Source organism: Coptis chinensis, chromosome 3 (genome assembly GCF_015680905.1).
Source record: "Coptis chinensis isolate HL-2020 chromosome 3, ASM1568090v1, whole genome shotgun sequence".
NCBI lineage: Eukaryota > Viridiplantae > Streptophyta > Magnoliopsida > Ranunculales > Ranunculaceae > Coptis > Coptis chinensis.
In genome coordinates this window covers 114,344,685-114,416,773 of record NC_141458.1, presented here as the reverse complement: position 1 = coordinate 114,416,773, position 72,089 = coordinate 114,344,685, and the positions used below count along the sequence as shown (strand labels likewise).

The following is a 72,089-nucleotide window of genomic DNA, read 5'->3' as shown; positions in this document are numbered from 1 at the left end:
AGACAAGATATCGTCCCGACCCTTTACGAGCATTTCAACTATCGCCTGCAAGGTCGCTTGTTTATTTTAATTACAATTTGTCTATGTCGTGATATCTTCACAGATATGATAACCGCATCGCAAAACCGGTTTTAAAGATTATCATCGCTCTAAATTAGAAGTATGACTATCAAAATTATCCTCAACCAACCATGTCATATCTTCCCTACATTATCCGACTCAACTTCCTTCTCTCGCAGACAACGCCAAGTCTTTTGAATGCATTCCTTATAAATACTTGCATTAGAAGGCACTTTGATCTTAATAGGAGCAGATCTAGCGGCGGCTCTAAATGAGAGCATAATCTTAGTGATCAATACGGAAGAGGCGCGCCGCTCTTTCCCACTCCTCTAATCACATTCAAAATTAAATCAAGGATGCAGAAATTATACTCCTTCGCTTGCAAATTCCGAGAACGTGTAGACACCGGTCCGATCATCGGCGACTTTGTCTTTCCCGAGGACGTTTTACCAATCCACCGAAGCTACCCATTGGTTGATCGTGGTTCTCCGCTAACGAATGAGATATCGATATTGTATTCACCCTCTATGACCGTCATCTTTTCATCAAAACAGAACTGCAGATAATCGATTCCCGTTTGGTCGTATCTAGGTTGGTTACAGGGGGTGATTCCTAATAGGTCGGTCCAACAACAACGCCTCGTAATTCCTCCGCTTCTCGCTATCCTAATGAAAATCCTATTTCCTCCACTTCTCGCTTTCTTATAAAACTGTTCTACCAAATCATAGTGATAGAAATCCTCCGTCAATAATACCACAACCGTTCCAATGTCTCTTAAACATCTCCGCCATAAAATGGCGCTGAACCGTCGAGCAAAAACGCGTTTCCCGCGAATTCTACGTCATTCCCATTGAAGTTTGAACTGATTTAGGGTTTGTAGATGGTGGTGGATGCGAGTTTGATGAACTCTAACTAAACCAACAGTGGTGGTTATGGTAGGTACGACGGTGGGTATGAAAACTTGAATTGGTGGATGGTTTAATGGTGGAAACGGTTGGATTGTGTGGAAGATTGGTGTTTCACAATGGGCGTGGGTGTCTGATTATTGTGATGTATTCTATTTTTATTATATATATATATTTTTTTTATTTTGGTTGATAGGGTTTGGATTAAAATTTGTGTCAAGCGGCTGGAGAAGAAGAAGATCGCGATTTGGTTTTGGAAAGGTATGGCTACTGTAGGGGTGAGCTGAAATCGCCCAAGCCCAATTCGTATTTTTCGACTTTTTGTCGATTTTAAATAATTTCAAACTAGATTTCCGCTTCGTTATCCGGTCCGATTCTTTTCGAATGAGATATGGAAATGATCAGGAGAGAATTTCCAATCCAATGATCCATACAACACTCGATTCCGACCATGGGTGACGTATGAGAGGGTGGAAGGACGCCTCGAAGCGCGTGTGACGTAAGTTATCGCTAACGAATGAACACTAAATTAGATGACGCCAAACCCAATGAACTATACTAATGGACCTAAGCAATGCAAAAGGAAGGTTCGAGCAATCCGGATGCAAGGATCAACTGCCCACCCCCAAACAAATTTTTAAACACAAAATTTGTTTACAACGTGGGTCGTTTAAAGTCAGATTCCCACGACTTGTTGGATTGCTATGTCTATGATTTTTAAGAATTTTAATTTTAATTTTATTTGTTAAGAAACACGAAAAACAATAAATACACAATTCACTCCATAGAGGAACATGACTCAAAGATCGAGAAAACATGCGAAAGTGGAAAACGTGGAATTGTGTGAACTGTGGACTTAGGATCCGGTACTTACACCACACACTCCACGGAGGGGCCGGTTACCTGAATGGTGTACTTATCAAGATATGGAATTGAAAGTAAGTACACCAATGACAAGGTCATCCTCATAGACAGGTCCCCCAAAAGGACTTCCTCCACATCGTGGGGGAAAAGTTCGTGAAAATGTTTTAACCGTTGACCATTAACTTGAAAGGTACCGTTGTCCTTAGATTTACCAAGGTAATTGCCCCGTAAGGGGACTTCAATAACTTAAAAGGACCGGACCAACGGGTTTTAGTTTCCACAGGAAAATATGTAGACGGAGTTGTAAAGCAAAACCTTTTGTCCGACCACAAAACTCTTTACGCAAGATATGCTTATCATGAACACGCTTCATGTTGGCTTTATAATCCTTCATGAGATCGTAAGAATCGCCACGGATTTCTTCAAGCTCATTTAATTGTAACTTGCGTTTGGCGCCTCATCAATATTGAAGTTAAGGCTTTTATAGCCCACGAGCACGGTGCTCTAATTCAACGGCAAATGACATGGTTTCCTAATACAAGTCTAAAGGGAGACATACCTATAGGAGTTTTGAAAGCAGTTCTATATGCCCATAAGGCATCCGATAGACGCTTCGACCCGATCTTTCCTATCGGGGGTTTACTTGTTGTTTCTAAAATCTTTTGATTTCCTATTAGAAACTTCTACTTGTCCGCTAGTTTGTGGATGATAAGGAGTTGCTATTTTGTGTGTAACTCCGTACTTTTTAACTAGGGATGCAACAACTCTGTTGCAAAATGTGTTCCACCATCACTAATGATGGCTTTAGGAATGCCAAACCGACAGAAAATATATTCTTTTAATAAAAATACAACGGTCTTATGGTCATTGCTACGCAAGCTAGGGCCTCTATCCATTTAGACACATAGTCCACGGCAACTAGAATATAAATATAACCGTGGGAAACAGGAAAAGGGCCCATGAAATCAATACCCCAAACATCAAAAATTTCTACTATTAAGATTGGATTTAATGGCATCATATTACGCCAAAGCCCAAGTTGTTGGCAACGAATACACGCCTTGCAATGCACTTGGGCATCCTTAAAAGGGTAGGCCAATAAAATCCACATTGAAGAACTTTAGCGACTGTTTTCATTCCACTAAAGTGGCCACCACACTCTTTGTCATGGCGTAACGATAGAACTTCATTATATTCCCAATCGGGAATGCAACGACGAATAATCGATCCGCATTATACTTAAAAAGGTAGGGCTCATCCCAGTAGTATAACTTGACTTTGGCCAAGAACTTCTTACGCTCATTTCTTGACCAATTATAAGGCATAACATCAGCCGCTAAATAATTTACGATGTCCGCGATACCATGGTGATGAAAAATAGCATACAAATGCTCATCGGGGAAAAGAGTCCCAGATGGACTCGTAATCACTACTATCGTCATTTGTAAGTCTAGATAAGTGGTCGGCAACTACGCTTTCGACCCTCTTTTTGTCCTTTTATTTCTAATGTGAATTCTTGCGGGAGAAGAATCCATCGGATTAATCTCGCTAGCATCCTTCTTTGCAAGAAGGTACCTAAGGGTCTGCATGGTCCGTGTAAACTAAAGTTTTAGAACCAACCAAATAAGGACGAAACTTATCTAAAGCATAAATGACAGCTAAGAATTCTTTTTCAGTAGTTGTATAAATTCCATTGAGCGTCGTTTAATGTTTTACTAGCATAATAAATAACCGTGGACTTATTATCTATTTTCGTCCCAAGACAAAGACCAACCGCATAGTCACTAGCATCACACATGAGTTCAAAAGGTTTAGACCAATCGTGAGGTCAGATAATAGGTGCAAGTGGTTAGGGCTTTTAAGGTTTCAAAAGCCTGTTTACGTTAAAATTAAAATCAAAGATTGCATCCTTCAAAAGCAAGTTAGTTAAAGGCCTAGCTATTTTCGAAAAATCTTTAATGAACCGCCTATAAAACCCTCGCATGGCCTAGAAAGGCTCTAAATCACACGGACAAATTGGTTTAGGGTAGGTCGCTATCTTATCTAGTTTGGCTTTATCTACTTCGATGCCATCACTAGATACAATATGACCTAATACTATGCCCTTTTGACCATGAAATGACACTTTTCCCAATTTAAAACGAGGCTCTTTCTTCACACCGCGTCAAAACCTTAGACAAAGTTAGACAAACAAGCGATCGCGAAAGAGTCTCCATAGATAGAAAAATCATCCATGAAAACTTCCATAAAAGCTTCTACCATGTCACTAAATATATGAAGCATACAATCACGGAAGGTACCGGAGCATTACAAAGGCCAAAAGGCATTCGCTTATAGGCATATGTTCCGGGCGGACATGTGAATGTTGTCTTTTCTTGGTCATCAATATCAATAATAATCTGAAAATAGCCGAGTAGCCATCCAGAAACAATAAAAGGCATGACCAAATAGACGCGTTCTAGCATCCGATCTATAAATGGTAAGGGAAAGTGATCCTTTCGTGTCATAGCATTTAAACGCCTCAGAATCAATACATTCTCCATTTCATAGGACCTTGAGTGACAACATAGTCACCCTTCCCGCTACGCACCATGGTAATTCCCGATTTCTTAGGAACTACATGAATGGGACTTACCCATTCGCTATCGGAGATTGGGTATATAATACCCGTGATCCAATGTCGCAAAACTTCTTCCCTAACCACCTCTTTCATGGCGGGTTCAAGCGACCCGAGGTTCATGAAAGTCTTCGCGTTATCCTCCAAATGGATACGATGAGTGCAAACATTAGGGTCAATGCCCTTAATGTCGACTAAGGGACCAACCAATCGCAGACCGATGTTCCCTAATCACCCTTATTAACGATGTCTCTTCATCTTTAGTTAACAGAGAAGATATAATTATCGGGTGACTACCATCCGGATCAAGTTGAATATATTTTAACTCCGGGAAGAGGTTTAAGACCGGTGTGGACCGATCATTCCGTTGATGTTTCATAAGTGTCCTTATCTTTGCGTAATGAATACTTGCTTAGGTAGCAAGTCTTCATACTCGATATATGGAGCAACCGACGGGTCTACAATTGGTGTGGATTCCAGATGGTGTTGACCTCCTCTAAGTAGGAGTCATTCACAAAAAATCGAAGTTCCAAAAGAAAGGAATTTATACATATTGTTTTCGTGAAACGTGTTGTTAAAATAATCTTGAGCTAAACTCTCGATCATGCTAACCTCCCCCATCTATAGATGAATCTGTAATCTGTTTCATCATTTTAAAAACATTTACCTCGGCGAAAGATGGCCAAAAGATAAGGACATCTTTCCATCGCGACAATTTATAAAGCGCATTGGCGGTTGCCAAGAAAATCCTAAGATGATCGGTACGGAGTCATTAGCGACTTCAGATCGAGGATAACAAAATCAGCCAGGATAGTAGAAATCCTCGAACCTTAACAAGCACATTTTCCACTACACCTTTAGGATACTTAATTGACCGTCCGCTAATTGCAACGTTATTTTTGTAGGTTGCATTTCCTGTAGACCCTATTTGTTTATACAAGTAATCACGGAGTAAGTTAACACTTCGCCCGTGTCTAATAAAGCGTCGTCGTGGTGGGAATCTCCTAAGGTGCATTTTACAAGATAGGATCGACCGGTCCTTGTACTTAACAATTCCATTATTTTCGGATAAGGTTGGGAACCGCTCAGCTTAAAAAGGCGCTTTTTTGGTATGTTCGCCTTACGCTAGTAGTGCACAACTCTTTAAGAAACTTAGCGTGGTTAGGAAGCTTTTAATAGCTTCGAAAAGGGAGGTTTATCGTTAGATTCTTGAAAACGCTCCTAATTTCCTCAAAGTTTGTATCCCTAGTTAGCATGGCTAATTTTTGAGGGAACGGTGGTTTCGCTCTATATTTCGCGATATGGCTCTACTTTGTCGTGTAACCTTGGCTTTCGGTTTCTTTGTTGTGATTTAACCGGTACCTCTACCGCGGTAGGCTCCTCGCTTCTATTCTGCGGTATCTAGTTCGATATCCGGGTGTAGAGTACCGATGGGGTAACTATAGGCGAAGTTACTTTGTTATCAACCACTCTTCCGCGGAGAGTGGTGATGGCATTTAGGTCACCCACGGTTGTATTTTCCGCACTAGAATTACCGTTTACCTCAAAGGTCGTGTTTGCCGCTTTTAGGGTTTGGTATAGCTTGATCTGAAACACGCCTTTTGGTTGGGCTTTCTCTTGGGCTAACTGTTGTATGCCCCGATTTATTGATTGTAAGATCTGCTCGCTTGATTTAGTCATTGATTGGAAAAGTTGTTGGGTAACTTTGTATAAAGTCGATACGATCCGGTTGTGTAGGTGTAGTAGTCACGGGTGGTGCGACCGAACTATCTCTCGCTGATTATTTATGGGTGGGTTGTGATAGTTAGTATTATTAACCTAACGATACCTCTATTGGTATTATAATTATTATAATTATTCGACCTTGTGCTTGACCTTGCCTAGGTTGCGCTTTTGGTTGTTATAATTATTATAATTCCCTTGACTTTGTCCTTGTCCTTGCCTAAGTGGAGCTTGGTTATAATTGTTTGCTTGCCTAACGCTTTGATTATTGTACCACGGAGGTGTTACTTGTTGATTATTTCTCCAACCTGAAGTTGGGATGTTGTCTCCAAGGGGCTTAGGAATAGGATAGTTATTAATAGAGTAAACATTATCTTGCTCGTGGTTGTTGTTCATAAGCTAGAGGACAATAATTGTCGTGGTGCTCGGGCTCAAACAAAATTACATGGGTTGGAGTTTACATTCATGACGGGGATAGGCTTTTGTTGAACGTAAATAGCCTCTACTTTTTAGTTAGAGATTCGATTAGATTTTTAAGTTCGGATCGGTTTTATTCTCAAACATACCGGGTGGCCTTGACCGCAAGAAGAAGAACTAGGCGAGCGGGGGATATCATCACTACCCCCAATTATTATTCCGCTTTAGTTTGGTCTTCTAAAATTTGTAAGCCTCCCAGGCTCCTTTACTTAGGAAACTACCCCCATTCATTATGTCAAGGACTTCTTTATGGTGATGTTGAAGTCCTTTGAAAAAGGCACCTAACTAGCGTGTCTTTTGCTAGGTTATGGTGTGGACACTCTATAAGGAGATCGGTGAAACGATTCCATGCCTCGAAAAATGATTCATGAGGGTTCTGGCCGGAAGAAATGAATCTTGGAAAGCATCTCATCCGTCTTTAGGGGGGTAAAATGTTCCATAAACACAAACAAGTTTAGCCCACGAGTCCACGTAATTAGCGCTTTGGGCGCTTAACCAAAGACGCCTTTATCGGGCTAATGTGAAAGGAAATACCCTTAGTTTAATCTGTTCCGCACCAACCGTAGGGTGGTGGAATGTTGTAAGGACTTGTTCAATCCTACGCGATGTGCCGATACCCATGAAAACGGGTAACAGATTAAATATATTTGGGGATTCAAAATCCCCGCTGGTCTATGTAGAACGATGCAAGACTTAGGGCTATCGCCAAAGCTTTGTAGAAGTCGGAGAGAGGAGTCTCTTTCTTCACCCATTATGTCGTATGGTGTGTGTGATAGTAGCTAGAGGTGTCGGGGGTGGTGTACTAGATAGACTTGTTTGTTGTCGTAATTACGTTTGTTGTTTTGTTCGACCGCACCTTAATCTCATGCAAGACTAAGTTAAGCTTAACTAAACATGCAACACTCCAAACAATTCGATATACTAGTAGAAAACCTCTAACCGGAAAATGCTAGGTATGGAAGAAAGGAATACCGATAGCGTCCTTGCTTCGCTTTATGAATAGCGTCTTGTACGCGTAGCGTGTTCGGTGTATATAAGAGATTAGAACACCGAAAAGCTTGACAACTCGGTTCGAATCAAACCGTGGAAATCCCCGAAATTTCATTGAAGCCGTGGCGCTTTCGTGTCGAGATTCCAGAACTTAGCTGGTCGCGCTCTCTTTGGCAAAGCGCGGTTATGTCGAGAATTTCGGTGGATAGCGCGGGTCGCGCTTCTTTGAAGCTGGCTTGTTATGTCGAGAATTCCAAAAAGATAGCGGGTCGCTCTCTTTTTAAAAGCGCTCGGTGTATTTTCTCGCGGAATTTTTCCAAAACTGGAACGGCAACCACAGTATGAATCAAACAAGGGTGGGTGGGTTTAATGGGACTTAAAAAAAACTACTTCTACAAAGAAAACAATGCTAAAGTGCAACTAAGATGGCGTGGCAGCATTTTGATAACTCAGAAAATGAATAGTTTACCTACGAAATGAACTATTAATTCACAACGTAAGTAAACTAGAACTAATCTTTTATACTAAATTATCAATTCTTCTACTCTCAATGCGAATTGCACTAAATGGAGTAATGGTAGTCGTTCCACTCCTAGTTCCCTAGCATGGATTGTTTTCTAAGTCTAACTAGTCGCTCTTAAGTCAATGAGAGCTTTACGAAATATTCTACTACGATATACTAATTAAGATGATTACTAGAAATTAACTACAAATGCTATGGAAATACTATTGTTTGACTCTAGATAAAGGAATTAGAGGGGAATCGAATCCACCTCGAATCCAACTTAATGACCTAGTACAGATTGTGGTATCTCGATTCTTACGCTTTTCACGGCAAGAATTCGAAGTCTAATCCCTAGTGTTCATGGCATTTCTACCAAGTACTAACTAGCATGTGAGGTCGCCCACCCATTCTCATGGCTTAAACACGACCCTCTAGAGTGGAATAGATGCTACAACGCTTCTATACTAAACAACTAAGTTTTTCATCAAGGCTTCATCAACCCCTCTAATGGAGGTTTAGCCTTGAATCATCAATCTAACATTTCCCATTGAATCTAAACTAAACATAATGTAAGAAATTTAGATTTACTTAATTTGAACAATAATGAATCTAACTTAATGGTTTGGAATGAAATAGGAACAAGAATTGAAATTAGATCTAGAATGGAAATGACAAATTCAAAATTGACAAACTATCTATTTTATTTATCTAATCAATCAAGAACAATGATTCGAGATTTAATCTAAAACAAGAATTTAAATGGAACTAAAACTTAATTTCATTAATAAAACTAGATCTATAATTCTATATTTTAATTTAGGTCTAACTAGCTACCATTAACAAAGAGCTAAGCTTTTGTTTTTATACATTCAGATCCAAAATCGTGCATGGGCTTGGAGCCATGTTTTGGGCGAGAATCGCCCAAAACCCAATTCTTTCAGTCCAAAAAGGCCTCTTCAGCTGCAGTTGGCTTCCACATACTTTTCGTCCACTTCTGCTCCTCTGATTGGGTCAAGGCTTGGACCATTGGAAAGCTCTTTCTGAGCCGGTCGTTTTGACATAAGGTAGGCCTCAATCCGATGTCTGAGTCCAAAGATATGGCATTCGAAGTTCTCACGATCGCTGCTCCTTTATCTCGCTAAAAGTAGCGTTTACGCACATAATGGACTTTGAAGCCTGAAATGCATAAAAACACGTAATCAGTATTAACTCTTACTTATTATTCACATAATTGGTCTAACAGTATGATTATTAAGGGGTTAAAACTACAGTTTTGGGCTCTTATCACGTGCCGAAGTCACGGGCAATCCCTAGTGTAAAAATATATAATTATAATACCTACATGTTAAAAATATCGTAACTATTGATTGCTCACTGAAAATGGGGTAGGGGGTTTCCTATGAAAGCGGCTGAACCGTGTGGCTGCCTAAGTACTCTTTTAGAGATCAAGCCAATCGTAGTTCTCCTATATATTGGAGTGTAAAGATCTACGGAAATAGAGTAAGTCATTCCGATAAGAAAGGTAGCATGGGCTCCTCGCTCTTTTGCTCTGTCTTTCTTTTGATCTAATTATATTTCTCTTGGTTTAACTACATGTTAGTTTCCCAAGCAATAGAATGTCCTCTAAACTTATAACGTCAAAAGCAAGGATACAACAATAATATAAACAAGAAATTGGTCCCAAGGCCCATTCTTGGGTGAAAATCACTCTCAGAACTATTGTATTTTTTTTTTCAATCACTCTCAAAGACAATTTTCGGGTCAAAATAACCCGAAAACCCAATTTTCGGTGAAAATAACCCTCAAGGACAAATAGTCAGGGTTTTAAATTAATATCTTCCGATTTTATCCTTTCTGTTGTTTTGGGTATGAACAGTGACTGTTCATACCAAAATAGGTGAACATACTTTATACGCTATGTTGTGTATGAACAATGATTATTCATAGCTCATGTTGAGGTATAAACAATGATTGTTCATACCCTAAATATGTATGAACAATAGTTGTACATACTCCAATATGTGTTCTCACTGATCATACATTATGTTGAAGTATAAACTTATGAACAGTGATTGTCATACCCCAAATAGGTATGAACAATGATTGCTCATATGAAAAGTGATTGTTCATAACTCATGTTGATGTATGAACAGTGATTGTTCATACTCCAATAAATATTAATACTGACCATACATTATGTTGAGGTATGATTTGTTCATATCCCAAATAGGTATGAATGGTATGAACAATGAGTGTTCATATGAACAGTGATTGTTCATACTCATGTCGTTCATACCTATTGGGGGTGGGGGGTATGAAGTTATGAACAATCATTGTTCATAGGGGGGTATGAAGTTATGAACAATCATTATTCATAGCTTATGTTGATGTATATGAACAATGATTGTTCATACTCCAATAGGTGTGAACAATGATTGTTCATTCTTCTTACTGACCACACATTATGTTGAGGTATAAACAATGATTATTTATATTGTATGCATCGAGTCGATTCGGCTGGGCCGGGCAGTTTATTATTTCGCGTCAGGGGTATACTTGATCTTTCATCTACTAGAGCCGTTTTTAATTTCGCGTCAAGGGTATACTTGACCTTTCATCTACCCGGTCCTTGTGAGTGATTAAAAAAAAGTTGGTTCTGAGAGTTACTTTTTCCCCTGATCTGTCCTGGAGATCGAGTCACACACTCCCCTGTAATATAAAACACATATTGAAAGTTGTACGCATACGCCATCTATAAGATAGAATATAATTGGAATTAAAACGAGCATAAAAATAAAGTTGTAACTGCCCGTCTTTCCAAATGCATAACTCCTTACACATATGTCCAATTGCAACGAAACTTGGTTAATTAGAAATAGACACCGAAAACTAACTATTTTATATAGGAAGTCCAGACCTAATTCTAATTTAAACTATTTCAAAAATGGACGTCAAATCAGTCCAGTGCAGTTTTCCTGGCAGGCTAGAATACCATTTTCGAACATGCGTAACTCCCTACTCGGATACCCAAACACCATGAAACTGGAACCGTTAGAATTTAGCAGATACAGAGAACTAACGTTTCATCCTAGGTCACTGAAACCTAAATCCAACTCTAAATACGACAAATTCGAGCTTAAAGTCAGTACAATGCAATAGCCTTGTGCAGATTTCAGCAGAAGTGTTCTTGAACTTCTAGTCTACAATATGAAAATCAGTACTTCAAATAGAGTAAAGTTCTACTTACCTGGTGTTTGGACTACCAATTAATAGAAAAGCTTCTCTTTATTGAAAACCTTCTTCAATTCCCTTTTGATCCGCACCCAATCATCACTCTATCATATGTGATAGTGGCTTGGTTTGCTATCTTTTTTTAGGATTTGGAGGGAAAAACATAAACAAGAAATTAAGAAATTAGAGAGATCAGTCGGGATTATTATTTTTTTTTTATTTTTTTTTTTTTTCTGAACGTCCTCCCCTTTCTTTTTGCTTGGAACTCCTGCGTGACTTGGCCGAAGCTTGATTCCAACAGGTCATGCTTAAATATAAGCGAGAGGTGTGCTTGTCAATTAAATAGGTGTCAAGTTCTAACAAATTAGATCCTTATCACCACAACCCATTACGCAGGAATAAACCCAATATATATATATGAATAGACTTGGAACCGCACCTAGACAGTTAATGTTGTTTCTCCATTAATTTTATCTGCAGCCAAAGCCTCTTCTTCAGTTTCCTTTGGTATTCAAGTTGTTTTAATTAACTTATCTGACTATTTAGAATGTCGACACTTGACACTGTGGTACGTCACCTAGGTGACAACTTTTGTTCGCACTCTAAACAGAAGTCTTCTATGCTAACTTCTCAGTCTAATTTGGAGTGGTTGATGGGTTGTGTTTTACGCTTTTACTGCACAATGGTACTGTATGTACCACCATATCTATATTTTCACCCCTACAAACGACCATCACGACCATCGTTGGGTACTATTGTAGCGCCACCCACTAATATGTGTGTTGCCCACTATCATGGCATGCCAGTGCTGCCCTCTAGTATATGGCATGCGTGCACTGCTTACTAGTATAGCATGTCAGCGATGCCCACTATAATGGCAATCGAGTGGCATTGCCACGGGTTAATTTCTAGTTTTAATAAAACTAGACATATCCAATTGAGACGAATTTTGGTGGAGATTCTATATAAATAGATAGATAGATATGTAGTGTGACATGGATTTTTTTTATTCTAATTAGAAACACATTGACATTATTATGGTCTAATTGGAAAATTATCAAATTAGAAGGTGGTGTAACAGGGAATTTGGGTTTAATTTCAAATGCGCCAATTTTCTGTTTCTCAAGTCTCAAGGACGAAATAGAAACTCGGCTAGGTCAGGTTTGACCCTAGTGTTTATTATGATTTGACCCTTTAGACATGAACCCTACCCTAGTGGACCTTGCTCCGCTTCATTAGAGACCGGTTCCTCTATAACCGGGTACAGAGATTGATCTCAGTACCACACACACATATCTCGTATCTCGGCACACACACACATCTCGAAACACACACACACATGTATCGAGGCACACACATCTCGGATTCGGATCAACGGTGAGATAACATGGTTACAGAGATGATCTCTGTACCCGTTGTAGAGATCTCGAGTCCACTTCATTATATCCTCGTCGATCTCTCTTTATATGAGTTTGTTATATAATATTCTTTCTTATCGTTCCTTCATTGTGGTCTGCGTTTGTGTCCGTGTTTATTAGATTTTGCATCTCATCAGCGAGCAGACATGGCGTTTAAATGGTTGGATTTAAGTGGTGGGATGTAAGTTTCTTCAAGTTCTTCAATATTAATATTCGGAATTCCGAATATATAGTCGGCATACCGTGGGTATAAAACGGTGGACAAGTCAGAGCAGTCCGACCATCTCCTGCCTCACTCACACCAGTCTTTATTTTGCTCTTGATGGTTCTGTGGATAAAAAAGATGATTCTGTAGTTAAAAAGGACAGGAAGATCAATTGGTTAGACATCCCAGACCATCTTTTAGCTCTTATTACTGAAAAGCTGATTTATAACAAAGATTTCATTCAAGTTGGAGCTTGGAGCTGTATGTAAATTATGGAGAGCTATTTATGTTGAATATCGGCATCTGCGCCTACCCGGGCAACTTCCCCTCCTCATGCTTCCTTCTGAAGATGAGCCCACAAACAACCAAACACGCAGTTTGTACAGCCTCTCTGAGAAGAGACTCTATAATACCCAGTTATCAGTACCCCACAAATCCCCCACAATCAGTTTTGCCGAAGGATGGTTAATAACTGTGCACGAGAATCTATTAGATGTTCGTCTCTACAATTCCTTCTTGTCAATTGACAATGAGATCCAATTACCTCCTTTAACAGCTTTTCCTCACATGGAGCGTGGTTTTTTGACCAAAGCAGTTTTGTCTGCCAATCCAGCAAAAGATCCTAATTATGTTATCATGGCAATCTTTAGTCAGTGTAATAGATTGGCATTCCTGAAGCCTGGGATAAGGATCTGGACTCCCCTAGAACCTAATTACTCGGTTATGGAAGACATGATATACTATAAAGAGCAGTTTTATGCTGTCAATTTCTTTGGAGCAGTTTTTGCCTGTGATGTAAACGATGCTCATCCCAAGCTTTTGGAAATAGCAAAACCACCGAATGAAAATTTTATTAGTATAAAGAAGTATCTCATGGTTTCGTCCGGCGATTTGTTGCAAATTAGAATGTTAATCAATTACGCAGATGACGGTTCATATTGTACTGATGGATTTGAAGTCTTTAAATTAGATCTCCTCACACGTAACTGGACTGAGGTGAAAAGCCTACCTGGCCAGACATTGTTTTTAGGGGATAATTCCTCCATGTCGTTGTCATCTCCAAGGGCAACTGTATCTACTTCACAGACGATTTCTATGAAGATTATATGGATGAAAATGATGATCCTCATGACATGGGAATCTTCCACTTTGAAGACGGGAGCTTTGAACCACATTATCCGATGAAGGGCAAGACGATCTTTCCACCCCCTATTTGGATTGAGCCTGTATTATTATAGCTTTGAGATTGACTAATTTACTGTGCTTTGAGTAATTATGTTGTTAATGACATTGACTTATATTGAAATGGTGTATGTGCTTCAACAAATTTTAATTTGGTTCTTGTGTTTCTTTAACTTTTGTTTTCAGTAATTTGTTTAAAACCGCTTTGATTTATGAATGCACCTAGAGGTGATAGCCGATGTGCACCTAAACTTACTAGGTGATTGGGTGAAGTTGAATGGTATTGTTTACTTACAAATCGACTGATCTATTCGTATCTGCTGAATATGTACAGTAGTTCATCAAAGAAATCTAGATAATAGGGGAACCAAAATATCTTGTCGCTGTGTGCACATTTAGCAAGAGTACCTGCAACACTATTTTCTTTGCGGAAAACATGAACAAACACAGCAGCTAGAGATAAGTATAAGACTATGGGAGAGGGAATAATAAACCTAAGCAATTAAAATCGGTTTTCAAAACTAATCGGTCGAGGAGCATGTGATTAATCGGTTAATCGGTGATTTATTGGTAATTTAATTGGTTATATCGGATGTATATATTTGACGTTTTCAAAATATATAATAGTATAATCATCCAAAATATTTTTCTAAACAAATTGATCCGATGATTAATCAACAAAAAATATCAAATTCTCATAATCACATCTAATAATAGTATAATCATCAATTTTGATCCGAGTACTACAAATATGTCAAACACAAAAATTAATTTTAAATATTTAAAATGAATAAGAGGATTTAAATGAATAAGAGGATAGAGAAGCGATAATATTTATTAGAGAGATAATATAATAATTTGTATATTTAACTTTCGTTACGGAGAGGAAAATAAGTAAACTCTTAACTTTGTGTATTGATTGGGTTATATTATTATTAATACGGTTTAAGAGTCTAATTCGTTAATTTTACGTATTTTTTTGGATAGAGAACCGATATTTTTAATAATTTTTTTTTCTCAGTTTAACAAAAAATCGGTCATCTCGGCCGATTAATCGGTCAATTCGTAAATCGGTTCGATGAGAAAAAATTAAAAAATCGGTAAAAACTAATCGGTTTAACAGCGATATGCGATTAATCGGCCGAAATATCTGATATTGATTGCATAGTAATAAACCTCATGATATCCTGAATATGTACAGTAGCTCATCAAAGAAATCTAGTTAACAGTGTTGTTAATAGGGAGTTGGTGAACCAAAATATCTTGTCGGTGGGTGCACATTTAGCAAGAGGACATGTAACACTATTTTCTTTGCGGAAAACATGAACAAACACAGCAGCTAGAGATAAGTCTAATAGCACCTCCAATATGGGTCGGTAAAGACAAATATAGCATCCCAACCACAAAAATGTCATTTCAATGGGACTACTAAAAGGGTCTTAAATTTGGAATTAGTCAAAAACCTAGTCAAAATTAAGACCTTCGCTAGCAGCTATCATAATAAGTTTTGGGAGATGGACGACATAGTTTCTGTCGTCTGTTGGTTATTTATGTACAGACGGCATAAATTATATCGTATGTCTCCTGTTTTAATTAAATGGACGGACGGCAGATACTGTGTCGTTCGTACATTCCAGACACTCAACCCGATTTAGACTTAGCCAAATTCAACCAATTTTTTACTCACATACATTTACTTGTCATCAAAGCCTCAACCATCAACTCTTCAACCACCAACCTCATTTCTTATATCAACTTTATAGACCACAAATTTCTCAACTTTGCCTTCACTCACACTTTTTGCATTACTATTCTCAACTTTACAACATTTCTTCTCACATTCATTCTCAACTTTTCTTTTTCTCACATTCAAAATGGCTTCTTCTTCTCCTCATCCGAAAATGAGAACATGATGAATGATGATGAGAACATGTTCATACCTATTTTTTCGTTGTTGCAAGACATGCACGAAGCTACTCGTGATCATTGAGGCTCAGTCTCCGGTAGAAAGTGCATTTATCGTGATTGAATCGACGCTCATAATAGGATTATGAGAGATTATTTCGTGCAATACCCGAAGTATCCCCTTGATATCTTCCGTAGGAGGTTTAGGATGCACCGCCATCTCTTCCTCCAAATCTTGAAAGCCGTCTCCGACCATGACAAGTACTTCACATACAAGGTTGATGGCATTGGAAAACCATGCTTGACGGGTATGCAAAAGGTGGTTGCTTGCATTCGTTTGCTTGCATATGATTGTGGTGCGGATGCGTGGGATGAATACGATCAAATCGCAAAGAGCACCATTTTCGAAAGCTTGAGGCATTTTTGTGATACCATGTTGGTGGTCTTCGAAAAAGAATATTTGAGGGCTCCAAACGAAGAAGACATTCAATGTCTACTTGCACAAAGTGAAAATTGTGGTTTCCCGAATATGCTTGGAAGTTTGGATTGTATGCATTGACAATGGAAAATGTGTCATACGGCATGGCAAGGTACACATGTAGGGCATAAGAAGAAATCTATAATCATTTTGGAAGTCGTTGGCGATCAAGACTTGTGGATTTGGCATGCTTTTTTTGGTATGGTGGGTTCAAACAATGACGTCAACGTGCTTTAAGGTTCTCACCTCTTTGACAATCTTATGCGTGGTGATGCTCCTCATTACAATTGCACCGTGAATGGTCGCCAATACAAAATGGGTTACTATCTAACCGATGAGATTTATCTTAAATGGGCTACACTTATACAAACAATTCTTCACCCAATAACTCAAATAGAGGGATTCTTACTGTTTCGACCCCCATATACGTGGCAAACGTCCATTAGTAGGGGTCTCCATTTTATTCATTTAATTGACAGGGCTAAAGCCCAATTTGCAATACCATGGATCAATGTACAGACCCATTAACTCATGTGTCTAAGGCTGAACCTTAATCACATGGCTTGCCACTAATGTACATTGATTTATGTCCAGATTTATTTATTATCAAAGAGATAATTATCAGTTGACAGTTATATTCTATCACGATTACTCAAGATACGAGAATACTTGAGCTACAAGGACTCTCTACTCTACCTATATAAATACCAAACTATTTTTCATAAGGAACTACGTTAAAACTTGATCCCTAGAGAATAGATCTTGGGTACGTAGGCAGCCATTATTTGGTTCAGTTTCATCTCCCCCAACATCAAATTCCTCTGTTTCTTAGTGCGTTCTTTACCATTGCTCTCGTTGTGTTGAAGCAGTTTACTGCCAAAACATAATTGGCGCCGTCTATGGGGAATTTAGAATTCATTATCACGTGAAACAATCAAGATGGTAAGCACAAGAAGCAGACCAAATAGTCGACATATTCCTCCTACTAATAATACTCGCAACCCTCGAAATTCAAATCGACCAATGCAAGAACCGTTGAACAATCAAGTTGCTCCTAGTGGTAGGATCAATTCTCAACATCCGAATGTAGCAGTGCAACCGCCACCGCAAAAGTCAGTACAACCGCCGGCACCAACCCTAACAGTCTTGCAACAAGAAAACCGACAAGTCAGTAATCCTCCATGCGGTCCGCCGTCTGTCCATGTCGATCCTTCCGTCGACATGGATATGGACGTGGACATTACTCTCACACCAACTAACGGAAAAGGTGATAGTAATGTACCCAATCCAACCCCCCTAATACGGTTGGCGTGAGTTACGACGAGTCAAAAATTTAAATAGGAACTTGAGAAGGAAGTCGGCAAAGAGGCAAAGGCGGGTGGACGATGCTTACAAATTCAACAACATCAAGGCAACCACGGGGACGCGAGCCCATTCCAAAGCAGGCGGGGCGATCTTGAAGATCCACTTCATCGTCCTCAACAACGTGTTATTTCTCAAACACAATCAACCAGTGCACACTCTAAGAGTAATGGCCCTATTACCCGTACTTATGGGGAGAATCGGATTGCCAGGGATAACTACTACCCTAGACATGTCCGATCTCAAATGGAAGATTTACCTCTGAGAAGCAATTTCAGGGAAGACCGCCATCCGAGATATGTCCGACATGACTGAGAGGGCGGGCATCCCAGACAAGAGCAACAAAACATGGAGAAGTGGTATAATTATATCGACCACCCGGTGATAAGAGCCCAAAACTGTAGTTTTAACCCCTTAACAATCATACTTTTAGACCAATTATGTGAATAATAATTAAGAGTTAATACTGATTACATGTTTTTATGTATTTCAGGCTTCAAAGTCTTATTATGCGAAAATGTGCCACTTTAGCGAGATAAAGGAGCAAAGGTCGGTTGCTAAGGAGTTTTATTAATAAAGGCCAAGATTCAAGGAGACAAAGCCTTTGTAAAGCCGGTCAAAAGCTGAAAAGTCAACACGGGCGTAATAGTGCACAAAGTCGTGAGAACTTCCGAAGGCGTATCTTTTGGACTCAGACCTCGGAATTGGGAGTATCTTATGTCAAAACGACCGGCTCGGAAAGAGCTTTCCAATGGTCAAAGATTTGGCCCAATCAGAAGAGCAGAGTGGACGAAACATCTGTCGAACCCAACTGCAGCTGAAGAGCCTATTTTGGACTAAAGAAATTGGGTTTTGGGCCCGATTTTCCGGCCCAAAACATGGCTCCAAGCCCATGCACGATTTTTGGATCTGAAAGTATAAAAACAAAAGCTTGACTCTTTGTTAATGGGAGTTAGGTTAGGAAGCTAATGTTAATGGAGTTTAGGGTTAGAAAAAGATAGATCTAGATTAGTTAATTACTTAGTTTTCATTCCATTAATTAGATTCATTCTTTGTTTTAGATTAGTTATTTAAATCATTGAATATCATTCATTAGATAAATAAAATAGTTGTTATTTATTCAATCATATCTTGTTCTTATTGTTCTATTAGATTTATAAAGTTAATTATTTATTCCATAATGACATGTTCTTATTAATGTTCTTGTGTTGGGAATGGTAGTATAAAAATTTCACATCAAATCATTACTCTCACCATTGTTCCTTTTGGTTTGATTAGTTGAATTCAATTTAAGTCTAGACAGTTAAGAGTGGAACGAATCCTTACTCCTTGTATTGCATGATTATGTTTTGAGAGTAAGAAGAATTGATTTAAACATAAGAACGGTATGATTGCGTATTAGTGTTGTTAACATTAATATTAGTGTTCTACTATTTTTACGATTATCAAATGGCGCCGCTGCCATCTTAATTTCGTTCAAGACAAGAATTCAATTGCTTGAATCCAAAGGGCAATCCCCCATTCTCTACCCACCCACCCTTTTAATTTTTCATTCTTATTTCTTGAATTTTCAGAACTGTTCACTGTTTTAGGCATAGGGGCTGCGGATTCACAGAGAAAAACACTGCGGTGAAGGTATTTCTAAATTTTCAAAAATTCAGAAAATTTTCAGACATAATATTTAATGTGTTGTTGATTTACTGGAATATTTTTAGATTTTTCAAAGTTGGTTTACCTTGTGAAAAAAAATACGATCTTTACAGTGCTGCATTTCAGTTTTCACACCATATGTTCTTGAAAAACAGACGAGTAAGGTTACTTAGGGAGTTCTAAAAATTCTATAATTATTACAGGAGTATCTATTCTAAGTCAGGAGTTTGTAGTAAAAATTTGACGAGTTTTTGATTTGTTTTGACCTCCTAAATAGTAGAGTGTTTCCAGTGTGTTTCTGCAGTGTTGCAAACACTTAATATCTGGAACACCAGCCGATAAGGAGAGGTTGTTGAACTCCAATTGCTCTAAAGTTTTTACAGGAACAAGTAGGATCTGTCAGGAGTCTCCAGTAAAAATTTGGAAATTTTTGGCTTTGTTTTGATGGGTTAACCATTCGGTTGTTTGTATTGTGTCCGAAAACTGTTTTGCAAACTTTGCAGGGTAGTAGAGGGACTTTCATAGCTCTGATTGATCTGAAATTTTACAGACTACTTGATAGACGTCTTAACAAATTACTATAAAAATTTCAAATTTTTTGGAGTACGATAAAAGGCCTAAAACTCGAAAACCCTGAAGCGCGACCCGCGCTCAAAACAACAGGCTGGAATTTGAACTGGCCTTTTGCTCCCAAGTGAAGCCTTTCTAGCCCTCGGCTGATTTTGCGGTTTCCGCGAGGTTTGATTCAAATTTTCAATTTTCAAGTTTTTCAGTTTTCTAACTTGTTATATACACTAAACACGCGTGAACAAGACGCTTATTTATAAGCGAAGCAAGGACTTGTCGGTATTCCCTTTCTTCCACTCCTCGTTTCTTTTGTCGAGGAGTTTTAATTCTAGTATAATCGGGCTTGTTTTTCGTAGACATAAATACCACATGCCTATCTAAGAATTTCACACGCACCACCTGATATAATGGCTGAAGAAAGAGAGACTCCTCTCTCTGACTTCTACAAAGCCTTGAGCGATAGCCCCAAATCTTGCATCGTTCTAGCAGACTCAGTGGGGGATTTCCAAATCCCTTCAAATATTTTTAATTTGTTACCCGTTTTTCATCGTTCTAGACCATGAAAAACCTTATCAGCACATGCGTAGGATTGAACAAGTCCTAACAACATTCCACCATCCCACGGTTGGTGCGGAACAAATTAAACTGGTGGTATTCCCTTTCACCTTAGCCGATAAGGCGACATCTTGGTTAAGCGCCCAAACGCCAAACTCGTGGACTCATGGGCTCAACTTGTTCAATTGTTCATGGAACAGTTTTACCCACCACGAAGACGGATGAAATGCTTCACAAGATTCATTTCTTCACCCATAATCCTCATGAATCCTTTTCGAGGGCCGAATCATTTCAGCGATCTTCTCATTGAATGCCCATCATAATCTTGCGAAAAGACACGCTTTGTTCGTGTTTTCTTCAAGGGGCTTTCAAATTATCATAAGGAGGTTCTAGATATCATGACTGGGGTAGTTTTCTTAGTAAAGGAGCCTTGGAGGCTTATAAATTCTTAGAAGATCAATCTAAGAAGAATAACAATTGGGGAGGTAACGATTCCTCCCGCCCCTCTCCTTCTTCTTTTGAGGTTAAATATGATCCCGAAGCTTAAAACTCTTATCGATGCCCTCACTAAAAAGGTAGATGCCATCTCTCGTTCAACAACAACCCACTCCAGTCATGAACATTAACTCTACTCGTTGTAATGTCATTTGTAGTCTTGAGCATTCCGACTTCTATTGTCCTCTTGTCTATGCACAAACACCACCACAACCATCACACTTCAACCAATTAACTCAACATCAAGGACAAGGGAACTTAGGTGACCCGGAATAGAGGTTTAGTACCCATAACCCGGAACTATCAACATCAAGACATGAACGCCAACAAGCTTTAATTCCAATACAACCATCTACGGACAAAGTAGTAGTGACCTTGTTGGAGAAACAAAATCAAATTATGCAACAAAACTCCAACTTGATAAAAGATCGGCATGATCAAAACTCTAATATGATGAAACAAACGATGCAAATGATGCGTCTTTGTGCCAAAAGGTTATTGACATGTCTTCTAACCAAAATAATAACCAAACCAGTGTTTCCAAGTCAAGCAAGCCTAATCCCTAAGTCAACAAACACCGCTTTGAAATAAAATAAAGATTTCTTGTAATGGTAATATAAACCAAGGGGACCTACTGGCAAATCCACTACCGCTTCGTTCGGTGAGTAATTGATAACCAAGTGACTATGCCTAAAGATTACCCATGAAACTAAAAAAATGATACCATACCAAATACTATAATAGCAACTCAAGACCCTACAACTGTAGAAGTACCAGTTAAACCACAACCAAAAGGGAAAATATTACAAGACCCAATAATAGAAAGTGAAGACCCTACACCTGTAGAGGTTCCAATATGGACACCTAGATGGAAAACGGCTAGAGATAAAGCAAAGACTAATAATATTTTTATCCCTTCTGCTAAAATAGCGATAAAGCATCATATCCCCAAAGACTAGTTGTGTTTAAAAAGGACGAGAATTTTGATGAGATTAGGGAAGTGTTTAAAAATTTGACTATAAACCTACCTTTTCTAGAAGCTATAAAAAGTCTACTTGGACACGCTAAGTTTCTAAAAGAGTTGTGCACCAAGAAGATGAAAACCAACATACCCCATGAAACATTCTTAACTGAACAATATCCCTCTTTATCTGAACATAATGGAATTGTTAAGTACAAATACCCTAGTCGTCCTACTATACAATGCACATTAGGTGATACCTTCATAACAACTGCTTTATTAGACCTGGGGGCGAGTGTTAACTTACTCCCTTTTTATTTATATAAACAACTAGGTCTAACAAAACTTCAACCAACCAAAATAACTTTGCAGTTAGCCGATCGTTCTATTAAGTATCCCAAGGGTGTAGTTGAAAATATTCTCGTTAAAGTTCAGGATTTTTACTATCCAGCCGACTTTGTTATTCTTGACACAGAAGTTGCTCATGATTCCATTCCCATCATCTTAGGGCGTCCTTTCTTGGCAACCGCCAATGCCCAAATCAATTGTCGGGATGGCTCAATGACTCTTTCTTTTGGAAATCTTTATGTAGAAGTTAACATGTTTAGACAAAAACAGGGACAACTGGGTTTGCCTGTAGAAGGGGAAGTGAAGTCCATTGAGAGTTTTGTACCTCACATTAGTGCGGCTGACACTTTAGTCCCCACACTAGTAGATACCCCTCTTATGGAAGAAGACAAGGATCACAATTTATACTCCCTAGACGTAGATAACATCAAGGAGGATTTCCTTTGACTCTTTTGCAACCCTTCTTTGCCGCCTCGCGAGTTCTCTCCTATTGACATCCATTCATCTCTTGGCCATGGCGAAGAAGAAGAATTTTTTGCCCTCTATCCCAGTGATTCTTCTTATCCACCTATTGAGGAATGTCTTGCATATCTCAAGGCCTCTGATGATATAGAACTAAGAACACTAGTTGAACACCATTCACCCACCTCACATCCTCATGTTACTCATTCACCTTCCATCATGAATGTTCCTCGCCCTCTACCTTTTCAAAGAACCATTGAGTTTGTAGTTGACCTTGGCATTTCTCCTATGCTTCATAACTATCTAAAACCAACTGGTGAAGAAGTAACACCCAAGGACAAACCACCTGACACTTTTTCATTTTTTCCATTTTTTCCTTCTCAAAATTATCCACATCCTACGTATCTTCCACAACCATCAATTTTCTCACGTTCATTTACTTGGCATCCCCTTCGTAAGAGGACAAAGAAGAAACTGTATACTCGATTAGGTTTTAGATCTAGAAGGCTTTGCTCTCATTCCACTAAGCTATGTCATAGAAAATCTTGGTGCTTAATTCTGTTTGATGGTGCATTCTATGTTAATTATTTACGGAAAGATCCACAATTGTTTAGATTATTGATATATGGGAAACTGCATGTTAATACATATATATCACTTTAAGTCTAGGGAATCTGACTTTAAAAGACCCAAGTTTTTGTACAATACCAACTTTCTGGAGTATAGGCCAAACAAAAATTTTCAAACTTAAAAAGAGTTTTCCAATTTTGTTTGGGGGTGGCGTATTTTGGTATTCATTTCAAATCTTGTAGCCACCCTAAGCCTATCATGTTTACTCCAGTAGAGTTTGTGTTAGTTAGTACGTACCAGTTTAATTGTGCTTCATATTATCATATCATCTTTACAATATTTTTGTTCTGAGTGCATCGGGCAATTTTTGCCACGTTTCTATGGTAAATTTTTTCCTTATCTCTTTACACTTTGAGGACAAAGCGTTCGATTGTTTGGGGGTAGGATAGAAACATTTGCAAAAATTAGACACTTTTAGGATGTAAATTACGCACTTTTATTTATAAAATGTTAAAAATTATAAAAATTAGTTAGTTACATAATTTAATTGTGCTATTGAATTGCTTCATGAACCCCCTTCTCCCAAATTGTTTGGGGGTGGTATAGAAACACGATGTAAATGTTAAGCACATATTAGGTTGTATATTACGTATTATTTGTCTTAAAAATAATAAAAATAAAAATAAAAATAAAAAGTTTATGCTATATACTTAGGAATATTGGTATTGTTTCTTTCTCTATGCTCTTAATAATCTAGAAGTCTCACATAGCTTTTGCATTAGAATAGTTTTAGAAACTTAGGTTAATATGTAGGTAATAATTTTGCATCTATCTATAAATATATTACATGAGTATCTATGATTGTTTGGTCAGAAAGTTTAAAATCTAGGCTAGAGTACTTATTCTACAAATCCTGTGAGAATATAGTATAAAGCCTTATATGAGTGAAACATTTGAGAAATGACACAAGGGGAGAAGTATATTCGAATAGAAAATCACACGCCCACTTGCTTGACCACTATACCATGTCCTAAGAGAGAATTTAGGCCCTTTTTGGATCGATATAGCTAGAAATTCTAACCTAAGTATATTTTCCTAGTCAGCCTAATCGAGCCTTTCATTAGCCCTTCCATAAACCACAATTCCTTTACCCTTTGTTACAAAAACAAAACAAAATAAAAAAAATAAAATCAAAATCAACCTACCCATTTTAGAATAAGTCCGAGAATAGGATGAGTGAAGAAAAGAGAAGAGAAAAACCTCGTGGTAAACAGAAATTAGTTAGTTGCTTGGAAAAGAAAAAGAAAAGAAGTTTCCATCCAAAGAAAAGAAAATAAAATAAAAATAAAAATAAAATAAAACTCCAAAAATAGAATAAAAGGAGTCGGAAAAGCCAAAAGAAAAGGCTAAGGATGGAAACAAAGTGTAGAAGCAAAAGAACAAGGTTTTCTCTAGTTACATAATATGAAGACCATATTATCTCGGACTTGTCTTTTTGAATATCTGTTTCCTTCATTCTTAAACCATCTCCTAATCCCCCATGACACCTAATAAAGACCTCTAGCTCAATTAGGAATAGGTTAGTGGGATAGTAAGTGGCAGATGTGTTTAATCAACTTCGCTTCCTTGTGTGTCATTGAGATTGTAAGGTAAAGTATGCCCACCGCATTAATTTGGAGTAGCAAAACTTGAGTGGAAAAATCGAGTGACTTTTGTCTTGACTTTTATGTGAGAACCTACTTAAGGACGCTATTCCAAAATTTCAAAAACGGACCTGTTACTGCATTTCATAGCATTACTCATTGTATATATGTTTATTCATAGATGATTGATTATTATTCATATATTAGCTTAGGTTTCGACATGATTATTCTGTATTCATTGCTAGTGAGATGTATAGATAATTGAGACATAAATAAGGAAACAATAGTTTTATTTCTTAGTTTTCATTGCTAGTGAGATGTATAGATAATTGAGACATAAATAAGGAAACAATAGTTTTATTTCTTAGTCGTTGTAGTATAGATGAAGTTTGTGAGTACCTTCACTGGAAAACTCTCACGAGGCTATAACTCGTCCACTAGGGCATTCCTAGTTGTTTAAGGCCTTGTTGCATATGGTCAATGCAATCGCACTCAGCGAAACGAGAGTAGATAGAACTCCATTTTTGGTCATTTATTCTAATTTCTCATCTTTGCTTGAGGACAAGCAAAATGCTGTTTGGGGGTGGTTTGATAAGAGACCAAAACTGTAGTTTTAACCCCTTAACAATCATATTTTAGACCAATTATGTGAGTAATAATTAAGAGTTAATACCGATTCGTGTTTTATGCATTTCAGGCTTCAAAGTCTATTATGTGCAGAAATGTGCCACTTTAACGAGATAAAGGAGCAAAGGTCGGTTGCTAAGGAGTTCTGTTAATAAAGGCCAAGATTCAAGGAGACAAAGCCTTTGTAAAGCCCGGTCAAAAGCTGAAAAATCAACACGGGCGTAAACAAACAAGTCAAGTCGAGAACTTCCAAAGGCCGTATCTTTGGACTCAGACCTCGGAATTGGAAGTATCTTATGTCAAAACGACCGGCTCGGAAAGAGCTTTCCAATGGTCCAAGACTTGGCCCAATCAGAGGAGCAGAAGTGGATGAAAACATTTGTCGAAGCTAACTGCAGCTGAAGAGCCCATTTTGGACTAAAGAAATTGGGTTTTAATTTGGGCCCGATTTTCCGGCCCAAAACATGGCTCCAAGCCCATGCACGATTTTTGGATCTGAAAGTATAAAAACAAAAGCTTGACTCTTTGTTAATGGGAGTTAGGTTAGGAAGCTAATGTTAATGGAGTTTAGGGTTAGAAAAAGATAGATCTAGATTAGTTAATTACTTAGTTTTCATTCCATTAATTAGATTCATTCTTTGTTTTAGATTAGTTATTTAAATCATTGAATATCATTCATTAGATAAATAAAATAGTTGTTATTCATTCAATCATATCTTGTTTTTATTGTTCTATTAGATTTATAAAGTTAATTATTTATTCCATAATGACATGTTTTTATTATTGTTCTTGTGTTGGGAATGGTAGTATAGAAATTTCACATCAAATCATTACTCTCACCATTGTTCCTTTTGGTTTGATTAGTTGAATTCAATTTAAGTCTAGACAGTTAAGAGTGGAACGAATCCTTACTCATTATATTGCATGATTATGTTTTGAGAGTAAGAAGAATTGATTTAAACGTAAGAACGGTAGGATTTAGTATTAGTGTTGTTAACATTAATATTGAGGATTCTACTATTTTTACGGTTATCACCCGGCCAAAGGTGACTACCGGCCTAGACAAGCTGGTTACAGGGATAGACAAAGACAATCACCGGTCAGAGCTAATCGTGCGTACCGCCAAAGATCTCTAACTCCAATAAGAGATAATGGAAGGTATCCTTCTCCACATGGGCACGACCGGGGGCGTCCAGTTGTTCGAGCCAATACTTTAACTCTAACAGAACAACAGTTGAAAGAGTTGATTGCAAAAGAACTTAACGATAGAGAGTCAAGGGGGGTAAGAATGAAAAACTTGACACTCAATGATGGCGTACTTGATAAGTTTTCGCTCGACATTCGAGAAGCTTACCACCATCCCGACTTCAAACAACCCGATTTTGAACTTTATGATGAGTCGGAAGGAGATCCTGGCTTGCATGTTCTACCATTCAAAAATAAGTTGGTGTTATGGGGTGGAGATGATCCGCTCATATGTAAGCTATTTCCATCAACTCTAAAGGGAGAAACATTACACTGGTTTAATGAGTTGCCTTCAAGATCAATTCACCAATTCAATGAACTAGAAAATCAGTTTGTTAATCGTTTTCGCCACAATTGCAAGACGCCAAAGGATGTTGACTCACTTCTGAACATCAAGCAACAACGTGACGAAAAGTTACGTACTTTTGTACTAGGTTCCGGAAGGCAGTAGCACCGCCGCCGCCGCTACCGTAAATGGCGATACAAATGCCTCCGAAAGAAAGCGTCACGGAAGAAAGTATAAGGAAAACCTTAATCCCGATCGACCGACTGACAGAAAGGCCGACCTCCCGTGATTTGAGAAAAATCGCCATCCCGCATTGGGGAGGCCGACCTCGCAGATTTGAGGAAAATCGCCATCCCAGACAGTCCCCCGGAAAAAAGAAGGCGCCACGGAAGAAAGTATAAGAAAACCTTAATCCCGACCGACCAACTCGACAGGGAAGGCCGACCTTGCAGATTTGCGGAAAATCGCCATCTTAGACAGGTCCGACCAGACAGGGAAAAAAGGCGTCATGGAAGAAAGTATAAGGAAAACCTTCATCCTAGACTGGACCGACCTAACAGGGAAGGCCGACCTCGCAAATTTGAGAAAAATTGCCATCCCGCATGTGTCCGACCGGCGGGGATGGAAGGTGTCCTGAAATAAACTAGATGGAAAACCTTCATCCCAGACTAGACCGACCTAACAGGGAAGACCGACCTCGTAGATTTGAGGAAAATCGCCATCCTAGACAGGTCCGACCAGGCAGGGAAAGAAGGTGTCACGGAAGAAAGTATAAGAAAAATATTCATCCTAGACTGGACCGACCTGACAGGGAAGGCTAACCTCGCAGATTTGAGAAAAATTGTCATCCCAGACAGGTCCGACCAGACAGGGAAAGAAGGTGTCACAGAAGAAAATATAAGGAATACCAATATCCCAAACGAGACTCACCTGACAGGGAAGGCCGACCTTGTTGACCTGAGGAAAATCGTCGTCCTAGACAGGTCTGATCCGATAAGGAAGGAAGGCGTCACAGAAGCAACTAGAGGGAAGACCATAATCCCAGACAAACTACCGACCTAGATAGGCTGGTTACACGCAAAGAAAAAGACAATCTCCAGTCGGACCTAAAAGTGTGTACCGCCTAAAATCTCTAACTCTTGTAAGAGGTAATGGCAGGTGTCATCTTCCACATAGGCTCGACCGGTCGCCTCATCTTTAAATCTTCTGGGTGAAATGGATTTCACTCTTCAATACAATTTTTTCCGATCTGCTGGGAAAAATAATGGAGGCTTATATCGATGATATAGTCGTTAAATCGAAGGATACTGGTGATCATCTTTCCGATCTTTAACTTGTTTTTGATAGGCTTAACAAGTATAACATGAGACTCAATCCCGCCAAATGTTCTTTTGGGCCTCTCTTCTGGAAAATTTCTGGGATACCTCATAACTCGTAGAGGTATTGAGGCTAATCCCCGATCGATCTGTACGCCGTTATTGATATGTTATCACCAAAAAATAAGAAGGAAATTCAACGACTTACTGGTCGGCTTGCCGTTCTTCATAGATTTATTTCTACATATTCTGATCATTGTCATCCCTTCTTCCAAACTTTAAAGAGGGCGGCAACTTGGAACATTGATTGTGAGATGGCATTGCAACAACTGAAGAAATACTTGGTCAGTCCTCCTATATTGACAAGTCCTTCAATTCAACCTAGTGGCATATACCGCAGCTACAACTCAAGCTGTTAGTGCTGTTCTTTTCATTGATGATGGTAGACCCGTCTTTTTATCAGAATCAAGTAGATTAGCCGAATGGGAAAGTTATTTTAATGCATATAGCATTGTCTTTGATAGTCGTACTCATCAAAAAAGACATGCTCCGCTTCTTTGATAGCTGATTTTCCGATTGATGATTCTCCTATTGACGATTTCTTGCCGAAGAATCTATGGAAGACATTCTCACGCCACTAACTTGGGGCGAAGACCAACATGAAAACGCAATTCCTAATCCCATTGACCTATGGATTGTTTACTCGGATGACTCCATAGTAAATGGTCCGGAATTGGATCGTTTTTTATACCCGGGAGAAAAGATTGGGAAATCAGGCGACTTGGCCACTAAGCTTCAAATAACGGCCGAAAGTATGAGAGGTCATTTGTGCCTTGAGAACAACTTTGACACTGGGGGCACGAAAGCTCCAGTTATACACGGATTCTCGCCTTGTTGCCAATCAGTTTGGTGGGTCTATTGAAGCAAGAAATGAGCGTATGGCGGCTTATCTTAGTTTGATACATAGTCTTGCTCGACAATTTGATAGCATCTCTATCACTCAAAGACCCCGAAATGACTTACATCATGCAGATTCATTGGCTTATCTTTCCGCCGCCGTTAAAAGCGAAGGGTCAAGACACATCACTTTTGCAGTCATCTTTTCATCAGTCTAAGTTTGAACGTTTTTACGCTCGCTTAGTTCGTTATTCTCATTAAGAAAAAATCTGATGAAGTTACCACATTTAGCTTCGTCAGTCTAAGTTTGAACGCTTTGTATGCTCGCTTAGTTCATTACTATAATTACGAAAAAATCTGACGAAGTTACCACATTTAGCTTTGTCAGTCTAAGTTTGAACGTTTTTTACGCTCGCTTAGTCATTACTATCGCTAAGACAAAATCGGCCGGTTACTATGTTTAACCGTCACAAATCTAAGTTTGAACGTTTTTACGCTCGCTTAGTTCGTTACTATCACTATAACAATATCCAACTAAGTCACCGCGTGTTTTCTTTTGCCAGTCGAAGTTTGAACGTTTTTTCACTCGCTTAGTTTAATTTTGCCGAGTTAAGTTAGCATTGAGGGCGTTTTTCTCTACATGGGGGCGTCTCGTTCTATTTCATTTCAACTACATAAATCAACAACATTGTCAGTTTTCCGCAGGTATGTTATCTGTCACAACAACAATAATTAATAGTAAACTCATATTTTATTGTTATTTTTCATCAAAAGAAGTTTTAGCTCTATGGTATTACATTCACACAATTACCTAATCAATTGTCTCTGTCAATTGTCTTACGGTCATTCGATTAAATCTTCATTTTCTTTTTCGAAATCTGTATTAAACCTTTCTTTAGGTTAACTTAACTATTTTCCGCAGTCATTATTTTTTCTAAGGCATTGTGCCGATCTTTCTACAAAAAATTTTCCGAGCGAAAATTTTCGTCAGCGTCATTATTTTTTCTAAGGCATTGTGCCGATCTTTCTACGAAAAAAATTTCGAGCAAAAATTTTCGTCAGCGTTGTGATTTTTTCTAAGGCATTGTGCCGATCTTTCTACGAAAAATTTTCCGAGCGAAAATTTTCGTTAGCGTCATTATTTTTTTCTAAGGCATTAAGCCGAACTTTATGAACGAAACTTTCCGAGGCTCGTTATAACCGCCGTTTCTCCGTCGCGGCAAAATTAAGCGATTACGTTAACTTTCTAAAGCGAACACTTTATTCACTTCTTTATTATTATTTTTTTCTACGGCATTGTGATCTTTCCGTTCAAACTTTTCATCAATATCTTTTGCTCGTAATTTAGCGTTTCAACTTGCGGCATAAAATACAAATATTTTCGTTAGTCTTTCGGACTTAACCAAAATGTGAAGCTAATTGGAAAAAAAAAATATTGACATACTCGTTATATGCTATCAACGAATAATTCTTGAAGCCTCGAACTTCTATTAAATTTATCTCTACTTGCATCTCTATTCTTTTGTGCTTTATTATGCATCTCGTGTATAAATTCTAGTGCTACCCTTGAAGAAAATTTCGCGTTCGTCCATGGTGTACAACACACGTTCGATGTTGTTTGTCTTCGAAACAACCAAACAAAGGCAACCTTTTCGGGTTGCCTTGCGGTTTAAACGAAACTTCTCCGTTTTCTTGATCTACACTTATTAGTTTCTATCTTTGCATGTTTCGATCTGATTTCTTGGTTTGTGTGCTATCTTGTGGTACTTCCACGCTTTGTTTTAGTCTATTGTTCATTTTTTTTTCGGTTTGGAGGAGCATTACATCTCGATATTTGGTAAGAGCTTTGGTTCCTCCAACCTTACGCTCCCATTCTTCATCTGTTTTTATACCAAGTCAAGCATTCGATTCAATATCAAGTAAAGAAAAAAAATAAAAAAGAACAACAACCACACAAGATCGAATATATATAAACTTCTATCTACACCTTTCTTCAATTCCCTATTAAGTGGTGACCTTTCTTACTCTTCGCACATAGTCGACCTTTTGACTTGGAGATTTTGCATCCGTACAACACATTGTTTTTTCACTTAGTGATTATCCAAACTAGTTTAAGGTAAGGTGGGAGACTCGCTGGTGTTCGTAGTTGACGTTTATCTACTTCCAATTTCTCTCTCTTCAAGTCCTACTAGAATCACGTGCTAGTCACATATTCTAGTCCATGTGCATGTCCCACTTATTTTGGACACTACCTCTATCTCTTATCCAATCCGGATTTAAATTTAGAGTCCTAGTTTTCTATTGTATTTGATCACATCACATGCAATAATTTAGTTGTTGTATGCATGTACTTATCATTTCACACTTACCTAGTTAAGTACATATATTTCGGTACACTTCTTTTATTCTATATGAAATATTAATTACGTCCATTTAAAAATTATCCAAGTCCACTACTTACTTCAATTCATTCTAAAGTTCTTTTTATCTTATTATTACTAAACTGCCCTTACGTATAATTTCAACGGTCTAATCCTAGATAGTATCGCTATTCTGCTGGCATGCGTCGTCAACATCAATTTTCATATTGTTACGTCATTCGTTCGGTACATTTTCGGCACTCATTTCTTTTGAAATTTTTTCTGTGCATTTTTTTTTTTCAGTGCATTTTTCAACCATTTTTTTTAAACTACATTGCGTCCTGTATACATTATTTGATATTCTTTCGTTTCCAATAATTCACGAATTTTTTCCGATTGTCCATTTTCCTATCGTTTACGTTCACATGACACTTTGTTATACATTTCGCTTACTATTTTCGTATTCCATTTTTTCCTTGCTTTTACTTCTCTTCTTTGCCATGTGAACTTTATTCGCATGACAAAGAGGGGGATGTTCGACCCCACATACGTTAATAAACGCCTATTAGTAGGGGTCTCCATTTTATTCATTTAATCGACAGGGCTAAAGCCTAATTTGCAATACCATGGATCAATGTACAGGCACATTAACTCATGTGTCTAAGGCTGAACCTTAGCCACATGGCTTGCCACTAATGTACATTGATTTATGTCCAGATTCATTTATTATCAAAGAGATAATTATCAGTTGACAGTTATATTCTATCACGATTACTCAAGATACGAGAATACTTGAGCTACAAGGACTCTCTACTCTACCTATATAAATACCAAACTGTTTTTCATAAGGAACTACGTTGAAACTTGATCCCTAGATAATAGATCTTGGGTACGTAGGCAGCCATTATTTGGTTCAGTTTCATCTCCCCCAACATCAAATTCCTCTGTTTCTTAGTGCGTTCTTTACCATTGCTCTCGTTGTGTTGAAGCAGTTTACTGCCGAAACACTTGCTAAGATGCAAGAAGCGTGTCGCAAAAATGTGGAGCGTACATTTGGTGTCTTACAAGCTAGGTGTAAGACTAGGTGAGGGATAATCAAGAGGCCGGCGTGAATGTGGAGTAGGAATGACATTAATTGAATAATGAAAATGTGTATAATTTTACATAATATGATTGTCGATGATGAACGAGAGATTGATATCGAAGATTGACAAATTGACATAGATTGGGAGCCACCACTCGCATTACATATTGTCGGGAATCGAAATAAGGAAATTACAAGAAGACTCAGCACACTTCGTCACATTCAGAGCAGAGAAACTAATGTTCAACTAAGAGTTGACCTCATCAATCACCTTTGGTAATTTCGTGCGGATCAAGGAATATATTTTGAGTATTTATATGTTTGTAGTTTGAGTATTATCTATGTTTGTTCTATAGTTTGAGTATTATCTATGTTTGACTTTATGTTATTTCAAGACAATTTAAATTAAAATTGAAATTACAATATTGGAAATGAACTAACAACAACAATGGAAGTAAAATAACTAAAACTACATTGAAATTAATCTAAGTAGTAGAAGCACCACCCCCACTAGAAGCACCACTTAGAGTTCCAAACGTTCCACTCTCTCTCCTTTGGCGAATTATCTCTATTTTCATCATCTTGAAGTATTCGGCAACTTCCAACTCAAGAGTAGAAATATCTTGTGCTAATATTTTGTTGTTTTCTTTCTACTTCTTGAGCTCCATCATCTTCACCCTATCGGCGGCGGCATTCGTCATTTGTGCCAAATACTTCTCCATCATCTTGTAATTCTCTCCTCCTTTCTTCATCATTTCTTTCTCACCCCTTGTTCCCGGTGGTTATTTTTTCTTGGTTCCACTTTCACTTGCATTTCCACTTCCACTACAACCTCCACCTCCACTTCCATCCCCAACTTGTGTAGGAAATGTATCAATTGGAACACCACCAAGAGTTGCCGACGGCGTTGTGGGTGTTGAAGGCATGACTTCGTCATCTACATCGAGAATGACGTTGGTTCGTCTCCTCGATGTAGTTGTGGACCGGCTCTCCAATTTTTCATTCTACTTTGAGCTATCCTTAAGGATGACCCAACAATGCTCAAATTGAAAGTGTGTATTATGAGCTAACATATATGTTGTTTTTGCCTCAGCCAACCGATCTTGGATCATTGTGCCACTTCTTGCGGTCCTCTTTAAATGGGAGATAATTCCCGCCCACCGATTGCAAGCTTTTTAGATGTGTCCAAATCGAGTGGACACCGAATCCTTGCTTCTCTTGTTGTTTTCTCCAACTCTCTCTCGAAATTTCTCTAATATTCTCTCCCAATAGTGTGTAACTCGTTGCCCCACACCAACAATTAGATCTTCATTAACATATATCCACGCTTTGCAAAGAGCCTCGTCTTCTTGAATTGAAAAATTGGCAGACCTTGTAGATTTCTTTCCTTTTGATGTGGTTGCATGTTCATTTGGATCCATTGTTGTACTTGGGTACTTGGAGTAGTGATTGTTGTAATTGGAGTAGATAGAAATTGTATGAGAATTGGGAGCAAATAGTGAGAGAGTTGTGTGAAGTAGTTTTTATAAATTTGCAATTTCAGAAAAACTAGCTGTTGGGATGTCTAGACTAGACGGATGGCGAGTTTATGGCGTCCGTTGCAATTTAACATACTGAGACGGCGAAACTTTGTCATCCATTATCCCAAACTTAACAGTTGCTAAAAGTCCTCATTGAATTTGGTTTTCAATTTGGGTTGCCAAATTTGGGGCTATTAAAGGACCTATGTGGCATCTTTTAGCAGCTCATTATAGTTGCTCCCCATTGGACTTGCTCTAAAAGACTAAGGTGTAGGAACCGTTATGGTTTCGCCGAATGATTTACTACGAACCGCAAAACACCCACGCGCAGCGGAATAAGGGGTGTCACGGTTTGGTTAGAAATTTACCTTTTCAATCGGCTGTGATAACTCTGAGAATCCAATAGCTATGAATCCGGAATCAACCTCTTGATCTTCTGTTGTATTCCTATGCACATAGTGGACGTTGTGTGGGCAACGATCTTCCAACCTCTTCTTTCTTTCTTGGCATTAGCTCTCTCACTCACAAAATTGAATCCGATTTCTGGATCTATTTTTCTTGAGCAAAACCTTGATTTTTCTTGTATAGAAGTCGGCTAGAGAAAGAGGTTTCCTTTATATAGGCTACAACAGGGACCATGAGGAGAAATTAGGGTTGAGCCTCCTGACGGGCTTGGGCTTCCTCTGTTCGCCCAGAACACACGGCCCAAGTCCGTCAACAAATGACTTATTCCACTAAAGGTCATTGTTGCACTACTACCCTAATCCCAAATTACGTGTCAGTATTTATGGGCTCCATATTATATGCTCGTTGATTTCCCCGTGTTTAAGATATCGAATGTCCATTGATTAAGTCAAGTTACTGACAACTACATTAATCAACTTCTTATGCCCTTGAGTAGTACCACTCAACCTCATTGTCATGTCGGATCAAATCCACCTGCAGGGTTTACATGACAATCTTTATGAGCTCCTCAAGGGGACATCATCAGCCCGACTTCTTGCGAGACACGGATTCCTTCTATAATTAACAACACACTTTACATACAATGTCATTACCTAATCCATCGAGTTTGTTGATTCACAAATGAATCTCACGCATTGATGATTTAAAGTAATGTACAATACACGTAAGTGCCCGTTATTATATCTGGATTAAAGAGGACAAGCATCCATAATAACAGAGGTGTTTGTTCTCTTATATAGTCAGTATAAAGAGAAACAACCTCACTTGATCCTGTTCAATACACACAAAGTGTACTAGTGTAATCATATAGTCAAGAATGACTAATACCATATTATAATACAACCGTACCAATGGTTTGTCTAAATCCATCTAGGTTGTGAACGATTACTTATATTTTATAAGGTACTAATAACATGATCTTACATTATTGTCCACACCATATCATCTACATCATAAAGTATTAGACACATGCATATAACTAATAATATATATAATATGCATAACATTTGCCCATATGATTCTCATTCAAAATATAAAAGAATTAGAGTTAATACAAAAAATTAATGTTTTTAGTATATAACCCTATCATAAAAGGGCCATTTGTTTTTTGGTAATATAACCTCTTATAAGACGAGACATTTTTTTGGTTTGTTTTTTACCTCTTATAAGAGGCATTCTAAGATGCTCCAATTCTATAAGTATCAAAATTGGATCTATTTCAATTCTGTAAGTCTTATAATTTGAAAAATGACTCAAACACTCCCATCCATATACCCCTAGCCCTATTTATCTATTCTTCCATTTTCACTATCTTTTTCTCTAAGTAATTTCATTGCCCTAACCACCATCACCACCACCACCAAGTTATTAAGACTACTATTGCCGCCGCCATCACCACCGTACTATTAAGACCACCACCACTACCACTACCACCACCGTGTTATTAAGACCACCACTACCACCGCCACTAACACCACCACCGTACTATTAAGACCAATATCATTACCTCCACTACCACCACTATTGTGCTATTAAAACCACCATTGCCGCCACTACTGCCTCCACCACCACCTTACTATTAAAATAATTTTTTAAAATTAATATTCTAATTATCAAAATTGATTTGAAATCGAAAATCAAATACTGTTGTTTCAAATTAATCTATTTATATTAAGTAAAATGTGATGTAAAACAGGGTTATATTTGTCAAATAACCACCTATAGGATGTTGTGTATTTGTTTTTTCTATTTTCACACGTAGTTATAGGAGGAACTTAAAATGAAAAACAACCCACTTTATAAGACCATCTTATAAGACCCTCTTATAATACCATGTCTTATAAGATCCTCTTATAACTTAACACAAAAAAACAAATAGCTCCTAAGACTATGGGAGAGGGAATAATAAACCTCATGATATAATATGGGAATCCTTAACTTAGAAAACGGGAATATTGAACCATCTTTACACTATATGATAGTCGGGTTTCTAGGAGCCTCACTTCTCAACTAAACTATGCATTTCTACTCTCTATATTTTAAGATTTTAGAACCACATTGTTACTTTTATTTAAATTACCTCCCTTCTATTTATTACAATTGGCTCTTTGATGATCTCTATTAAAATTGAACCACCTCCTTTAATAATTTTTGGACAGTTTTCTTTATTAAAAAGCTAAAATTTATGTGTAGAAATTGTATCTTCACCATTTTTAGAAAATTGTTTTTTTTTTATTTTAGCAAGAAAAAAAAATATTTCTCTTTAGTTCTTTTAACAATTTTCATTTTAGTTCTTTACAATTTAACGAACCAATATGTAGAATGGGACACAGGCTTAGTATTATGCGATGAAGGGAAAGACAAGGCGATCTTTCCACCCTTAGCTTCTTTTTTTTTTGCTACAAATTTCCACCCCCTTAGCTGGATTAAGCCAACAATTAAATAGTATTGTTAGGCTTAATGAAATAGTGTCCTGCGTTTGTACGACATTAATCTTTTGCTTGCGAATGTAGGTGTCTGACTAATGGCGCGTTTGCGCCAGCAATGCTGTAGCTAGAGACATTTCTGTATTTACTATTTAGATAATCTCTGTGCTTCAACAACTTTCGATTTCTTTCTTTCTTTCTTTCTTTCTTTCTTTCTTGTTTTCTTATTTATTATATCTATACAAGTTATGGGCTTACACCTTCAACAAAAACTTTCTTACTTCTTGTTTGTTGGTTCATCTTTCGTTGTTCGTAATTTGTTTAAAATGTTTCTTTTTTGTTTGTTCTACTGCTTTTAGCCTAATGCCGCCTCAAATTTTCTTAACCAGTTCTTATTTATATTTGGGTTAACTAGTATTATCCTCCCTAGATGATCTAATTAGGATCCCCCCAACACACGGTAAACTTAGTTTGATTGTTAACTTTTAGGTCAAATAACTGGAAATGACATAACTGTCCTCACCTAAATAAAATTGAACATTTTCCTTTTGAAAACAATAAGAGCAATTGTGTTATTTTCAATTGTTTGACTTGAAAATTAACCGTCAATTCAAGTTGACTATGTGTTTAGGAGAAAAACTCTAGGGGGGAGGGGAATCCTAATTGAGTCATCTAATTGGGGTGGGGGTGGTGGGGGTTAATCCTTTATATTTTACCATAAGAGAACAAATAAGTGATGACGTTCAACCTGATCAGACTGTTATAGTGCGAAGTCATCTTTGTAGTGAGATTATAAGAACTTTCCGGATCACTGTCACTGTTCTTATGGTGTGAAATGTATATATTAGCATTGTCTCAAAATTACAAATAACCTCTTCTCTTCTTGGAATGTGCTTAAATCATTTCCTTTTGGGTAACTTTTAAATTGTTCATGTAGATCATATTCCCGAAAGACACAAATAAGTCAATCCGAGCCCATACTATGTCCTTAAGACAAATTTGCTCCGTCTCAGTGTTTAAGGTTGATAAACAATTGTCTCCCAAGATAGAACGGATTTCATTCTAAAAAATGTAGCACTTTAATTCCAAAAAATCAACGAATGCAACATGTTTGTACTTGAACAATGAAAAACTTGTAGAGAAAGAAAATGCACGAAAATTTAATGCCAATGACTTTTTTCTCATATTATCTTAAACAAAACATACAGTCGAGTTTTATAGAAGAGAATGTGCACCTTTCCAAAAAGACCGGTTTGAAAGGACACGACCGTTCAAGCCAAATTCGGTTACGGTAGTTACATAAACTACCTTCTATAAAAAAAATATTACTTATATATCATAAACCCACGCCTAAAAAAAAAAAAAAAAAAAAAAAAAAAAACCTAAAAAGTATAAGTCACATTATTTCCACTTAAGTAGGTACACTAGAGACAATTTCTCATTTATTATTAAATGGTTTTTAGATAACTCAAATGTCTAAAAATTCGTAACATAAGGAACTTCTTTTCTAAACCATTTTTCCAACAATCCCCTGCATGAATATAAAATTGGCTTTACAAAATGCAAAAAAAATATATGTAGCACATGCTCGAGTACTAATGAAAAATAACATGGACGGACTTGTGAGATTGAATTTACGCATTTTCAGTACTCAGTGATCATTGAACGAAAAACATTTACTTAGCCTGGAAACAGACATCTGCAAAAATTTCGTATAAACATGCTACTATCGGAATGATGCAATTTAGTCACAGCTTCACTATAACCAAAACGTGAAATTACACCGTAAAACCCACGTTTATAACGAAGTCCTTGCACTTGTCATCTTTATCTCTGGCTTTGTACCAAGCGCATTCTTAGGTTTCACGCTAAGTGGGCGGAGAAATAGAATGGATGAACTGTGCCTCCAAGCTTTTTTGCATCTGGGTTTCAAGCACTCCTCATCCTACACTGACAAACTTAACAAGCTGCCCCGTATATTCAGTTTTCTGTTATATGGCAGGCGCATCTCTACAGGCAAATTGAAATCACCCTATTTGCTTAATTTATAAACACCTCCCACACAAAATTAGAACCACCCCTTTTATTAATAATTTCCCTAATGTAACTTAAATTATATAATTATTCTCCTGAATTTAGAACAAGCCCTCTTTTATTAATAATTTAGAAAAAAAAAAAAACTAATATCACTTAAATAACATAATTATCCCTTATATTAAATTAGATGTGCCTCCTATATAATTACAATTAGAATCTAAAAACCGTGCTAATTATTGATCTCGAATGACGGGTTTCAAGACTTCAGGAAAAAAAAAACCTCGATCGTATACGGTTTGCATACTTGTACGCAAAATATATCCTGGACAAAGATGCACTCAGGAAAAGTCTCTCCTATAATCCTTATATATACAGCTCCAGGCCTAGACAATGCAAAATTTGTCTAACATCCACTTCTCAATTTTAACATTAGAGGAAAAAACAGAGAAAGTGAAAGACTTGCAACCTGCAACACACATAAGACATGAGGAATATCCACTAGGCCATTAAAAAATGCTTTCATAATAACACATGGGACTGAAAACCCAGTAGGTCAATCTTAGAGAAGATACAATACAGATAATACCCAAGCTGTCTACAGAACGACCAGAAAACAGTTTCGGAAAAGCACAATGAACAGTAAGAGTTGACCAAATCCATCGCTAATCCACATCCTACTGGAAAAAATTGGAACTAAGGAAACAATTAAGTGAGCAACAAACAACACTTGTCAGAAAAAGACAGCGCGAAGTTGACAGCCCTCACTGAAGAGAAAGAGAACTAATGCAACGGGATCTACAAAAATCATCAAACGAAAGGAACCTAAGCTGCCCCTAAAGAAATATGCTTGCGATTTGTGAACATTCTAAAACGCAAGCCTGCAAATCTGCAATAGTCTGCACATGCAATTAATCAGGTGCCCTCCAAAACTAAAATGTTATGAAGCTGACAGTTCAGATCCCACAATTACATACTGCAGAATCCTCAAACTGAAATCCGTACAGAGACACCAATTTTATCCCAACATCTGATTCAAAGTGATATAACAAATAAATACTAACACTTATTCAAAGCACCGACTTAGCTTTGGCTCTACTTTATGAAAAATTATGCAATCTCATTTATACTTGACACACATTAGAACCTGCTATAACAAACATCTCACTTCGCCTTCCTAACCAATAGTTTCCCTTCCAAACATTCATTTCCCTCTTCTTTTTATTACTAGTCGTTGTACTACTTTAATCCCTAAGCCTTTAAACCCCACTTCCTCAGGTGAAGTGGAACTTAAATTGAAGACCTCGTGGCCCAACCCCCAAGGCATGACCAGCAGGCCACTATACACCTCCAAACATATTCAGCGATGGTCAGCCTTCAGTGTAACTCCTATCTGAACATTCTGCATCACCTTCTTGGATGCTGTGGGGAAAAATGATGATTTTAGAACAATTCCAGAAACAAGATCATCACCCTACAAAGTACACCTATGTTACTATGTGCCTCTAGTGCAGATGAGCCTAACTCACAACACTCGACACTTATAAAGCACTTTGAGACAGCTAAGAGGCCCTGCTAAAAGTGACTCTGTGCTCAAGATCCACAATTTTCTTTAATGCACAATGTTCTATATTATCGTATCATCCTCCTTTCCTACCAATCTGAAATACTCCAGGGATAATATGTTGATCATCCCTAGTAGTTCACTAAGGTATGTCAACTTCTCACTCAAGTTGTTAGATGTCACCAGATCCCTTTTGTCAAAGAAGAATTTTGGAATTTCCTAGCACAACCATTCTGTAATGGGAGAAAAAATACCAATTCCATCAAGCATATTTCTGTTTCTTAAGAACTTCTAAAGATAAAAGAATATAAAAGACCTTCAAATTTTTAAAAGGAGAATTGTATTTTTACGAAATGTCAAACGGAAATAAGGAAATTAGTTAGTCATGCGAAAACAGGCCAAACTAAATGATGTAGACCATTAGTCGAGTATGTCAGTGTCATAGGTGTGCGCCTATGTTCCCTCTTACATGTTATGGGCGTGAGCCCCTTAGTTGAGTCCAAGCCCATGATTCGAGTCCATTAGTTAGTTGCACACATGTCGTGTTCCTATTGGTTTATGCTTTCTAGGTTTACTTTAAATAACGGGCTTGTAGTTAGGGTTTCAGTAGTTGTGTTTATGTGTGTGATTTGTGATTGAAAGATTCAATAAAGGAGTGATTTTAGGTTTTCTTTTAATTGTGTTTCAATTAAAGTGTAGATTCAATTAAACTGAAGCTTCCGCCAGTAAGATCTACATTACTAAAACCTCAGACGAGTCACCTATTTGATTATGTTCTTCTCTAACCAAAATGCCAAATGTAATACCCTTGTAACTAACAAATGCAAAAGGTAGAGTATAAATAATTACACTTACCGCATCTTTTTATGAAGAATGATCAGAAGCTCATTGATGTCTTCTCTAACTTGAGTCAAGAGCTCCATGATTGATTGGCCATGACTTGACTCCTAAAGAAAAGAAAAGAAACAATGGTGATAGGTCGTCCATGTCTGCATGGATGGCCATAATCTGATCTTTTGCACTGTACTAGAAAATATTAGTGGAAAATAAGAAAAGTAGAGTTATTCACTTCTAAGAAGACAAGCAATGAGAAGTACAGGGAAAAAAATAAATAAAATAAAATTTTAAAAAATAAACAATGCTTTTGCAAGATGCTTTATATCCTCTATATCCAAAAAAAAAAAACACACAAGCACCACTCACAAAACAAAGACAGAAAGATAATAGTTGTTATTCATGAGAACTACTTGTTCCCAAAGCACATTATAATTTAAAGAAGGAAACAACAAGTTCTGTGGAAACTGGAATCACACTATTGAAGTTATAATATGTTGATTTTAGTCAATAAACATAAAACTTCTCATAGAAATATGTAACTATAACACCAACTCCCGATGATAATGCCATGGAAATGGCAAAATAGAATTGCTGGTTACAATTCAACGACCAGGGTAGCATATTGAACTTTAAACTTTATGCAATGGCTTTAACTTTTCATAAATAGTGACTAGACGAAAAATAAATATCAAAAGACATCATAGTGATCATACAAAAACCTACTTAAATGTACCTGTAATATGCACATATCATGTCAATGCACTATGGCCATCATTTTGTGACAAACTCACAACCAAAGCATGTAATCACTTTTAATTCTTATACAAAAGAAGCATTAATCGAACGCAAAGTGGCATGTGCTATTTTATTCAAATTGTGTCAAGATGATGATATGAGTCCACCAATCAGCGTACGCTTGTAATCATAATTCATAAATTGTACAATGCCAAAACTAACCACAGAAACATTCCTAAAAAGAACAAAGAGATAGGAAAGAAGCAATATGTGGAAAAAGACAAGATGCTTCGGGTTTTCTTTTGATACAGATCAAGGAATATCCTGCAAACATTGCCCAGCAACCACAAAAAGCTCTCCCTCGTGGAACACAAATTTCCTCCTTATGTGAGAATATTAGGATATATGAAACGAAGTGAAAAGGGCAACGGAAATGAGGTAAAAATTGTAAGAATAGAATGATGAAGAATTCAAATGATTCTACCACACAGCAACTGACAATGAGAACTCATCCAGAGCTTTTCTTCCCAGACGAGTAATAGCTGAGATACCACCGGACAAACTTCTTCAACCCAGTTTGTAGATCTGTAGAGGGCTTATACCCAAGCTCCCTCTGAGCAAGAGTTATATTTGCGTGAGTAAACTGCACATCTCCATTTCTTGGCATCTTCAACATAACTCTATTAGCCTTCACCTTCAACAACCTCTCCAATATGCTGACAAGCTTGGTGACGGGCACTGGTGATGTATTCCCCAGATTAAAAACCCGCAACTGCGCAGGGCCCTTCTTCTTTCCGCCACTTCCAGTGCTCTTCTCTGCAGTGTCCAACGACGCCAGGCACCCCTTAACAATGTCATCAATATAAGTGAAATCCCTCGCCACTGTCCCATGATTCGGGCCCTCAAATATCGAAATAGATTTTCCCTTCAATATATCTTTGGTAAAAAAGAAGTAAGCCATATCAGGTCTCCCCCAAGGTCCATAAACAGTAAAGAATCTCAATCCAGTAATCGACAAACCGTATATATGGTTATAAGTATGAGCAATCTCTTCACCAGCTTTCTTAGTAGCAGCATACAAACTAGCTGGTTGGTCTGTTCGGTCCCTCTCCGAAAAGGGCACTTTCGAATTAAGACCATAGACAGAACTCGATGATGCCCAAACAACCGAAGGTTGTGGATTAGCCGACTTACAAACTTCAAGAACATTAACAAGACCAGCAATATTACTATGTACATAAGAGCTTGGGTTCTGCATTGCATACCTTACACCCGCCTGTGCAGCAAGATGCATTACATGACTAAATGCAACAACATCAAATAGCTTCCTCAACAATGCCCCATCATTAATATCACCTTCCACAACAAACACACCGCTACGCTCCAGTAACGCCTGCCGGGCTCGTTTCAAAGTCGGTTCATAATAATCATTAAAATTATCAAGTCCCAAAACTCCATCACCCCTCCTCTTCAACGCAGCGGAAACATGAGTGCCAACAAATCCAGCAGCACCAGTAACAAGTACAGTGATGCCATTTCGAGACCTGACACGAGCCGAAGACCTGACACGCTTCTCCCAAGCAGGACCACCCCAAGAAGCATTACGAAGGAATCTTCTAGAAGGATCAGAAGATGACGAAGAAGAAGGTGTTGAACGCAAGAAGAAAAAATAAGGATAAGACCCAAGAAGAGAAAACACCAGAAAGAAAGCTTGGCTAATGAAAAATGCCACCTAAGACGATGAATGTATGGTGATTTATCCATCTTGAATTTACCAGGTGTTGATGGAATGTTATCGAGATGTGATGATATTGGTTTCAGTTGTGACATTGACCAATAAAATATATCAAACCCACACCCCCACTGTTCCTTTTTCCTTATACTTAAAATCAAATCTGTAATTGGGTTAGGGCTTTAGGATTACAGTCAAAATTCAATCTTTGAATCTGTTCAAAGAAAGGGGGTTTGTTTGGATTGCACTCTTTTTTTTTTTTTTTTTGGAATCTTTTTTTTTCTTGAAAATGGGTTTTTCCTTATTCTTCCCTTTTTATGGGTGCTTGAAGAAATGTCTGTGATCCAAATGGTGAAAAAAAATGAGTGAAGAAAGAAACAAGAGAGGAAATGGAAGGAAAGAGAGAGGAAGGAGAAGTAAGGTTTTTGAGGAGGATGTGTTTGGGGGATAAATTGGAGTTTTGGAATCAAAGAGAAGTCAAAAAAATACTGACTTATTTTTTTACCTTTTTTTATTAGTAACTAATCTTTCTTTTTCAAGTTTTAACTAACTAATTTAATTTAATTTAATTTAATAATTAGTTAATTAGTCGGAGTAATGATGATCAAAATGGAGTGCATTTATTGATTCGGTGGAATGGATTATAGATGTTCTTAAATTTCTCAATCCTAGGTTTCAATACCATTACCATTTTTATTGAGTTTACAACTTTTGCATTCAACAATGTGTTTAAGTTTGGGATTTAGGGTAGTTTGTTGGGGATGGTGTGGATGAGGCTGTGGAGATTAATGTAGTTTCCTGTTATTGGGGAATGTGAGAGATTTGTGGGCTTTGTTACCTTCAAATTTACGGTATGACCTGTGAGCCATCGAATTATAAGCAAAATTCTGGGGTTATTCTGAGTAACAAACACCTTTTATAAGTAACAATCATGATTTTTAACGACTGCAATTTGACTTCCATCGACGAATTTTTATCAAGATTGGACAAATTCCGCTACTATAAGTCTAAAACAGTAGAATGTAAATACACTCCGGCGAATGTAGATACATACAATCCAGCAGCGTGCCAGCGTGCGAGAAAGGCTTTGAAAAAGAAATGAGAACATTGTTCATGTAAGATACAAGAGTAGTTAACTACATTGGATTAAACGTATGAACAATTCAACGTTTACGACCCTAATCCGAAACAAAATCCAAATGGAGGTGGTTGAACATATACAAATTCAAGATATATAATTACTCTTACGAGGTAATTGCAACAAAGGCTCATTAAATGCTGATTAAACTGAAATATGTGCACCTTATCTGTTAGTTAATGGAATTAAGTGCTCTCTGGTTCCAGGTGTTGTTAGTTTTAGATTGACATTTTATCTACTAGTAAGTAGTAATCTCGTATATATCACTATATGTCGACGGTACTGATTACTGAACTAGTTTCTGAGATATGGACGTATATGTTACAACTTACTTACAATATTAATGGAAGAGAAGACAAACTTCACGTGAGTGGAAAAAAAAGACAACAACAGGTGGGAGTGGGGACTCACCAACGGTTACATGTTGATGAGTGATGTAAAAGCTACTTGAAAAGAAGGCAACCTTCTCTTTTTCGAAGGGGGTGACAACTCACAATCACTAGCTAGAAGTTTTCTTGTTTTTCAATTAAGGTGGTTCGAGAAATGATGTTACAGACTTACAGCACAGATTAAAACAATCTTAATCAGTACTCAGAGAGAACCTGGTGTGTATTCCACATTTTCACACAATTACACAAGTAGGTTGAAAAAACTAATGAGAGGAGAAAGAAGACATGATCAAGACCAGATCATGATGGGCTGATAGCCACCAAACATTTATATTTCTTAATATTTAGGCCCCTGAAGTGTAGAAAGATTTGTGATTTTGTCCAGTTTATTGTAACAGTGACTTGCACCTGTACCTGGGGAAATGCTTTGAAGTAGGGTACGCCACATCTGCTATGGTGAATATGCGATAGAGGCATACATATAGAGCCCTTCGACTATCCATGTCGAGTTGAGATGCACGCCGTCAAACCTCGAGATGGATGTATAGACGAGAGGCTTTATAACTGTTTAAAGCACAACTCAACGAATCAATGTATACCACTGCTTGTTCCTCATCTGGTGTATGGCATATCAAGTGATTAGTTATTTGATCTCTAACAAATTTTCCATTTGTTGGATACTTGGATACACTGCTGATCTTCCAATTCCATAATTGTAGGCTTGTGGCTAGTGCTCTTCTGTTGATTGTTAAATTGATGATCCTATGCATGGTGCTTGTTCTAAACTTCTAGCCCAACCAGTGTCAGTGTGTACTAACACTAAGGTCTAAGGCCTCTGGCCCAGTTCATGGATCAGGTAGTCGCAATGGCCAATGGGTGTTTAATACTTTGATCTCAACCACCATATAGGCATATATACATCCTTCATGGTCTGGCAAGAATAAGTAAAATAACAAAATCGTACTCCTCAATCCTCATACTACAACGGGGTTACTGGGTTAGTATTGATTTCTGAAATTTTACGGTGACAAGGTTACCAGTTTAATTTGCGCTTTTTTATTTTTATTTTTCAGCTAAAAATAAGTTGGTTTGACGTTTGAGTGATAATTAAATATAAAATGGTGACTGAATAGTCCCAACTCCCAATTGGAGTTGACTAAATCAGAATAGAAACGGACTGACTAACAGATCCAACTCTCAGCTTATGTGCCTAGTTGCGAGTTTTTTAAGTATGAACCTGATATTGTCAGTTTTAGTAAAGATACTCTTCACGATGGACTGTTACGGGTTACCGAATATTACCCCCACTATATGAGCGGATTTCTTTTTTACTAGATGGGAAATTAGAGTCTTAAAAAAAATAAAAATAAAAATAAAAAAATAAATAAAATAAATAATAGATAGAGTCTATCACTAAATACACACGAAAAAAACGTAGTCAATTCAAATTGACTTTTTTTTTTTTTTTTGTGTACAGGAAAGACCCTAATTACCCCATTTAATAAAAGGGAAATCCTAATTGGTCTGATCTAGTGGGGGTAATACTAGTTAACCCTAAACGGATTACAAAATACTTAAGCTTGAAAGGACGATTTGCAATTTTTTTTTAAATGTGCAATTTGCTCCATAAACAAAATCAATCAATCAATCAATAGAAACATCACAACTACTACATGCAACTACCACCACCATTGCCGTGCAATCATGTGACATTGTGTTTTTTCCATAGAAGGAAAAATCTTAGAAATGGGGCTATGTACCTGTAATGAGGCATTATATGCCATACCCGAATGAAGTTATTGTAACTTTGTAAATACATGGCAGACGAAGTGTACTTCTAAAATATCTTCATTAGCAAATGGAACATGCCTTACTAGTTATGAGGACCATCTGCAACCGCACCCCCAAGATTTGAGAAAACAATGTTACTACTGCACTCCCTAAACTTAGATTCCTGTTCCGTCCTTGACCATCTGGCCATCTCGCTTCAATGAGCGGGTAGAACAAATTCCTAAGGCTGAGTCCAATTGCTCCCTATCCTTTTAAAAGTAGAGCTAAAGTCAACAGATTTTACTCTCTATCATTAATTCTCTTTGTATATATATAGAGGAAATTATTGATAGAGAGTAAAATCTATTGAGTTTAGCTCTATTTTAAGGGGATAGGGAGCCATTGGACTCAGCCTCAGTGCCTCTAAAATTACGTAAGCTCAACAATTTGCCGCATTAGTTCTGTAAAGGTGATATTTAGTTTGGGCTTTACAACTTGTGATTAAAGTGGAGGAGATGGGGATATTAGATTGAAAAGATCAAGTTCGTTCAGAGCAAACTACCCACATATCTATCTCTCACTTCTGGGGAGAGTAGAACCAGATCTTGCGTAGTTCATACTAGGGGTATTTATAGTTGTTGAACATGAGGATCCACGCAACACGTGTACTGACAAGCATAGATGTAGGGTTGAGATTGAGAAGAAGTGTATGGCTGGTGTTGGTAGGAATTTTGTAATGATAGGGAGTGGTTACAATAGTTCGTATTTTGCGGTAATAGATTGTGTAAGTATGGCTTGGTAATGATTGCATCTAGAAGATGGATGATGTCATTAGATGGAACGTTCTGCGTGAGGATGTGCGAGCTAAGCTACTCTGGAGCGATATAGTAGATCGGATGTGCGAGCTGATGATGTGAGTCGCTCTGAAGCCAGCTCGGAGGACGAGGGCATGAGGTCGGTATGGTATTTCTGTTATGCTTGACACGTGTATGATATTCCTGAATGAGAATATCACTCCCTCACACAGCCCCCTCTCAGTTGGTCGTGTTGTACATTGAAGCGATTTGCTGAGAGAAAATGGTGGCGCATGTTGAGCATGAGTGAGGAAGCGAACCAACGTGAATGGAAATACCAACCGTGCTTTCAAGGTCAGATCATGTTGTATACTGATGTGAGACGGTAGTTGGACAGCTCTGTAGGGGCCGTGTCGTATAGAGTATAGGGTGTAATCATGATATGCATCGGGAACTGAAGGGTCGGCTGTATAAAACCAAATCTGAAAATCTGAAAAGTCATTTTTTATTTCTCCTCAAACCAAATCTGAAAATCTGAAAAGTCATTTTTTATTTCTCCTCCAGTGAAAACGCAAAGCTAGGGTTTCTCAGGTTAATGTTTCTGCCATTGTTGCTCTTCATGTTTCTTCTGTTCTAGCGTTGTGTGTCCAGTATCTAGGTCGGCTTTAGTTATTCTTGTTTGGGTTTGGTATTTGCTAAGAAAAAGGAGATGTCTGACTCTGATGATACTCGATCTGAGGAGATTCGAGAGGTATCTTTGAGTTGTGGTGAGTATGAGGAAGAGAGAGAAAAGTCAGTGAGGTGTGAGAGTGAGGATGAAGATGATACACGATCTGATTCTGATTCTTTGGCTGCTGTAGCTAGCACTTCAACTCGCGACGAGGGGTCGTCTTCTAGTGGGCTGCCCCCTTGGGTTGTAGATAAACGTGCGGTGAAAGCTTTTGCCAATTTGAGAGAAACTTATGGGATAAATGTAAGCGACCTGGAGATACATGAACTGGGAGAGAAAGCAAACGTGTTCAATGAGAGGTACACGCCGGACAAACTACGGGGTAGTAGTCTGCGAGGGGCAACTGAGAGCTGGTATGAGGATACCATTCTCGAAGCTGGCTTGTGAATTTTTGAACTTTTGTGTGAAGGCACCCTGCCAGTTCGTGGGTAATACCTGGCGGCTGCTCAGGGTGTTCGACCTGTTGAATGCAAGTGGTGAATATCGCATAGGAGTCACCGACATAGTTGAGCACTTCTCTGTGAAGCGATCTCGGGCGCATAACTTTAGCTTGCAAACACGAACGAGAAAGTCTAGTGTGCTAGATGGTATGAGTAACGAGGCTTGGGAGAGAAGGCCACTGTTGGTAGCTGGGAATTATTGTGCCAAAGGGTTTGGTGTGAACACTAAGGTGTGTAACTTTTCGAATGGGTATGAATGTATTGTCTTATTGGTTTGATGTTCTAACTTTTGAGTTTGTATTTGAACCGCTTCTTTGCTATTTTTGCAGAGATCATTATCAAAAAACGAACCAAACGTGGGGTGATAGAGTCATTTGCTAGGCTCACTCGAGCTCAGAAGCAGGAGAAACTACCCGAAGTAGCGAGCTACTTTGTGGAGAGAGGAGGTCGTGCGATCAGGGAGAAGAGGAAAAGTTAGAAGAAAAAGGCTTGGGACCTAGTGATCCGTGAAACTTCCAATGAATAAGTGATGGAGAGGAGCAATGACGAGCTGGTGACGAGGGAAGAAAGGAATCGAAACCGTTAAAGGCGACGACACTGCAGGGTGGTCTTTGGAGCCTCGGGGTTGGTGGGTCGAAAAGCGACACCGAGAAGGGGAGGGTTCTGGTAGTGCTCCCTTTGACTTGGAGGAGATCGAGTACATTCCTCACGAGCGAAGTAGGTCGCTGAAGAGGAAGGTTGATACGGTTGAGCAGAGAGCTGCTAAGGTTGCTAGGGCTGCGACGCATGTGGTTGGGGGCAGCTCCGGTGCTGGAGGTGCGTCTGGTGGTGAACGAGTTGGGGGAGTTGGGGGTAAGACCTCTCGTCGTTCCAGGTCAAGGGCTGCGCCCGACCTGAGCATCTTGGATCTGGAAACCTTTGAGGTCGGTCAGAGCCAGCCACCAGCGCCTCGAGACCACAGCTAGATGGTGAGGTTGAAGGTCCCGAGTAAGGTAAGTGGGAAGTCTGTCGTGACTGATAATGACTTGGACCGCCAAGTGGTGTATGTGGTCGACCAGGGGGTGCAGCGAACAGCAAAGCGAACTAATATCAGCTACAAGTCGAGCAAGATTACGGCCTGTATGATTGATCAGATGGCTCTGAATGGAAACCGCAAGCAACTGGATTCCAAGGACCTTGCTGAAAATCTGAGGCAAATGGATCTTGCTCATTGTTTGGTAAGTGATGCTCTACAGAGCTTACTCATTAATTATGTATTTGCATTTCAAAGATCGATTGTTGTTGTATTTTTGTGTGTGTAGTTTGTGAGTGGATACCAGAAGTTGAAGGAGATCGCTCAGATTGCTGAATCAGAAAAAGTGTCTGTAGCAAAGCTGAAGGAGGAGTTGAGGAATATCCAGGACTTACATGCGATTGACCTTAAGGAGCTCAAGGAACTGAAGACACAGTATCAGAACGTTTGCTTGGAGAAGATCCTGATGAGCACCGAGCTGGAAGGAACGAAGTTGGAGCTTAATGCTACGAGGGTGGAGCTTAATGCTACGAGGGCAGAGCTTGACAGGGTGACTGGTTACGCCCAACATTGTAAAGACGTTGCTCAAAAGGCTACTGAAGCTTACAACATTCTGGATGTTGATTATCTCTAGCTGGAAGCAGAGTACAAAGCTTTCAAAGAAGAGCATGAACGCGGTGATCCCAGTACATCAGTGTTACACGTACTGGGAGATGCATGTGATGCTCCTATCTTATCTGAAACTGCTCTGGAGGTCGTTGAGTCTCATATTGATGAGGTCGCTCCTGGTGTGCCTGTGGAAGTGAATGCTACTGGTACCTCAATTGTTGCTGGTAACGAGAACATCGCTAAAGGCGACCTGGATTCCTTGTCCACTGAGAACTTGCCCGTTGTTTTTTGAATTAGAGATTTGTGAGTGTTTTTTTTCTTATGTTGATCTTTGTAAGATGTGATACATTAGATCGAGCTGGTTTCCTGGGGTAACCTGGGCAGTTCGCCTTTCTTAGTAGGGTTTCTTTGTTGTACTTCAAACGACCTGGCTTCTCGGATTATTCTGGGGAGTTCTTGGAATGATGAATGTTGGCTAACCAAGTTGGATTTCCTAAGTAGACTCAGCAGATCGGTTAGTAGACGAACTGGGGCCTGAGGTTGGCCGGGCAGTTCGTTCTTTTGCCTTTATGAAATGCATGCTTCTGCTTCTTGCTTATTTTTGTGATGTTGTGAATGCGATCTCCTTGATGTTATTGTACCAGTTTAGCGTTGTAGGCTTTCTCTGGTAAGAGTTGATGAGGCTAATTAGCCTGTGATCCTGATTGAGCGTCCTGCTTTTTAATCGGTCTTAGTGATGTATGTCCAAATAGTGATAGGTATTAAGGCCATGTAACCTGGGAGATCAAGGGAACGTCTTGTGCATATGGAGCATTTCCCATGTCGGAGCATTTTACTGAGAGAGGACCTTAGCACGTGCGTGGCACATGTGAGAATATGAACAGTTGGAGATTCAAACATGGTAGTCGCTAGGTGGCACGCCGTTTGGCGTTTTGATGTATTTACGACATATCTTGGGAAGGGACACAATAGAACATAAAACAAATTTTTGTGAGAAGTTCAAAGGTGTTGGTTCTGCACTTTCTTCAAGCTGCTTCTCCAAGGTTCTTGTGCAAGTTCCTTGATCGTTTCAGGTTGGTGTCTTTCATTGTTTGTTCTTTCGTTCTTATTAACTTACTGAACGTTGGGTTGCCCTTAAAATACCCGATGGCCAGGCGACGTGGAGATACGCATGACGAAGGACGGGCGAGGGAAGCTTCCCCCCTTGTGATGGATGATATTGACTTTGTGCCTCGTCAGCGGTGTGATCGTGGTAAACGGAAGGCAATTGCTTCTGGCTCAAGGAGCAGCAAACGGTCCAAAGCTGAAGGTCACTTTAATGCCAGTTCGCGCGAGCGAACTAGAGGTATAGTGTTCAGGTCTCCTAGTTATATAGGTAGAAACGACTTGAACACGAAGGACTGTGGTGTACTGGGTAAAGGAAAAGGTATTGCTGGTGAGAACGCTACAATTGGGTCTTTAGGGAAGCGTGCTGGCGACCTAGGGAGCGAGTTCTTCTATACTGAGAAGACATGTAAGAAACGTATGGTGAAACGTTCTAACTGTAGCTTCCACTCGGCACCCATAGCGACCTGTTTTCTGGAAGGGATTGTGTTGGATGATGATAAAGAAGAGCTTGGAGATGAAGATTTAGGGACGACTCTGGGGACCATGGACATGGCGTGTTGTTTGGTAAGCTCTTCATCTAGTCTGGTTTCTTGTTGTTTTGTTGGCAAATATAACATTGATATTCTATTTGTAGTTCCTTGCTGGGTATGATCAGTTGAAGCATACCGTCCAACGTGCTGATAATGTTGAAAGTGATGTAAGCAAGGCCAAGGAAGAGCTAGTGAGCATACAGGCTGCATGGGAGACTGATAAGAAGAAACTGAAGGCTGTGATGAAAAAACATCAGGACGCTTTAGATGAGAGGTCGGTCTTTGGTCAACGATGATTGATTTCTGGGGAGAAGCTAGGCTGTAGTGGTAGAGTATGCTAAGCATTGTCGGGGCCGTTACTTACGAAGAGACGCAGGGCGATATGACCGAAGGTGTGGAAAATATGCAATCTCTGGAAGATACGTACTTGCAGCTAAAATAGAGTGTGATCGTGGGGGCTCTGGGTACAAGTGTGCTTGTCGTACCAAGAGATCACGAGAACGCCCTTCGACCGACTCTTTTTCACTGCTATTATTACCGAGGATAAACACATTACTCCTGGTGCTTGACTATGGTTGCTGGATTTTCTTCTTCTTTGGTGTAAGTTATGAAGCATTTTGACTACTTTGTCTGTTTTCAGTTTTGTAAGAGATTGCATAACAATAGAACTGGTGTCCTAGGCTTGCCTGGGCAGTTCGCCTTTTTTTATTGTTACAAGGATACATAACGAACTGGTTTCCACGTAAGTGGCAGTTCAATAGTTTCAAAAACATGTAATCAGAATGACCTGGATTTCTAGGTAGACCCAGTAGATCAGTGGATTTATGAACTGGTTTCCTGAGTTTGTTCAGGCAGTTCAAATTAGGGATGTTATGGAATGCACTTATTTTGCTTATGTCCAAGTACTTGTACATATTGTTTTGTCATTTCATCGTTGCAGCCTAAGGTTGTAGATCTACCACAAATACAAAATGTAGGGGCTAAGAAGCATGGGAGCTCGAGTGAGCGTGTTAGCTTACGAAAGTGTGTTACTCGCAGAGAGCGTTCTCGCTGAGTTGAGCCTAGAGTTGTAGGTCATCAACTAGTAAGAACTGTAGAGGCTAAGAAGCCTATGAACTTGAGTGAGCGTGTTAGCTTAAGAAAGTGTGTTGCTCGTGGAGAGCGTTCTCGCTGAGTTGATCCTAGAGTTGTAAGTCATCAACTAGTAAGAACTATAGAGGCTAAGAAGCCTATGAGCTCGAGTGAGCGTGTTAGTTTAAGAAAACGTGTTGCTCGCAGAGAGCGTTCTCGCTGAGTTGATCCTAGAGTTGTAGGTCATCAACTAGTAAAAACTGTAGAGGCTAAGAAGCCTATGAGCTCGAGTGAGCGTGTTAGCTTAAGAAAGTGTGCTTGGGAATGTTTGAACTCATGAGAGTGTTTTTGGTTCGCATACGCTGGTGGCTCTTTCAGAGCGAGCTCCGTGTCTATTGGTGAACTTGAACAGAGCAAGTTGTAATAATATTCATAAGTAAAGTATACATAGATTTGCAGTAAACAAGAGTATGGGTTCCAATACATTACACTTTTATTGATAAAATTTCTTTAACAAATAAGTGTTCCAAGGACGTGGTAATGTTTTCCCCTCTTGGGTCTTGATCCAGTATGCTCCATTGCCAACGACTTGTTCCACTATGTAAGGGCCCTCCCATGTTGGTGCCAATTTAAAGTCCTCTTGATTCTTTTTCAGAACTAGATCGCTAGGTTAAAAAGATCGAGGATTGACTTGCTTATTGTAAGCCTTCTTTAGAGTCTGATGATAAGCTGCCACTTTGATGGCTGCTAGGTCACGACGTTCTTCAAGTAAGTCGACCTCTCTAGCAAGAATGGAGTCGTTCTGTCCTGATTCGACGATCTCGGACCGAGTCATTGTGACGATCAGTTCAGTAGGAATAACGGCCTCCGTGCCATAACATAGTGAAAATGGTGACTCGCCTATGCTAGAGTGAGCTGTAGTTCGGTGAGCCCATAGGATGTTCTCTAACTATTCAGCCATTGGCTTTTGTTCTTTTCAATCTTCTTCTTCAAATTTTCTAGAATTGCTTTGTTACTAGCCTCTGCTTGGCCATTGTTTTGGGCGTACTGGGGAATGGAAAATGCATGAACGATCTTCCATTTTGCTAGAAACTCCTTGTCTATTTTTCCCTTGAACTAGGAGCCATTGTCCATCACTAGTGTGTAAGGTAGACCAAATCTAGTGATGATGTGTATCTAGATAAAGTTTCTAACGTGTGACTCTTTGACATGAGCTAAGGGGATCGCTTCTACCCACTTAGTGAAGTAATCAATTGCGGCCAAGACAAACCGAAAGCCATTGCTTTTTTGTGGGATGAATGGTCCCATGATATCCAAGCCCCCCATGTGAAATGGCCAAGGGATGGCGATGTTGATTAACTCGCGAGCTGGCTGGATGATATTGTGGCCAAAAGTTTGGCATTTGATGCATTTAAGTACGTACTTCTTGGCATCGACCTGCATTCGTGGCCAGAAGTACCCTTGGGAAATCGCTTTGTGAGCCAAGGAGTCACCTCCAGCATGGTTCCCACATTTGCCCTCATGGATCTCTGCAAAAATCAACTAACCTTGTTTTGGGCTTATGCACCTCAAGTAAGGTCCGCCAGCAGACTTTCTGAATAGTTTGTTGTTGACCAGGCAGCAGCGACATGCCTGATATTGAACTTGTCTGGCTTTGGTACGGTCTTCTGGGGTTGTACCATGTTGGATGTACTCTATGATGGGCTGCACCCATGTTTGACTCATCTGAATGTCCGAGAGTGGGCATAAGTCGCTGATTTCTAGGATGTGCTCAGCTTGGTAAGCAGGTCAGTTAATTACTTCGATGAGTAATTGTCTAGGGGCGCAGTTAGGTGTTTGAGTAGCCAGATAGGCTAAATTGTCTGCGTGGCGATTCTCGTCACGCAAAAAGTGGTGTATGGTGGATGTCTTAAAAGAATGAAGTAACTGATAAACAACTTGAAGGTATTTAGAAAAGTTACCATCATGGGTAGTGTACTCTTTAGCAATATGGCGAACAACCAGTTATAAGTCACTAAAAACTTTTAGCTCCTGAACACCGAGTTGTAGTGTCGTTCTAAGTCTTATAATTAGAGTTTCGTACTCCGCCTCATTGTTAGAGGTTGCAAATTGCTTTCTCAACCATAGTGCCATCTGGTCACACTAGGACGACTCCAATGCTGCTTCCTCCGGAATTGCTAAAACCGTCCACAAAGAGTGACCAGGCTGACTTGTCTGGCTATTTGGTGGATGTGATATCTGTTTCTGGCTCCCAATTCAGGTCGTCGATAGGAAAGTCTACTAGAAAGTCAGCAACGACCTGTCCTTTCTGAGAAGTGTGTGGGACGAACTCTATGTGATGTTCACCAAGTTCTTCTGCCCATACAGCCATACGAGTTGTTTTGTTGTCTTTAAGAAGGATCTTCTTCAGTGGGAGGTCGGTGAGTACTTTGAGTGGATGTGCTTGAAAATAAGGCCTGAACTTCCTTGCAGAGTATATCAATGTGAGTACTGCTTTTTCAATGTAAGAGTAGTTCTTTTCAGCTGGTGTTAGCGTCTTGCTTGTGAAGTATATCGGCTTTTCTGATCCTTGGTTATCTTTGAAGAGAACTGAACTGATAGCAAAGTCAGAGACCGCGAGGTAGAGCCCCAATGTTTCACCATCATATCTGTTGGTTTTGCCAGGACAAGTGGTGTTGTCAAGTACTCTTTTAGAGTAGAGAACGCTTGCTGGCATTGGTCATTCCATGAGAATTGTTCCCCTTTTTTGAGAAGCTGCAGGAAAGGTCGGCATTTGTTTGACGCCCTTGATATGAATCGGTTGAGAGCTGCCACAATTCCTAATAGTTTATGTATTTACTTCGTTGTCTTTGGATTGGGCATTTCTAAGAACACTTAGATCTAGTTTAGATTGGCCTCAATTCCTCGTTGTGATACCTGATACCCAATGAATTTTCCGGAGGACGCTCTAAAAAGGCATTTTTCGGGATTCAACTTCATCTGAGTTCAGCGTAATCTGGAGAATGCTTGCTTGAGGTGAGTGAGGTGATCAACCGCTTTCTTGCTCTTGACTACCATGTCGTCTATATAGACTTCCATGGTGTCCCCTAACATGTCTTGGAACATGTCAGTGACAAGTCGTTGGTAGGTCGCGCCAGCATTCTTGAGGCCGAACGGGAGGACATTGTAGCAGTAGATCCCTTGCTCTGTGATGAATGAAGTTTTCTCTTGGTCTTCTTCTATGAGTGGGATCTAGTTTTATCCACTGTATGCATCCATAAATGATAGGAGCTCGTGGCCGCAGGTCTGGTCCACGAGTCGGTCGATTCTTGGCAAGGGGAAACTATCCTTAGGTGTTTCTTGGTTGAGATTGGTGAAGTCTACGAAAAGTGGCTAATCAGATCGTTCTTTTGGACTTTACTACTATGTTAGCGATCCACTCTAGGTAGTCTACCTTTCTGATGAAGCCTACTTTTTTGAGTTTAGCGACCTCATCATTAATTGCTTTCTGAAATCTCAGGGATAGCTTCCTAGGTCGCTGACGGACTGGCCTAGCATTGGGGTTGACATTTAAATTATGATGTGTAATACTAGGATCTATACCAGGTACATCGATGTATGACCAAGCGAAAACATCTTTATTCAATGATAAAAAGTTTACAAGCTGTGTCTTGAGAGTAAGGTCAAGGTTAGCCCCCACATAGACAAACTTGGGATCGTCTTCAGTCTCTAGGTTCACTCGCTCCTTTTCTTCAGTTTGGACTACTGCTTTAGAATCTGAAGCGACCTCAGTGGACCTAGTCACGGGTGATGCTTTGTCGATCTGAGGAATGGAGGTCTTGGCAGCCGGAGTTGGTGCGACCTCTATGGTTATGACAACAGGGGCTGATGCGACCTCTGTGGTCATGACAACAGGGGTTGGTGCGACCTCTGGGGTCCTAACTGGTGGAGTAACAATGGCTGGGGCAACCTCTGGGGTCCGGACTGGTGGAGTGACTGTTTTGACAAAGCCCCCAGCACTCTCTTTCGGCGTTTTAGGTTTGACCTCAGTGATTAAGTCGTTGGCCATCGTGGTGCTGGTGAGCGTGTTCTTGGTTTGGATGGAAACCCCAGCGGGTTTGTTCGCTGAGAGGATTTGATTGCAGTGGTAAGCCTCGAGTTGGTTGATGCGAAGCTCCATCATACCTCTAGGGCCGAGAAAGCGGAGTACCTAATGGAGTGTTGATGGAATTGCTTGCATTTGATGGATCCAGCGACGTCCTAGGATGGCATTGTAGGACGAGTGGACGTCTAGAATGCTAAATCGCGTGGTGATGCTGACCTTGTCTTCTCGAGATCCAACGGAGACAGGGAGTATGATGTCGCCAATTGGATCAGCTCAAGAACCATTTAATCCATAGAGATGGGTTATTGGATCTATGAAGACCGATCTGGGCAGATTCATCTCTTTGATGGTCTGATAGAACAAGATGTCACATGAACTACCTGGGTCCGGGACCGTTTTTATTTGTCCGATTCCACCGCTGATTTTGACGTAGACAACTAAGGCATCATTGTGGGGGAGGCAAACCTTATTGAGGTCGGCCTCCGTGAAAGTTATGTCGCCTGAACTGCGACCTGAACTGGGTGGGGCAGATGCTGCTTGGGAGGAGAACTGGTAGACTTCCTGGAGAGAGCTTATGCATCTCCTTTTTTCTCTAGTGGAGGTAACAGAATCATCCTGGAACGTGATCATGTTGATCGTCCTGTCGTTATCTCCATCAGATGAGTGTTGACGATGGTCATGACGGGAACGGTCGCTGAGGCGTCCTCTGCTACGGGAGCGAGCTTGATGATAAAAGGTAAAAAGATAGTTTACCTACGAAATGAACGATGAAACTCAAAACGTAAGTAAACTAAAACTTAATACGCTTCTTATATTTATCAAATTTTCTACTCTCAGTTCTATCGAAATAGAGTGGAGTAACAAATTCGTTCCACTCCTAGTTCTCTAGCATGGAATGATTTCATAGTTAACTAATCGGTCTTAAGTCTAATGAGAGGTTTACGAGGGGAATTCTATACTACAAGGTGAATTCAATTCACAAGTTACGAATAACGAAATGAGAGAAAGCTAAGGGTTTGAATCTAGATAAAGAATTAAAGGGAATTGAATCCACCTTAACTCGACTTAATCCTACTAACAAAGACTCGTCGTGATCCAAATTGAATGCTTAGCATATCAAAATAGTAATTCTAATCCCTAATTATACATGACATTTCCACCAATTCATAACTAGCATGTGAGCGATTAAACTCATTCTCATGGTGAATTAATCGTTTCTAGAGTGGAATGATTATCCGCGGCGATTTTCTAAGTTTAACAAAGATCAAAGCGTCATCAAGGCTTCTTCAACCCCTCTAATGGAGGTTTAGCCTTGATTCATACTACTATCATTTCCCATTGATTTAAAACTAAACATCATACCAAAATTCTACTTGGCTAATTTAACTAACAATACTTCAATCTAATTTAACAACTCGAAATGATACTCAACAAAATTAAAATTAGATCTATAAATTGAAATGACAAAAATCGAAATTAACAAACTAGCTATTTTATTTATCAATACTAATGAAGAACAATGATTCTCGAGTTTAATCTAAAACAAGAATTGAATTTAAACTAAACTTAATTTAATTAATGAAAACTAGATCTAGAATTATCTATTTTTTAGGTCTAACTAGCTACCATTAACAAAGAGCTAAGCTTTGGTTTTATATGTTCAGATCAAAAAATCGTGCATGGGCTTGGATCCATGTTTTGGGCGGAGAATCGGGCCCAAAACCCAGTCTTCGATCCAAAAGGCCTCTCCAGCTGCAGTTGACTTCAATAGACTTTTTGTCCACTTCTGCTCCTATGATTGGGTCAAGGCTTAGACCATTGGAAAGCTCTTTCCAAGCCGGTCGTTTTGACATAATGTAGGTCCAATTCTGAGGTCTGAGTCCAAAGATCACGACGCCGGAAGTTCTCGCGACTTTGAGTCTTTGTTTTACGCCGCGCATCGACTTTTCAGCTTTTGACCGGGCTTTAGAAAGGCTTTGTCTTCTTGAATCTTGGCCTTTAATCACAGAACTCCTTAGCAACCGACCTTTGCTCCTTTATCTCGCTAAAGTGGCACCTTTCTGCACATAATGGACTTTGAAACCTGAAATGCATAAAAACACGTAATCAGTATTAACTCTTAATTATTACTCACATAATTGGTCTAAAAGTATGACTGTTATAGGGTTAAAACTACAGTTTTGGGCTCTTATCAAACCACCCCCAAACAGCATTTTGCTTGCCCTCAAGCAAAGATGAGAAATTAGAATAAGTGACCAAAAATGGAGTTCTATCTACTCTCGTTTCGCTGAGTGCGATTGCATTGACTATATGCAACAAGGCCTTAAACCACTACTAGGAATTCCCTAGTGGGCCGAGTTATAGCCTCATTGAGAGTTTTCCATGAAGGTACTCACAAACTTCAACTATACTACAACGACTTCGAAAATAAAACTATTGTTTCCTCATTCATGTCTCAACTATCTATACATCTCACTAGCAAATGATTAAGAATAACCAAGTCAAAACCTAAACTAATATATGCATAATAATCAATCATCTATGATACAAATATATATATTATGAGTAATACTATAAAATGCCTAACGAGGTTAAGTTTTAAAATCTCGAATAAGCGTCCAAGTAGGTCTTCACATAAATCTCAAGGCGAAAACCACTCGATTTTTCCAAAATCGAGTTTATTTACTCCGGTTATTTGATGGGCACACTTTTTCCTTAAATCTCAATGACAACAAAGGAAGCGGTCGATCAAACACATCTGCCACTTACTATCACACTAACATATTTCTAATTGAGCTAGAGGTCTTTATTAGGTGTTGCAGGGATTAGGAGATGGTTTAAGAAGGAAGGAAATAGATATTCAAAAGGACAAGTCTGAGATAATAGAGTCTTCATTTATGTAACTTAGAAAACCTTGTTATTTTCTTTTTTTTTCTATGCTTTGTTTCCATCCTTAGCCATATTTTTATTTTTCTTTTCTTTGGCTTTTGACTCCCTTTTATTCTATTTTTGGAGTTTTTATTTATTTCTATTTTTTTTCTTTTCCTTGGATGGAAACTTATTTTCTTTTTCTGAAGCAACTAACTAATTTTTTTTGTTTACCGCAGGTTTTCTCTTCTTCTTTCTTCACTCATTCTATTCTCAGACTTATTCTAGATTGGGTAAGTTGAATTTTTTATTTTGCTTTGTTTTTGTAACAGGGTAAAGGAATTGTGGTTTATGGAAGGCTAAAGAAGGGCTCAAAGGGGCGACTAGCGGAAAATAATTCATAGGTTTGAATTTACGGCTATATCGATCCAAAAAGGGCCTAAATTCTCGCTTAGGATATGGCATAGTGATCAAGCAAGTGGGCGTGTGATTTCTCTATCTGGATTTTACTTCTCCCTTGTGTTATTTCTCAAATGTTTATTTCATATAAGGCTTTAGGCTATATTCTCCACAGGATTTGTAGAATAAGTACTCTAGCCTAGATTTTGAAACTTCTTTGCTAACATTCATAGATACTCATGTAATATATTTATAGATCACGCAAAGATTATTACCTACATATTAACCTAAGTTTCTAACAATTATTACGATGCAAAAAAGCTACGTGAGACTTCTAGATTGTTAAGAGCATAGAAAGAAAACAATACCAATATTCCTAAGTGTATAGCATAAACTTATTTATTTATATTTTTTGAAATTTTAACTTGAAAACAAATGCATATTATACATATCTATATCCTAACGGATGCCTTAATTACCGTGTTTCTATGCCCCAAACAAGAAACATGTTTTGTCCTCAAAGCATTTAAATAAAAGAGGGTAGAAACATACCATGGAAACGCGTGAAATTCTGAAACATCTGCAAAACAAGGTTAGAATATACTAATATAGGAAATAAAAATACTGACGCAACTCTATAAGAGTTCCACCCATTATGGGGTTAACAGAATTAAATTGCTTGGGACATAAGCAGACACTAACTGAAACTAAAAACTTACCTTATCTCCCGTTTAAGCATCCTCCTCCTCATCAAAGAGATGAGGTTCCTTCGCATCCTGCCAGGCCATTATAACTTGCCAAGCTTGCCGCCATTTTATCATCTACTAATGCTAACATGTTAAGTGTTATTATTATGTCGATGGGATGTGCGGGCGACCAATTGAGGCTGCACCCCCATCCCGGCCAAGTCATAATTCGCAATGAAGCGAACCACCCGATTGGTGGGTCTCATGACTTCAACCCTTTTCCAATCGTGAATTGTGCAGGAATCTGAAAAACAACTACTGGCGTGATGCGGCTTACCAAAAACAGGGCATAAGAATATACTTATGCCTCATGCTTGACTCTCTTAAGACTATCGACTAAAACTTCGGGGAATGTCATATCGGCGACGCGTCCACTCGGCTAAAAGCGAGGAAAATGTCACCGCCAGTATTGTTTTGCGAGAAATGAACTACCATTCCCCAAAATATTTATCGGGATGAATAACATGGTGGTGCTTACGTTTAGGGACGGGCTACCAAGGGCAATCTTTGTATAGACGCCCTGGTCCATTACTTTCGAATACCCTCCCCATAATACTTATGGAAATATGTATAATCATAAAGGTATGCATTATCGATTCATATATGCCCATGTGAACGGGATCGGTGTATTGGTAATCCACGAAACTAAAGCGACCACATTTTTATTGAATTCTAGTGTGTCGTGTCATCGACTACGATGGAGAATTCTTGTTCTCCATCCCCGATTACAATGAAATCTAACGTGGTCGTAGAAATAAGCGGTAAGGCGGTCTTTGAATATGAATCGTCATCACTTACCCGGTGGATGAAGCCATCCTAACTTCGGGATCCCTTAGCCGAAACCAATGTCCATAGGTCTCGGTTCGCGCAACCGTCTTCGAAAAGACTGTTCAGGTATGACTATAGGAGATGTCATCTCAACTACTTTCGTTTGAACGACTCCAAAAATCCTCGAGCGACCCTCGAGAAAATTGGAAATTTTCGTGTTCCGCGGAAGGCGGTAGCGGAGTCGCGCTCATAAGTTTTTAGAGTTCACGGTGTTTGGTCAGTCGCTCGGCTTGGGCGGTCCGGTCTCTCTGGTGTTTTAGGAGTTCTGTGTTTGGAAGCGAAGTCGGCGCTCACCTTGAAGCGTGGTCGCGCTCTGAGTAAATTGCCGGCAATGTCTAGTAGCGAATGCTTTCGTAGTAAGTCTTGAAGCGAAGTTTAAGAGGAAAAAGAAGGAAAAGCTTGGAGTGAAAGGTGAGGGATGATGGTGGGGTGTAGTGTGGTTTTGTGAGTATAGAATGAAGGGGAGTTTAAATAGGTTTTGAGCTTCCAAAAGCGAATCGGCAAGTTGCCAAATTGTTTTAAAGGCAATTTCCTGAAATAGAAAAATTCCAAACCAAAACTAAACAAACCATATTCTTGATTTTCTAAAAACCCTGGTATCTTTTATACTGGATTTAGAATAGTAACTGCTAAACTCTCCTAGGTTTCATGCTACCACCACACATAATCATAGATATGCCGATATCGGCCAAATTCTCAACCTTTACTCCAAGATAACCTTACAGAAGATGATCATATAACGTATTATGCTCGGTATAAATATTACCACCCCTAAACAATTTAGAAAGGTGGGATTAATGATAAAAAACATGCACAATTCGAAAATAACCAATTATATTAAAACTAAAACTTAAATCCAAACAACATAAAACAAACACATTAATTTTGAAATTTAACAACTGAATTAAAATTCAACTAATAAAACAATAAAAACAATGAAATAACAGCGAACACAAACTGATGGTGAACACCTAGCCATGTGATGAAGATGGACCTTGAGATGGAGATTGGTCCTGGGATGAAGAATAGCTTGAGCCATCTGTCGCCCGGCGACGGCGCCATGCCTCTCCGGACTCGGTGAAACGAACAGAATCCTCCACGGGTGGCATGCGTCATAGCATCTCTATTACGAACAAGCGTGCTTCCATCTCAATCCCGAAGTCGCATCTCGGGGCTTGGTGATCTTTGGTGGATAGTCTCTATGTTAGACAAGATATCGTCCCCCGCCCTTCGAGCATTTCAAGTCTCGTCGAAGGTTCGTTTGCTTATTTCGAACTACAACTGTCTATCTCGGATATCTTCACAAATACCATAAATGCAAAGCAAGCCAGTTTGCAACACTTGCATGCGTTCTAAATTAGAACTACAACTATCTAATGCATCGTCATCCGGACATGTCATATCCTCCCTTTCATCCTCCGACTCAACCATATTTCCTTCGGACCAACGGCCAAGTCTCTTGGATGCAATCCATTATAGATACTTGCATTAGAATCAATTTGATCTTAATAGGAGCAGATTTTATGATAGCTCTAAATGAGAGCATGATCTTAGTGATCAATACGGGAAGAGGCGCCATGCTCTTTCCCACTCCTCTAATCACATTAAAAATTAAATCGAGGATGCAGAAATTATACTTGTTCGTTTGCAAAATCCGAGAACGCACGGACATTGCAGACCGATATCGCCGACTTTGTCTTTCCCCGGGGCGTTCCTACCAATCCACTAAGCTACTGACCCGGTTGATTGGTTCTCGTGGTTATTTGGCTTAACAATGAGAACTTCGTATTGTATTCACCCTCCACGGCCAAAGATCTTTCATCAAAGCGGGAACTCCGGTATCTTTTGGGATTCCTGAATGGTCGTTTCTAGGTTGCTTTCAGGCGTAATTCCTAACAGCTCAGCCAACAAATGTCTCGTTACTTCCCTCCTCATTCCTGCTATCTTAATGAAAATCCTATCTCCCTCCAATTCTCGCTTCTTATAAAACTGTTATACCAAATCATAGTGATAGAACTCCTCAGTCGAGTACCACAGTCCATTCCAATTTCTCCTAATCATCTCCACGTCGTAAAATGGCGCGAAGATGTTGGCCGCAAACACGTGCTCCGGCAAAATTCTTCGTCGTAGCGCCATTGAAGTTTTTGAAACAAACAATGGTTTTGTAGACGGTGGAGGAGACGAGTTTGATGAAAAACAACTAAAAACAACGGTGGTGTCGGTGGTGGCGGTTGGAACTTAAATTGGTGGCTGTTTTGGAGTTTTAAAATTGTTGGGGTTGGTGGTAGTGATGGTTTGGAGAAGATTTCGGTTTGGTTTAACTGCTTGGCGTGGGTGTAGTTAGGTTTTCTTTCCTCTTTTTCTTTTTTTTTTTTTTTTTTTTTTTTTTAGGTTGAAAACTTTGTTAATGGCGGTGGTCGGATTTAGAAATGCGATACTGTTTGTGGAAACAAAGGGGGGCACAGGTGCGCTGCCAGTGCACGATTACCGCGGGTTTGGGCCCAAGCCCAATTTGAATTCCGAATATTTTTCGATATTTCGCGCAATTTCAAATTCAATTTGCCGCTTCGTTACTGGTCCGATTTTGGCGAATGAGTTATGGAAATGATCAGTAGAGAATTTCCAATCCAATGATCTATAAAACACTCAATTCCAACCATGGGTGACGTATAAGAAGGTAGAAAAATGCCTCGAAGTGCGTGTGTGACGTAAGTTATATATGCGAACGAAGGAAATCTAAGTTTTAGATAACGTCAACCCAATTGAACTACAACTAATGGGCCTAAACAACACAAATGGAAAGTTCGAGCAATCCAGATGGAAAGACCGACTGGCCACCCCCAAACAAATTTTTAAACACAAAATTTGTTTTAAACGTGGGTCATTTAAAGTCAGATCCCCAAGACTTGTCGGATTGCTATTTCTATGATTTAGAATTTTTTATTTTTATATTAAATTTTTTATTTTTTATTAGTTTATTATAAGAAAAACGAAAAACAATAAATATATAATTCACCCCATAGAGGAACATGACTCAAAAACTGAGAAAACATGCAAAAGTGGAAAATGTGAATTATGTGAAACGTGGACTTAGGATCCGATACTTACAGCCACACACTCCATAGGGAGGGCCCGGTTACCTGAATGGTGCACTTACCACTATATGGAAGTGAAAGAAAGTACACCAAATGACATAGGTCAATCTTCATAGAAGTGGTCCCGTAAAAGGACTTCCTACATCGAGGGGATGAGAGTTCGTGAAAATGTTTTAACCGTTGACCATTAACTTGAAAGGTACCGTTGTCCTTGGGATTTACCAAGGTGATTGCCCGTAGGGGGTGACTTGATAACGAAAAAGAGCCGGACCAACGGGTTTTAGTTTCCACGGGAAAATATGTAGGCGGGAGTTGTAAAAGCAAAACTTTTGACCGACCACAAACTCTTTCGCCAAGATTTGCTTATCATGAACACGCGTTTCATGTTAGTTTTATAATCTTTTCATGAGATCATAAAAATCGCTTCGGATTTCTTCAAGCTCATTCAATTGCAACTTCGTTTGACACCTGCCTCATTAATATTGAAGTTAAGGCTTTTATAGCCCACGAGCCGCGGTGCTCTAATTCAATGGCAAATGACATGGTTTCCCAAATACAAGTCTAAAGGGGAGACATACCTATAGGAGTTTTGAAAACCGTCCCTATATGCACATAAAGGCATCCGATGGAGACGCTTGACCAATCTTTCCTATCAGGGTTCACAGTTGTTTCTAAAATCTTTTTAATTTCCCTATTATAAACTTCAACTTGTCCGCTAGTTTGTGGATGATAAGGAGTTGCTACTTTGTGTGTAACTCCATACTTTTTCACTAGGGATGCAACAACTCTGTTGCAAAAATGTGTTCCACCATCACTAATGATGGCTTTAGGAATGCCAAACCGACAGAAAATATATTCCTTAATAAAAAATACAACTGTCTTATGGTCATTTCTACGGCAAGCCAGGGCCTCTATCCATTTAGACACGTAGTCCACGGCAACTAGAATATAAATATAACCGTGGAAAACAGGGAAGGGACCCATGAAATCAATGCCCCAAACGTTGAAAATTTCTACTATCAAAATTGGATTTAATGGCATCATATTATGCTTCGTGATTCGCCCAAGTTGTTGGCAACGAATACACGTCTTGCAATGCACTTGGGCATCCTTAAAAAGGGTAGGCCAATAAAATCCACATTGAAGAACTTTAGCGGCTGTTTTCATTCCACTAAAATGGCCACCACACTCTTTGTCATGGCAGAACGATAGAACTTCATTATATTCCCATTGGGGAATGTAACGACGAATAATCTGATCCTCACAATACTTAAAAAGGTAGGGCTCATCCCAGTAATATAACTTAACTCTGGCCAAGAACTTCTTACGTTCATTTCTTGACCAATTATAAGGCATAACATCCGCCGCTAAATAATTTACAATGTCAAAGATACCATGGTGTCTTTGAAAAAATAGCATACGATGCTCATCGGAAAAGGAGTCCGGTATGGACTCGGGAATCACTATTATCGTCGCTTTGTAAGTCTAGATAAGTGGTCGGCAACTACGTTTTTGACCCCTCTTTTTGTCCTTTTATTTCTAATGTGAACTCTTGCGGGGAGAAGGATCCATCGGATTAATCTCTTAGCATCCTTCTTTGCAAGAAGGTACTTAAGTGGCTGCATGGTCCGTGTAAGCTAAAGTTTTAGAACCAACCAAATAAGGATCGAAACTTATCTAAAGCATATATGACAGCTAAGAATTCTTTTTCAGTAGTTGAATAATTCCGTTGAGCATCGTTTAAGGTTTTACTAGCATAATAAATTACGATTGGATTTATTATCTAGTTTAAATCCCAAAGACGGCACCAACCGCATAATCACTAGCATCACACATGAGTTCGAAAAGGTTTAGACCAATCGGGAGGTCTGATAATTGGTGCAGAGGTTAGGCGCTTTTAAAGTTTCAAAAGCCGCTTACGCTTTAAAATTAAAATCAAAGATTGCATCCTTCAAAAGCAGATTAGTTAAAGGCCTAGCTATTTTCGAAATCTTTAATAAAACGCCTATAAAACCCTGCATGGCCTAGAAAGGCTCTAATATCACCGGACGGTCAGGGGTTTAGGTAGAGTTGCTATCTTATCTAATTTGGCCTTATCTACTTCGATGCCATCACTAGATATGATGTGACCTAAGATCTTATGCCATTTTTCACCATGAAATGACACTTTTCCCAGTTTAAAACGAGACTCTTTTCTTCACACCGTGTCAAAACCTTAGACAAGTTAGACAAGCAGTCTGTGAAGGAATCTCCATAGATAGAAAAATCATCCATGAAAACTTCCATAAAGCGCTCTACCATGTCACTAAATATATGCAACATATACCGTTAGAAGGTACCAAGAGCATTACAAAGGCCAAAAGGCATTCGTTTATAGGCATACGTTCCAAAGGGACATGTGAATGTAGTCTTTTCTTGGTCATCAATATCAATAATAATCTGAAAATAGCCTAAGTAGCCATCCAGAAAACAATAAAAAGCATGACCAGCTAGGCGTTCGAGCATCTGATCTATGAACGGTAAAGGAAAGTGATCCTTCCGTATCATAGCATTTAAACGTCTGTAATCAATGCAGATTCTCCATTTCATAGGACCTTGTGTGACAACATAGTCACCCTTTCCGTTACGTACCATGGTAACTCCCCGATTTCTTAGGAACTACATGAATGGGGCTTACCCATTCGCTATCGAGATTGGGTATATGATACCCTCATCGAAAGTAATCGTAAAGACTTCTTCCCTAACCACCTCTTTCATGGCGGGGTTGAGACGACGGTTCGGTTCGCGAGAAGTCTTCGCGTTATCCTCCAAATGGATCGCGATGAGTGCAAACATTAGGTCAATTCCCTTAATGTCGGGCTAGGGACCAACCAATCGCGGACCGATGTTCCCTAATCACCCTGATTAAACGTGGCTCTTCATCTTTAGATAACAGAGAAGATATAATTACCGGATGACTACCATCCGGATCAAGTTGAATATATTTTAACTCCGGGGGAAGAGGTTTAAGCACTGGGGTGGAAGGAAAATCAATAGATGTTTCATTAGGGTCCCCATTTTGCATAATGAATACTTGCTTAGGTAGCAAGTCTTCATACTCAGTATATGGAGCAACCGAAGGGTCTATAATTGGTGTGGACTCAAGGATGGTGTTGACTTCCTCTAAGTAGGAGTCATTTACAAAATCTGAAGTTCCAAAAGAAAGGAATTTATACATATTGTTTTCGGGAAAAGTGTTGTTAAAATAATCTTGAGCTAAGCTCTCAATCATGCTAACCTCCCCATCTATAGACGATTCTGGTAACTGTTTCATCATTTTAAAAATATTTACCTCAACAGAAAGATGGCCAAAAGATAAGGACATCTTACCATCATATCGCGGCAATTTATAAGCGCTGGCGGTTACCAAGAAGGGGACGCCCTAAGATGATCGGGTATGCAGTCGTTAGCGACTTCTCGTATCGAGGATAACAAAATCAGGCGGGGATAGTAGAAATCCTGAACCTTAAAAAGCACGTTTTCTACTACACCCTTAAGATACTTAATTGACATGTCCGCTAACCTGCGTACGTTATTCTTGTAGGTTGCATTTCCTGTGGACCTATTTGTTTATACAAATAATACGGAGTAAGTTAACACTTCGCCCCCGTGTCTAATAAAGCGGTCGTCGCCGTGGGGGAATCTCCTAAGGTGTATTTTACAAGAGGGATCGACCCGGGGTCCTTGTATTTAACAATTCCATTATTTTCGGATAAAGTTGGGAACCGTTTTTAGTTAGAAAGAAGCGCCTTTAGGTATGTTGGTCTTACGCCTAGTAGTGCACAACTCTTTAAGAAACTTAGCGTGGTTAGGTAGCTTTTTAATAGCTTCGAGAAAAGGAAGGTTTATCGTTAGATTCTTGAAAACGTTCCTAATCTCCTCAAAGTTTGTATCCCTGGTTAGCATGGCTAATTTCTGAGGGAACGGTGGTTTCGCTTTATATTTCGCGTATGGCTCGATTTGATGTGTAACCTTGGCTTTCTGTTTCTTAGTTTGTTGTTTAACTGGTACCTCTACAGTGGTAGGCTCTTCAGTTTCTATTTTGGTATCTAGTTCGATATCTGGTGTAGGGAGTACTAATGGGGTAACTATAGGCATAGTTACTTTGTTATTAACCACTCTTCCAGAACGGAGAGTGGTGATGGCATTTAGGTCACCTACGATTGTAGTTTCCGTACTAGTATTACCGTTTACCTCGAAGGCTGTGTTTTGCTATTTTAGGATTTGGTATCGCTTGTCCGAAACACGCCTTTTGGTTGGCTTTCTCTTGTGCTAACCGGTTGTATGCCCCGATTTATGGATTGTAAGATCCGTTGGTTTGATTGAGTCATTGATTGGAAAAGTTGTTGGGTAACCTGGATAAAGGCGTCGATACGATCCGGTTGTGTAGGTGTAGTAGTCACAGGTGGTGCGACTGGAACTATCTCACGTTGATTATTTATGGGTGGGTTGTGATAGTTACTATTGTTAACCTGAACGATACCTCTATTGGTATTATAACTATTATAATTACCCTGACCTTGTGCTAGACCTTGTCGTAGTTGCGCTTGGTTGTTATAATTATTATAATTCCCCTGACCTTGTCCTTGTCTAGGTGGAGCTTGGTTATAAGTGTTTGTTTGCCTAACATTTTGGTTATTAAACCCTGGAGGTGTAACTTGTTGATTGTTTCGCCAACTAAAGTTGGGATGTTGTCTCCATGGGGTATTAGGAATAGGATAGCTATTAATGGAACAAACATTATCTTGCTCTAATTGTTGTTGTTCATAGGCGAGTGGACAATAGGAGTCAGGGTGCTCAGGACTCAAACAGAAATTACATGGGTTGGAATTGACATTCTTGACGGGGATAGGCTTTTGTTGAACATAAATAGCCTCTACCTTTTTAGTTAGAGATTCGATTAAATTTTTAAGTTCTAGATCGGGTTTCATCTCAAACATACCGCCGTGCCTTAACATTGAAGAAGAACTAGCGAGCCGGGGATATCATCACTACCCCCAATTATTATTAGCGCTTTAGTTTGATCTTCTAAAAATTTGTAAGCTTCCGGGCTCTCTTTACTTAGGAAACTACCCCCCATTCATTATGTCAAGGACTTCTTTATGGTGGTGTAGAAGTCCTTTGAAAAGGCACCAACTAACGGTCTTTTGCTAGGTTATGATGTGGACACTCTATAAGGAGATCGGTGAAACGATTCCAAGCCTCGAAAATGATTCATGAGGATTTTGTCGAAAAAAATGAATCTTGGAAAGCATCTCATCCGTCTTTTTAGGGTGGGTAAAATGTTCCATAAACAAATGAACAAGTTTAGCCCACGAGTCCATGAGAGTTAGGCGCCTTTGGGCGCTTAACCAAGACGCCGCCTTTATCGGGCTAAGGTGAAGGGAAATACCCTCGTTTAATTTGTTCCGCACCAACCGTAGGATGATGGAATGTTGTAAGGACTAGTTCAATCCTACGCGTGTGTTGATAAGGTTTTTCATGGTCTAACCCATGGAAAACGGGTAACAAATTAAATATGTTTGGGGAATTCAAAAATCCCCCGGTCCCTTCTAGAACGATGCAAGATTTAGGGCTATCGCCAAGGCTTTGTAAAAGTCGGAGAGAGGAGTCTCTTTCTTCACCCATTATGTCAGTGTGGTGGGTGGGATAGTAGCTAGATGTGTAATGATTGGTATACTTGATAGATTTGTTTGTTGACGGTGACGGTTAATTACGTTCGGTGTTTTTCTCCGACCGCACCTTAATCTCATGCAAGTCTAAGTCTAAACACCGACAACCCTCCAAACAATCTTAATATATTAGTATAAACCTCTAACCGAGATCACGAGGTATGGAAGAAAGGAATACCTGATTAAGCCATTGCTTAAGCTTATGAATAAGCGCCTTGTTTATCGTGTTCGTATATAACAAGTTATAACACCGAAAAACTTTAAAAATCAAAGTTCGAAACAAACCTGTGGAAATCCAGAAAAATTTAGCATAGGGCGCGGGTGCGCTCCCTTTGGGCACGGGTCGCGCTCCGTGTAACTCAAGTTACAGTGTTTTAGGGCGGGTCGCGCTCACTTTAGGCGCGGGTCGCGCTCAAGGTTCCAGGCGTTTGGGCGCAGGTGCGCTCCGTTTGGGCACGGGTCGCGCTC

General features: G+C 39.1%; 2 protein-coding genes and 1 long non-coding RNA gene across 3 annotated transcripts; 1 reads left to right on the top strand and 2 right to left on the bottom strand.

Moving 5' to 3' along the window:
- The first annotated feature begins 12,946 nt into the window (after positions 1 to 12,946).
- On the top strand, positions 12,947 to 14,179 carry LOC147513215 (putative F-box protein At5g55150). The gene is made up of 2 exons (XM_086598876.1): positions 12,947 to 12,970; positions 13,241 to 14,179. Exons 1-2 carry the CDS (start codon positions 12,947 to 12,949, stop codon positions 14,177 to 14,179), a joined length of 963 nt encoding a protein of 320 aa, XP_086455002.1.
- A 25,741-nt stretch (positions 14,180 to 39,920) lies between these two features.
- On the bottom strand, positions 39,921 to 42,040 carry LOC147513214 (uncharacterized). Its single transcript, XR_015215301.1, has 2 exons — positions 41,852 to 42,040; positions 39,921 to 40,331 (listed from the first exon to the last, which is right to left on the bottom strand). It is a non-coding gene; the product is annotated as an uncharacterized LOC147513214 (long non-coding RNA).
- A 628-nt stretch (positions 42,041 to 42,668) lies between these two features.
- Positions 42,669 to 45,040, bottom strand: LOC147513213 (UDP-glucuronate 4-epimerase 3). Its single transcript, XM_086596224.1, has one exon. The coding sequence runs from the start codon at positions 43,860 to 43,862 to the stop codon at positions 43,077 to 43,079; it is 786 nt and encodes a 261-aa protein (XP_086452350.1). The 5' UTR covers positions 43,863 to 45,040; the 3' UTR covers positions 42,669 to 43,076.
- Between the last annotated feature and the right edge of the window lie 27,049 nt (positions 45,041 to 72,089).

Excerpts from the sequence above, each read along its gene's own strand:
- LOC147513215 (XM_086598876.1), top strand. The coding sequence starts at position 12,947 with ATGGTTGGATTTAAGTGGTGGGAT. Across the intron at positions 12,971-13,240 it reads TTGGATTTAAGTGGTGGGAT|TTGGAGCTTGGAGCTGTATG; the intron begins GTAAGTTTCTTC and ends ATTTCATTCAAG.
- LOC147513213 (XM_086596224.1), bottom strand. The coding sequence starts at position 43,862 with ATGCATCTTGCTGCACAGGCGGGTGTAAGGTATGCAATGCAGAACCCA.